General features: G+C 41.9%; 2 long non-coding RNA genes across 3 annotated transcripts in view; one reads left to right on the plus strand and one right to left on the minus strand.

Moving 5' to 3' along the window:
• Nucleotides 1-8,844: 8,844 nt before the first annotated feature.
• Nucleotides 8,845-53,766, minus strand: LOC309848607. 2 transcript variants are annotated; one of them, XR_014303163.1, is made up of 5 exons: nt 53,716-53,766; nt 50,597-50,688; nt 47,352-47,482; nt 20,000-20,102; nt 8,845-9,070 (listed from the first exon to the last, which is right to left on the minus strand). It is a non-coding gene; the product is annotated as an uncharacterized lncRNA (long non-coding RNA). The 2 variants fall into 2 exon arrangements; XR_014303164.1 differs by lacking the exons at nt 20,000-20,102; nt 53,716-53,766 and having other exon boundaries at nt 50,597-50,683.
• Nucleotides 53,767-63,334: 9,568 nt separating this feature from the next.
• Nucleotides 63,335-72,089, plus strand: part of LOC309848700 — an 8,800-nt gene continuing 45 nt past the window's right edge. Inside the window, exons 1-3 of the long non-coding RNA XR_014303222.1 lie at nt 63,335-63,446; nt 63,806-63,908; nt 72,082-72,089. The exon at nt 72,082-72,089 is cut by the window's right edge and continues 45 nt beyond it. This is a non-coding gene — a long non-coding RNA (uncharacterized lncRNA). The remainder of the gene's footprint in view (nt 63,447-63,805; nt 63,909-72,081) is intronic.

The raw sequence follows: 72,089 nt of genomic DNA on the forward strand, positions 1-72,089 counted from the left end.
AGGAAAAAGAAACCCTTCCCGGTGCCCCTTTCAGAGAAACAGACTGGGAGAACACAAGGTATGACGGCCCTGGGGGAGACACAGCAGACTATGAACACCCCGGTGGAAAAACCCCTCCGTGCCCCCACACACCTGCCCCTGAGCTCCTGGACAAAGCCAAAACCTCCTTCGGGATGTGTTTTCTAGAGGACATGAAGAGGCCCAGCCCGGAAGAGGGTTCTTCGCAGGCATTCCCTCCCTGCTGGGGCCCTTTAGGGCAACTTGAATCTGCTGGCTGTGAACCCTCTGAGAGACCCTTTGATTTAACGCATAAGGGAATTCCCACTGGCTGATAAAATATTTTTATATTTTATCATTTTCCTGCAGCTAGCAGCTTTTGGCATGCAGGCTATTTTTATGAACATTATAAGTAAATATTATGGGGTCAGTCACAGAGATGAACATGGACCCACAAGCCTGGGGCTGGAAGATATTAGGCTTCACTGGGAAAAAAAAGTGGGAATAAAAAAGGAATATATTGAGGATTTGAAAGGACTTGCAAAGCATTGCAACTGTGTCTCCAAAATCCAAAGTTAATGTAATTAAACCGATAGAAGCAAATTGATTTTAAGTGATATATCTAGATATCTAAGAGATCGAATTCATATTATTTCGAATTTGTGGCGTTTATTAGAAGGGAGTAAGCAAGGTTACACTTTGACAGTAACAACCATGAGTTTTGTTTTCCAGACAAAATTAGACCTTTCCAGAATCTTCCACAAAGCACAACAGACAGATTCCTAAGAAGCCAAGCCACTACTCAGAGTTTCCAGGGGCCACAGGCCACTCTTGGTCCAAATGTCCCCTTGGAAAATACGAGAAAGAAAACATCAAGAGTGGGCTCCGGCGGTGGTATGCTCCAGTGCCCTCTTGAGTGTGAAGTCTCCGTGATACGCTTGGAAGCTGATGTCACAAATATCCTCCTTGACACAGGGTGACTCATTGCAGGAACTATATTTTTTCCTGGGAAACCACTAACCCTCTGTGCCTGTTTCCCAGGCTCCCCCCCCACACACACACCCACCCCGCCTGGAAATCCCCAGGGAATCCATGCATAGTGGCTGGGTGGGAGGCTCCAGAATGGCAGCTCCTTCCGGGTGCTTCCCCAGACAGTCTTTCTCAGTTTCCTCTCTGCTCCCCTTGTGGCTGGCACAGGGCAGGAGGAACGGGAGGAGGGGCTCTCCATCATCTTGGGTATGCCTTGCTGCTTGAGCTTGACCCTCTCGCTCTTTGTGCACCTACTGTCCTGGTGCTTTGCCGTTTGCCCCTCGGTCACCCCGGTCCACTTCAAGTCCAAGACCATTTCACCATCTTTCATACTGTTCACTGGCATCTTTAAATGTAAGAGCTCAGCCTAACCCCAGGTCATGAACAACGTCTCAGTGCCAGGCGTCCAGCAATAAATAGATTGGCAGGAAGGAAGGAAAGAGGGGAGAAAGGAGGAAAAGGGGAAAAGAGAGAGGAGAGAAGGGAAGGCGGGAGGAATCCGCCTAGAGCACAGCGTGTAATCCTCCTGGGGTTTGGAAACACCTGGTGAGCAACCTGATTGAAGCCTGGACCCCGAGACAGCTGAGGTCAGAAGCCATCGCCCATGAGGCAGTGTCGTGGAAGCAAGATGTCTGAAATGGCCTGGAAGGAAGGAAAGAGCTGACGGGTCGGATCAACTATGAACTGGGCTGACTTGCCAGGAGAATGGTGTGAAGAGTGCCAGCCCAGCTCCAGGGAGGAAGATGCGCCAAAACTCCTGCCACGATCCACGGCTCAGATCTCCATGGTCCTTCCCGGGATCCTCTATCAACCCCGTTTGAGTGGGGCATCCTCTCAAGCTCATCCAAATGGGATTAAAGCCTTCTGGAGTCTAGGTATGATGGTGTCTTCTACTTCTTTTTTGCCTGCCTGGCCTGCGTTAGAAACATCAGGAAGAGTTTGCTGTCTGTCGTGGAGCCAGTCTCTGCCCACACTGGTGAAGAATGTTCTCACCCCTCCCCCACCCCCGTGGCTGCCAGCCATCTTCAACAACACCCACACTTACCCCAAGAGCTGAGTTTTAAGAGCTGCAAAAGAGACTCACAGAAAGAGATTGCCAGCCCTCTAGAAACTACTGTAGAATATTGTACAGTTGTTTCCTCTGCTTGGAAACCGGAGTACCAACTGACCAGGTGTGTTTAGGTCCTCCTTGGAGAAGCTCTGGTGGGGTTTCAAGAGAAGCTCTTCTGAGAATGTGGGAGGGGAACCTACTAAGGGACATACTTCAGCTGCAGGAAATGAGACTTTCTTGACTTTCCAGGGAAATCTTTCAAGGCTAGGAAATAGCTGGGGAGGGAATGGAGACAAAGACAGACAGATGATGAGGATACACAGGCAAACCCTGTGTATTTAAAGGCAGGTTTTATTGTCTAGATATACAAAGTAGATCTTTGATGATAATTATAATATTTAATAAGATGAAATACTAAGTGCCAGGCAATGTGAACCTCTTCTCTGGGTCCTTACAAGAAGCCTATTAACTAGATTCTTATACTATCTCTGTTTTACAGAAGGGGAAACTGAGGCTGACAGAAGTGAAGCAAAATGCTCGAGGCCACGCAGCTGGTAGATGGCAGAACTCGAATTTTTTTATATGTTTCTAGTTACTGTTCTCTTCTCTTTGTACTTGGGGCCGCACATATACATACACTACCTGGGTAAATCCTATTAAGTAAATCTTGTTTCAAGATGAAAACCAGTAATTGCTTTTTTTCCTCCTCCAGACTGAAGAGTGTTTGGGGCTTGTATCTGCACTGACTCGCTCTGGGGCAGGTTTGCTTACATACTGCATTTTGCGATGTGACAAAGTGACAAGACCCCTGTCCCCACTTTCCAGATCCATCCGCCAGGCCCCAGGCCACGGACACTACGTACTCATAGAGATTTGCCCTTTCCAGTGGGTCTGGAATCCTGGACTAAAATCTCTAGCGGCGGCCAACTGACTTAATATGGGCAAGCCACGGTCCTCCATTTTCTGTTTGTCCCTGAAGATTCTGCAGGGCCTTCTGGCCTACGGCTTCCAACTCAAGAACCGTTTTCCGGAGCAAGGAAATTCTGATCATGGAATTCTCGAACTGTCTTCCCCCTGAACTCCACTCTGCTTTTTTGCGTTTGTGCAGGACATTTTTGCAGGGAGGAGCTGGAAGGGAGGTCAGGTTTTGTTCGCCAGTTTCTCTGGACTCTACTTCTCTTTTCTGGGCTCTGGGCAAACAAGGCTGCGTGTAAGGCTCAAGCCTGGTGTCTCCTCATAGCTAACCCCCGTCCCTCAAGATGAAGGCTGCTCTCAGTATCTCGACAACACCCATTCTGTGGCACTGAGAGAAGGTTCACGAAAAGAAAGGCATATTTCTTCAAATTCTAATTTCTTTTTTTTTTATTTTTAAAAGATTGATTATCTATTTATTTATTTTTTTATTTATTTGACAGACAGAGATCACAAGTAGGCAGAGAGGCAGGCAGAGAGAGGAGGAAGCAGGCTCCCCACTGAGCAGAGAGCCTGATGCGGGGCTGGATCCCAGGACCCTGGGACCATGACCTGAGCCGAAGGCAGCCACCCAGGCGCCCCTTCAAACTCTAATTTCTTAACACAAGTAATTGGATTGCAGAGTTTCTTCCTATAGTGGGAGTTACAGAGAAACCAATGCCCCTCGTAGCAACAGTATTATCCTGTCCTAGCCCAGTGTTTCCACTTTCAAAATGTGCTAAAACAATAATAATAATAGAGCTATTCCAAATATGCCAAATCTAAAAAACCTGCACTCCCAGACTCCACTATTGTGACTGTTTCTAGCTGATATTTTATAATCTTATCACTTGGAGCCACACATCCACATACCACCCTGGGTTATTTATGAAGATAAATCTTCTGCTGAGATCAAACTTGACAATTATTTTTTGCTTTGTCTAAATTTATTTTTACTGCCTTGAAAAAAAAAGATTTTGAAAATATTTTCCAGCGGGTTTATTTGTTTAAAGAGGATTTTGGTAAAGAAATTAACTCTGAACAAAAAAATATCTTTTGGGTTGTCAGCTACCAACTACCACATATTTGGAATATCTTGAATTATCCAGGAACTCACAATTCTGTTTTAAGATTATTTGCAACCTTGGCTTTGTTACTATGTTTCGATGTTTTCAAAGTTGGTCCAAAAATATAGCTGCAACAATTAATTTCTGGCTCCTTGTGAGCATGGGCTTACTAGCTAATTGAACTTTGCATTACCCATAATTTATGAGTTTTGAGTTTCTCATCTCTAAAGTAGAAATAATAATACCTACTGTATAGAAATTGCTGTGAGAATTAAAAGACTTCATATAGGTGAAATACTGATTACCCACCACACAGTAAGTGCTCACTAAAGGGTAGCTTGAAAATAACATCTGAAGAGTGAAGCTTAAAATTAATTAGGTGACAACAATTTGTGGCCACGTCTTCTGTCCCCACAAGCCTGCATGCTCTGGAGCGGTGGGCAGTGGCTCCGCAGACCTTCACCCTTCCCCAGTGTTCAGACTGGTCCTGACACGCAGCAGTCTCTTTGTGAATCTTGGTAGAATGAAAATCATCTGAGTCTCAGCCTGCCATGATCTTCAATGCATTGACAAGCAGCAGTCGTGTATAGTTGTCTATATTTAGAAAGGAATTATTTTCTCTAAACACATTTTTAAAAATTTAACTCTAATTGTAAAGATCCTGTTTTTGTTTTCCTCTTCTACTTAAGAAACTGAAGCTGAAATTCTAATGTGAATTCAGTAAATTAGCGTTAAATAAGTTCACACCTAAAATAAGTCAGCAGATAAATGATGTCATCGGCTTTTCCGGGGAGAGGTATAATCCAGACAACTTGGGAGAACAGCAGGAATTTGTTATTTGCTTTGGGGCTTGTCTCAGAAACAATGAGCTACGGTCTGGACAACAAAGAAAAGATTCGACCTCACGCGGGAATGCATTGATCACTCTACCAGGAGGAGGCCAAGGTCATGAAGCCACCTGCTTGAAAGCGTCATTTAAAAACACACTGGGCTTGAACATGTTGCTTTCGCTCCATAAGGAATATATTTCCCAGCTTTTCATCTAATAAGCCTTTTGTACCCTTTAAATTTAAAAAAAAAAAAAAGTGTATCGGCAAATGCTCCAAATTAATACACAAATATTATTTGGGGCTATTGCAATATTCTAAACATATTTGGTTCAGACGCAAATTTTGTGTGTATGTGCGTGTGTTTAAAGCAAACTTCATAGGACTGTATCAATACTAGGCCAAGAGCTATTTCAAACGCCCAATGTATACTATGAACAGTGCAAATAAGGCTAACAGTTTGGCACAAAAGAGTATGAGGAAAATACTCAGATGCTGGAATGGAAGACTGGGGCGATATTGTGCTTCTGAATTCAGAATATATTTTATCTTAAAGGACAAGGTTGGGAAATACGTTGACCTGAAATGAAAAGCAACATTAAGTATTGGCTACCTGGAGAGCCACGATGGAAAGTTTCCTAGGCCGAAAGCAGCTTCATTGGACAAGTGTGCCCTGGGAGACAGCAGTGGGAGTGGCCGCCCACCTGCTGAGTATTTGTCATTCTTTGTCCTGTGGTCAAAGAGTTCCTAGAGGTTCCTGGCAGAGAAAATGGCCTCCTCATCCTGTCTGAGCCCCAGAAAGGCCTTTTGATGGTGAGGAGAAAGCCTTGAGAAGGGGCAGTTGATGTATTTGATCTCACCTCATGGGTAGCTCTTTTCTAGACACAGAAGACAATAGATAGCTCCCTTTGCAGTTTCCCTTGGGCGCCTGTCTTCTCAGTTTACGGGAAGGCAGAACGATGCCACTCCCGGGACAGGTTTCCTGTGATGCCACAGTGCTGCTCTGCTTTGCCTGCCTACAGAGGGAGGGCGGTCTTCTTTTCATTCACTTCTCTTGCAGGAATTGAACCGTAGATGTGTCTGCATTTCCGATTAGAAGACTGAGGCTGTGTGTTTAATAAGACCCATTTTCTGAACCCCAAGTGGAGACTCAGTCTTATAAATATTACTAAGTTGTTCAGGAAAGTGAATTCTTATCTTTTGACCCAAAGTACCCTCCAGAATCTGCTGGTATCTGAGCACATTATTCCAACATCAGAAGCATTTCTCTGAGAGAGAAATAGCAACAGTAGCGCTGTGTGTCCCTCAGATTTCCAGCAGGAAACAGATGGCACTCTCCAACTGAGTAAGTGAGGGATGTTAATAAAAAAGTGAGTTACAAAGTTGTGGAAAGATCTGGGGATATGTACAAAGGATGGTGAAGGACCTTGGGGCTAAGACAGCAGAAGGTGATGGTGATTGGTAAGCTCGTCCTTCCTCCCCGGTCTAAAGGGGCCTGTGCCAGTTCCAGATCTCAAGGTGGGTAGCCATAGGGAGAGGGTCACTGGAGGAGAGTGTAACATTTGATGGAAAGATGTGGCCAAATTGTGTCCACGGCAGGAAGGGAATTAAAATTCACAGCGTCCCTCTCCTCCCACTGGGGCTGAGAACCCATTGATGTGGTTTGTGCAGATCAGCCTGCCGGACACAGACTAGGACAGAGAAGGGTGGAGAGTATATCTGGAGGGCAAAGGGAAAATAACCAGCTGGGTGCAGTTTTGGTATGCAGTAAATCCACAGAAAATAACAGTGATGGGACATCTGAAAAATGTTGGACTAGGAAGCTCCAAGTTCATGCTCCTCCATATAATCATGGGGTAAAAAACCTCAAAAAACCTTTGTACAAATGGCAACCATCTTGGACTCAAGGGGTGGCAACTCAGTTCCCAGTTCCACTCTTCAAACCAGTGGGAGAGAGCAGACCTTACTTGCAGATTATTATGTACATCTGTTCTAACCTGGCTGGGGATGCCTGAAGAACTGACTTGCTCTCTCATTCTCACATCATTCAGAACACAAGTAGGAAAAGCTGCAGGCTTTACTCCTAAAAGCAGCCAGAGAATACACGCACATAGACCCCCTGGGCAACAGATTCTCACTGGAGGCATACAACAGACCATCGAAGGGCTGGAGGAGAAAGTGGGGTAAGACTCTGAGAAATCAGGAGATTCAAAAGTGTTTATATAAGGGAATCTAGAAAGCCATATGCATACCCAGGGAAGACATATGCTCACAAAAAATCTGGGAAGATTTTAACCTTTCACCTAGGGCTGATCCCTAGACTGAGAGCAAGCCTAACTAAAGGAGAAGTAACCCAGCACAGAGCCCATCCGCCCAGGTTATGGGCGTTTGGGCGTTTGCGCTCTCTCTCTCTCTCTATATATATATATACACACACACATACATACATATATAACTATCTCTATCTCGGTGTTTTCATTTGTATGTTTCAGCCCCTGGCATAAGAAAATCTCTATCAAATTGTGTTAGCTCAACACAAGCTCAAGTAACAGAGGCTTCAGTGAGCACATGCGGCAAAGAATAGACTTTGCAAAAATAGTCTGGAAAAGTCTCAAAACGAACGACTATCACAATCTCCAAAAATCAAAAAAAGCAAGTCCTGGGAAAAGGGAGAAATCTAATTTCCAGAATTACCATATTATAATAATACAATGCCCAATTTTTGATGATGGCGACAGCAACAACAAACCCAGGAAAATATGGCTTATTGAAGGGACAAAATAAATGGGCAGAAACTGTCCCCAAGAAGGCTGACAATGCACTTACTAGGCAAAGAGTAAATCAATTATTTTTCTTTTTTTATGTAGTCTCCACACCCAGTGTAGATTTCCAACATGGAACTTGAACTTACAACCCTGAGATAGAGACCTGTATAGAGCTCAAGAGTCAAACGTTTAACTGACTAAGCCACCCAGGTGCCCCAACAACTCTTTTGAATATATTTTAAGTGCCAAAGGAAAGCATGGAAATCAGGAACATAATGTATTTAAAAAATGAGAACATCAACATAGAGATAAGAATTGTAAAAGGGAAATAAACAAATTCTGAGTGAACAAATGTAATAATTGAAATGGAAATTTTACTTAGTGGGCAGCAACAGCAGAGATGAGCAGGCAAAAGAAAAAATCAGAGAATTGGAAGATAGGATATCTGAAATTCTCAAGTCTGGGAGCAGAAGACAAAGGATAAAGAAAGTGAACTGAATCTAAGAAATGGGATACCATCAAAAAAACCAATACTGGCAGTGTAGGTTCAGCATCAGACTGCTGCAAGAAAGTGAATATCTCAATAAAGTGAGCCAAATGAATGTTTTGTTTTCCCATTGTATATGGAAGTTATGTGTATACTACACTGTAGCCTGTTAAATGTGCAATAACATTATGTCTAGAAAAACAATATATATTCCTGAGTTAAAAAATATTTTATTACTAAATGCTAACCATCATCTGAGTTGTAGTAAGTAGTAATCTTACTTTGATATTAATGGTTGCTGACTGATCAGGATGGTGAAGTCAGGCTAGCTGTGGAAACCTCTTAAAATAAGACAGCACTGAAGTATGCCACATCAATTGACTAGCATTTTACTCACATTAGAACTTCTTTCAGGGTTCCTGGGTGGCTCAGTCAGTTAAACATCTGCCTTTGGCTTAGGTCATGATCCTAGGGTCCTGGGATTGAGCCCCCCATCAGGTTCCTTGTTTAGCGGGGAGCCTGCTTCTCCTCTGCCTGCTGCTCCCTGCTTGTGTGTTCTCTCTCTGACAAAAGAGTAAATAAAATCTAAAAAAAAAAAAAAAAGAAGAAGAAAGAAAGAAAGAAAAGAACCTCGTTTGCACTTGTAGTCAATCCACTCAAAACCTGCCACTGTTTTTACCAATTAATTTTATGTAAAGTCCTTTGTTGTAGCTTCAATAATCTTCACAGCATCTTCACCAGGAGAAGTTTCTATATCAATAACCATTTTTTTTTTTTTTGCTCATCCATAAGAATCAACTCTTCATCTGTTAACATTTTACCATGAGATTCCAGCAATTCAGTCATGTCTTGAGGGTCCACTCCTAATTCCAGTTTTCTTGCTATTTCCTCCAAATCTGTAGTAAGAATAAATACAGTATTTATCAGTTAAGTTTTCTAACTTATGAAAGTATGGTTTTGTGGCTCCTTAAAACTCACAAATAGTAACATCACTGATCACAGATCACCATAACAAATACAGTAATAATGCAAAAGTTTGAATTACCAAAAGCGTGATAATTATTAAAATGTGACAGAGACATGAAGTGACCAAATGCTTTTGGAAAAATGGTATCACAAACTTTCAATTTGTAAAAATTGCAGTGTCTGTGAAGCAAAATAAAGTTGAAGTGCAATAAACAAGGGGAAAAAAACAAGAAAGAAACCTGTATGTAAGTTATGGGAATCCCAGAAGAAGAAAGAAAGTGGTAAAGAGTTTATCTGAAGAAATAATAGCTGAAAATCCCTGGATTTCATGAAATACATGAATATACAAATCCAAGAAGCTCAATGAACTTCAAGTAGGATAACCAAAAGAGATATAGGTTGGGACACATAATCAAACCATCAAAAGCCAACATCAGAAGGAACCTTGAAATCAACAAGAGTGAAACAGATCATCATGTACAGGTGATCCTTGATAATATGATTCCCTAATTTCTCAGCAGCACTCTTGGAAAACAGAAGACAGTGGGATGATATATTTTGTAAGTGTTGAAGGAAAAAGAAAACAAAATTCTGATAGAGAAATTAAGACATTTCCAGAAAAAAGCAAAAGCTGAGAGAGTTCATTACTACTAAACTTGCTCTATAACGAATGTTAAAGGAAGGCTTTCTCAGATGAGGGTTTTTCCAATACCACCACATAATTAACTTAGTTCTGACACTATCTACCTGAAGATCATGTCAGGTACAAGAGGTTAAGTGCTCCATCCTATAAGACTACCCCCGACTTTTCCACTTAGATATCAATCCCAAGTCCAGTTTGTCACCTATGCTTCTGACTGATCAGATGTTCCCATGATCCCTGCTTGGGTTTCATTAAGTTACTGGCATAGCTCACAAAACCTAGGGACACATTTTACTTTCTAGAGTACTGGTTTATTATAAAAGGATAAAACTCAAGACTATGCGGATAGAAGATATGCATAGGACATGGTCAGGGGCACAAAGCTTCCATCCTCTCTGAGTACCTTCCCATGGTTACCAACCCAGAAATTCTCTGAATTCATCCTTGAGGCTTTTATGGATGCTTCATTACATAGGCATGATTTATGAAATCACTGGCCATTTATTCAACTTTCAGGCCCTTTCCCTCTCATAAGGTCAAAGGATGAGCCTGAAAATTCAGATCCTTTAATCACATGATTGGTTTTCCTGGCTACCAGTCCCCATACTTGGGTTATATAAGGACTTTCCAAAAACCATCACATTAACACAATGAAAGACACCTTTATCACTTAAAAAATTCCATTGGTTTGGGGAGCTTTGTGCCAGGAATGAGTGAAAACCAAATATGTATTTCTTATTATAAATCATAACATCTTACCTTCAAATAGAAATGAAAGAATCTTGAGAGTAAGATTAACTCAAACACAGATGAACATACAATGACCTCTGGTTAAAGAATATATATATAAGAAAATATAAAAGCCAGTGTTATTATAATTTTAGATTTAACTCCACTTTTTAAAAAATTTTTTATAAACATATAATATATTTTTATCCCCAGGGTTACAGGTCTGTGAATCGCCAGGTTTACACACTTCACAGCACTCACCAAAGCACATACCCTCCCCAGTGTCCATAACCCCACCCCCCTTATCCCAACTCCCTTCCCCCCAGCAACCCTCAGTTTGTTTTGTGAGATTAAGAGTCACTTATGGTTTGTCTCCCTCCCAATCCCGTCTTGTTTCATTTCTTCTTCTCCTCCCCCCTTAAGCCCCCATGTTGCATCACCACTTCCTCATATCAGGGAGATCATATGATAGTTGTCTTTCTCTGCTTGACTTATTTCGCTAAGCATGATACACTCTAGTTCCATCCATGTTGTCGCAAATGGCAAGATTTCATTTCTTTTGATGGCTGCATAGTATTCCATTGTATATATATACCACATCTTCTTGATCCATTCATCTGTGGATGGACATCTAGGTTCTTTCCATAGTTTGTTTATAGCAGCAATGTCCACAATAGCCATTCGGGTGCACGTGCCCCTTGGGATCACTACGTTTGTATCTTTAGGGTAAATACCCAGTAGTGCAATTGCTGGGTCATAGGGCAGTTCTATTTTCAACATTTTGAGGAACCTCCATGCTGTTTTCCAGATTGGTTGCACCAGTTTGCATTCCCACCAACAGTGTAGGAGGGTTCCCCTTTCTCCGCATCCTCGCCAGCATCTGTCGCTTCCTAACTTGTTAATTTTAGCCGTTCTGACTGGTGTGAGGTGATATCTCATTGTGGTTTTGATTTGTATTTCCCTGATGCCAAGTGATATGGAGCACTTTTTCATGTGTCTGTTGACCATCTGGATGTCTTCTTTGCAGAAATGTCTGTTCATGTCCTCTGCCCATTTCTTGATTGGATTATTTGTTCTTTGGGTGTTGAGTTTGCTAAGTTCTTTATAGATTTTGGACACTAGCCCCTTTATCTGATATGTTGTTTACAAATATCTTCTCCCATTCTGTCAGTTGTCTTTTGGTTTTGTTAACTGTTTCCTTTGCTGTGCAAAAGCTTTTGATCTTGATAAAATCCCAATAGTTCATTTTAGCCCTTGCTTCCCTCGCCTTTAACTCCACTTTTAATTTAACTTCACTTCAAGATTTATGGGACAAATGCATACAGTGTAATTATAAATTTATGTAACTGGGTATATAGTGTATACAGATGTAATTTGTGACATTAATAGCATAAGGGGGTGGAATTGTTATAGGAGTAGGGTTTTATGTGATTGAATTTAAGTTGGAATCAGTTTGAATTAGATTGTTATAACTTTAAGAGTGTTATATGTAATCATCATAATAACAACAAAGAAAATATATATAGAATATACAAAAAAGGAAATGAAAAGGGAACCAAAATATTTCTCTACAAAAATGAAACATAAGAAGAGACAGTAATGGAGGAGATAAGGGACAGAAAATGATATAAGAAGTATAGAAAACAAGAAAAAATGGCAAAGTAAGTCCTAACTTCTCAGTAATTATTTCATGTGTAAATGGACTAAACTCTCCAATCAAAAGACATTGGTTGGCAGAATAGATTTTTAAAAACTGAACTATAGGCTCTCAACATGAGACTTACTTTAGCTCTGAAGTCAGAATTAGGTTGGGAGTTAAATGATGAAAAAGATATTTCATGCAATTAGTAACCAGAAGAGTGCTGGAATGGCTAATAGTAAACCAAATAGACTTTGGGTAAAAAAATAAGCACAAGAAACAAGAATACATATTGATAGAAGAGTTAATTCACCAAGAAGATATAAAAATTATATGTGATACACAAAATATCAGAGCTCCAAAATGTATCAAGCAACATTCATAAAATTTAAGGGAAGAAGTAGCTTAAGATAACAGTAGGAGACTTTCAAAAATGCCTACAACAACCAGGCAGAAGATCAATAAGAAAACAGTGGACTTGAACAGTACTACAAACCAACTGGAATTACAATACATACATAGAACACTAGAACACTCTACCCAATAACAGTGGAACACACAGTTTTCTCAATTGCACATGAAACATTCTCCAGAATAGACTCTGTGTAAGACCACTAAGTCTTAATACATTTTAATAGATTAAAATCATATGAAGTTTCTTTTCATATCATAATGGAATGAAGCCAGAAATCAACAACAGAAGGAAAACTAGAAAACCTACAAATATATGAAAATTAAACAATGTACTCTTAAGTAGCATATGGATCAAAGAAGATAAATCACAGGAGATTTAGAAGTGAGTTGGGGGAAATTGGAGGGGGAGACAAACCATGAGAGACTGTGGACTCTGAGAAAAAACTGAGGGTTTTGGAGGGGAGAGAGGTAGGGGGTGAGCCTGGTGGTGGGTATTAAGGAGGGCACATATTGCATGAAGCACTGGGTGTGGTGCATAAACAGTGAATTTTGGAGCACTGAAAATAAATAAAATAAAATAAAATAAAATAAAATAAAATAAAATAAAATGGAAAATAAAGAAAAAGAAAATACCTTGAGACAAATGAGAAGGAAAACAGAACACAAGATACAGAAACTGATGGGATGCAGAAAAGCAGTGCTAAGGAGGACATTTGTAGCTTATATGCTTATAGTAAAAAAAAAAAAAAAGGAAAAGAAAAAGATCTCAGATCAATAACCTAAACTTACTCTTTGAGGAACAAGAAAAAGAAAAGCAAACTAAACCCCAAGCTAACAAAAGGAAGGAAATAAGAAAAATCAGAACAGAACAAAACAGAGATGAGAAAAACAACATAGGAAAAATGACAAAACCAAAAATTTTTTTTCCAAGATTTTATTTATTTCTTTATTTGGAGAGAAAGAGCAAGCATATGCACAAACTGGGGGAGGGAGAGAAACAAGCCGATTCCATGCAGGAGCACAGAGCGTGTCTTGGGGCTCAAGATCCCATAACCCTGAGATCACTACCTGAGCCAAATCAAGAGCCAGATGCCCAGCCAACTGAGCCACCCAGGTGCGCCTAGAGTTGGTTCTTTGTAACAACCAACACAATTGACAACCCTGTAGCTAGACCACAAAAAAGAGAGAAGACTCCAATAACTACATTAGAAACCAAAGAGAATTTTAAGAACATCTGTATGTTTAGATTGGATAATCTAAACAAAATGGGCAAATTCCTAGAAATGTACAAAACTGAATCATGGCTAAATATAAAATATGAATAGACTTACAGCTAGTAAGGAGACCACTCAATATTCAAAGCTTCAACAAAAAAATGTCATGGGCTAGGTGCTTTCACTGAAGAATTCTGCCAACACTTAAAGTTAACACGAATTTTCATCTCTTCCAAAAAATTAAAGCCGAGAACATCCTAACTCATGCTATATAGCCAGAACTACCCTAATAGAAAACCTATCTAAGATGCTACAAGAAAATAAAACTACAAACCACAGTTGCTTATGAATATTAATGCAGAAATACTCTACTAAATACTAGAAAACTGAATTCAATGGTAGTATATTAAAAAGATTATATGCCATGGCCAAGTGGGATTTACTCCTGGAATGCAAGGATGATTCAATGTACGGAAGTTAATCAATGTAAATACATCACATTAGCAGAATGAAGGATAAACTCCCATGAGATCATCTTACTTGATATTGAAAATGCATTTGACAAAATAACAACTGTGAGATCTCTTTATTTGGGATGTGCTATGTATCAAGCTCTACGTGAGGCATTTAATAATGTTTTGAATCCTCAAGCCAACACCCTAAAATATGTAATAGGATATTATTGCATCCCTCTTACATATGAAGAAGCAGATGTTTGGTCTTCAAAAACTGAAGTAGTTTGTCAAAATCATGTCTACACAGTAAGGAGTAGAGTCAGTAGGTATGTTCTAGATTTTTGGATTATAAAGTCTAAAGCATTTCTCATGTGTTTTGTGGTTTTTGCCCCTTTATCTAAAGAGAATCAAAGTGAAGTTTCCAGGAGCTGATTTGCAAAAGTCAGTCAGCAAAAGCCCATTGCAAAAAGTCATCATTAAGCTGATGGGCTTAATAAAATGGCCTTTGGTGTCTTCATCCCTGTCCCCATCCCCACTGGTAACAATGTGCTACTATTCTGGTTGCATGTTAACTTTTGTTGCTGAATTGAGGGTCTGACCCAAGTCACTCCCATTCTGACTTTGGACTGCTGGATGCCATTCCCCCCACTCCACCCCCCACCCCCCAGCTCCATCCAGGGCTAGAAGGGTTTGCATGGACCCAGCTGCCCAATAATGGAGCAGGACCACGGCACGCAGCTGCAGAAGCAAAAGAAAACACAAAGGAAGTTCACAAATTGAGAAAGCTGGAATCAATTTGGTTTTGACTCAGAGTCATGCTCTGTCTCTCTAAAAGATTGGTGCCAGCTCCCTGAACTTGGGTTATAAATAAAAGCCCGAATTAAGAGTTTCCAATTTTTAACGAGTTTTAATAGGTATATTGTTTAATTTCCCAACAAACTGATGAAATGCAGATCTGCTAAATTGTAAAAATGCCTGCGACATTTGTTTACTTGGACTATTACAAGAAAAGAGATCTTTTGAGATTATATCCTTTTTGTTGTAAACCTCAAAAATATGCTCCTGAAGACTTCTGACATGGTACATCTTAAACTTTTACGATCCCTTCTGAACGTATTCCCTTGCGTTAGTACCACCGCAGCTGGGGATACCGCATACCTGTTAGGCTGGGAACCCCTGCTTTGTACCTGGGAAGGGGAAGAGCAGATGGGGAGACAATCTGTGTGGCGCTTAGCCTGACACTTGGGTTTTTCTCTGACTTAGAGATTTGGGATTTCTGGGGAGGAGACGCTGGAATGCGAACTAGTTGTTGTTGGGAGTTATGCACAGAAGTAACTCCACATTTTGCTTAGGTATGATTTATTGACCTCTGTTTTCTGATAGTCTTACAACATCCTTGCTCTGTTACTGGCCACATGCATAGAGGTCACTGGACTGACGGTAACAGGAGAAGCCTTCAGTGTAAATCAAGCGATTAAAACGGACCCAAATGCTATGCGTGATGTTAATGGTGGCTTCTCTACCAAGTAGATTTCATATTATGCCAGTTTCATAATTCCAACCCAAGTTCTCTTACAGGAACCTGGTTTATTAAAGATAAAGCCCAGGCGCCTGGGTGGCTCAGTGGGTTAAAGCCTCTGCCTTCGGGCTCAGGTCATGATCCCAGGGTCCTGGGATTGAGCCCCACATCAGGGTCCCTGCTCAGTGGGGAGCCTGCTTCCTCCTTGCTTTCTGCTGCTTCTCTGCCTACTTGTGATCTCTGTCTGTCAAATAAATAAATAGAATCTTTAAAAAAAGAAAAAAAAAAAGATAAAGCCCACCTCCCCCATCTCCCTTAAGAAAATGGAAGTTTAAAAAAAGGGAAGGTTAAGAAAAAAAAAAAAAAAGAAGAAAACAATTTTCGTTTATAGTACACACCAGGTCAAGTGACTTCTGCTATCTTCTCTAGGTTGCACGTTTTAACCACGGAAATAGAGCTGCATGCATTAAGCAAAAATTTTCCTATCACCGAGGAAATCTGCTTATTAGGTTTGCCAGAAGCTGTCCTGCCTCCCAGCCAAAATGACAGACTGGTGAATCCTCGGCCACTGGCTGTGGGCGGCTTATCAGCTTCTCATCTCTGAAGATAGAGGGTACAAGTAGGTCACAGGCAAAGGCACTGGTGGCCTCGTTTCAGTCGCACCTCCAGATTGAGGAGGTTTGGCTTCTTAAGCTAACCTTCGGGGTCAAAGCAAGGGGGAGGGGGCAAGTTAGCAGGTGTCTCTGGAGGCCAGGTATCTCCGAGCACTAGCAAGAAGGAGAGCAGTAAAAAGCCCCCTCTCGTGCTATTTAGAACCCCATCTCTTCCCTACCAAAACTCTTCCCAAGCCTTTAAACAGAAGACTAGCAAATCCAAAGATCAGTTCTGCCCTCTGGGATTTTTCAAAATCCATCCCACCCTTGTGGGTTGGAGGAGACATCGTCCTTGCCCACAGAGAGGACTGGCCACTAGCCTCCAGTCATGCCATGTCTGGCTGCATTTCTGAGTTCTGACCAGTAGCTAACTCTGCTGTCAGCCTTAACTTCTGTTCAAGTTCAACTCTGGAAATATCCTTCCTTTATTCTCCGTTTTCCCTTCCTCAACCCACTGCACACTCCCCTGTCAAAGAAAGCCTTTGTAGAGCCAAAAGTAAAATGCCGCTTTAGAGCGGTCTCCATTCCCCGGGGTAGCTGGCATTCTGCAGAATGGAAGAGGAATGTGCCCTTTCATTGTATAATCATCGCGTCTACAAACAGCGGAGACACCCCTTACTGTACTGGTCGGTGATACACAGACGCATGGCTGATGAGTAATCAGCGTGACAGTCATCTGGGGATAAGCAAGAGAGAACAATGAGTAAAAACTGATCCCAAAATATAAAAATGACTATCACAAACCTCGAAAGATGTTTTCATCGTAAACTGAGGTTTTTGTTCCTTGATCAATTCCTCTGCTCTTTTATTCTTTATTTCTTAAAGTCTGAAGAGCTGCCTCCATCCACACCTGCTCTTCAAGAGCGAGTGGGAACCCTCGCTCCCTGGTGCTCTCCAACTGCAACCCACAGCGGGGCTCCTGGGGGTGGGATCCCACGACAGGTGCAGCGGGTGTCCCGAAGGCTGCGAGCCCGCATCCTTCTGGTAAAGACGCTTCCCCTCCACCTCACGACACTAAACCCACTTTCACAATATGTAATGCAGATTTTCAGGTGACTCTTCAAGCCGTCATTTCTCCACTGCGGATTTAGGATACTCTGACCAGCAATTTGCTCATTTTCAATAAAAGCTAACACCAAAGCAAGAAATACACAGTTTCAGGGAAAAAGGACAGAACTTGACTTCTTTCCCTACTTACTACCTGTGTTTTTCTCCTTCTCCTGTAGATTACGAGCATCAACATTGATAAAAGGGCAAATGTCTTGCCTTTGGGGACTAGAGTGTTTTTGATGGTAATAGCACCAGGAGTCTTGGGGTGGAATGTCTTAGGAGCAGTTAAAGGTTAGCAAGATGAGTCGATAGGCCCAGCAATGTCTTTGAAGAAGGGCGGTGTTGTGCACTGTGGGGCCAGCAATGAAGTTACAGGAAGCTTCCAGCCTCTTTCTCCAAATTTCCATACACAGCAGGTACTGCTGCAAGTTGCCTGGGGCCAGGCACAACAGCACCCTGGGGGCAGACGTGATGTCACAGGCTAAGAGTTGCTCCAAGCTGAAAGGCTCTTTATAGATCGTAGAGACTGACTTCCTTAATTTACTGGCTAAGGCCTATGTAACCTAACTTGGATTATGCACAAGTGTATTTACAAGCTTTCCATACATTGTTAATCATTTTCACATAAATGATGTCATTTGTTTCTCTCCCCACAATTTGAAGTACCCATACTCGTCCCATTTTGCAGTCGGGGAAGTTGAGGCTCAGAAAAGTTCACAGCTAGTTCTAAATCATAGAACAGCAAGTGGTGGGGCAGAGACTTGAGTCTCAGTTTTATAAATTCTGGGCCCTTGTCCCTTTAGGCCACCCTGTCCATACCTAGAGCAGCATGGCCTCTGGGGAACATTTATTTTATGCTTTCTAGGTGTCTGGGACTGTACATAGCTCATAATCTGGGCTCCTGCAATGTGTGAGCCATTAATAAAATAGTGTTGATGAATTGTAATAAACTTTATTTTCTGGTTATTTTTAAATTTCGTTAAGGAAATCAATCAAAGACTTGGATTTTTTCCCCCCTTCATTTTCTTGTACAGGTAAAAAGTCCCATTTGGGCTCATCCCATGAAGTTGGTACAAATGCACCTTTACACAGACAATGATGAAATCTCCTGGGAGGTACCTGAGAGAGTATTGAATCCAACGTTGTCATCTTTAGAGAGGAGAAAATTCACACCAGGACCTTCAGGTCAGTTCTCTGAGGCCACCCAGCTAGCTAGATGCTGAGCCAGGACTGAAAATCAAAATGTCTGATTGCCAGTTCAGTTTATGAATAGTTTTTAGCCAAGAGTAGCTTGGTTGTTTCCTATTAGTGCTTCTCTTTTCAAGATAGCTTTTCGAAGAGGATAGGATAAAAAGGGACACTTTTAGGTCGAAATATGTGTGTGTGTGTGTGTGTGTGTGTGTGTGTGTGTGTATCCAGACCTACAAGATCAACAACTAACCAACTAACCACTTTCATCTGAAAGAAGATGAGAAAAACTAGGAGCATTTCTGTTCTCTGTTATATTTGTCCTTCCTAATCAAAACCATGTGAGAAGCTAGAAAAGAACTAAGAGCCCCGTGTGATTGCCAAAGACAAAGAAGGGACAGTGGAGAAAGAAAAATGAGGGAACAGGGAAGCAGAGACCCAGTCTGATTTCCAACATGTTAGCACACAGTCACACTTCCAGTTCTTCATCAGATAAGAATGTTTTGCGCAAATTGGGCCAATTTATGCTGCACAGGAAAGCCTGTAGCTGTGCTCTCAGCCCACCACTTCCTGTGGGAGTCAGCGAAACAGGCTCAGCCCTTCCATTCCTTTGACCAAAATGCTTCCAAGCCCGAGGAAGAACCTCGCCGCTCATCCTGCCATGTGGTGGAAGGAGTCCATGGTCAGCCCCTGACAGCCGTGAGGAGATATTGACCTCTTCTCAGGTGTTTTGTTCCCCATCACGCAGGAGTGCGTGTCAGTAAGAAAGCTTAACCTTCTTTTGGCTCCCTGCACTCCAATCACTCATTATTTATGCAAGTTAATTTCTTGCAGTTGTAATTGTAAATTTCCTTTTTCCATGACAATGCAAGCACTTTTAGGTATCGGTCAAAGGCCTTTTACCTGCTTGCAGCGACCTCCATCCACAATCCCTTTTCAGCAGGGCTCCAAAACCTTGCATCCAGGACTCTGAGACAGGAAAAGCTCACGGGGAGGCTGCCTGCTGAGTTTCATTCCTTGGATTTTTCATTCTTAGATCAACTTCTCACGAGGCCAAATGGCAAAGATAGATAAATGATGTGGCGTCATTTAATTGGTTTTACACAAAATTCACAAATTTTCATTCATGATCATCTTCAAACTTCTTCCCAGTAGTCTTCTGACCTACTCTTCTTTTTTCCTGATTCCCTTTCTCCATGATCACCCCCATGCTGATAATAATAAGATCCCATAGTTGTTTTCCAGGTGCCACCACCATTGCCAGGGTATTGTTGGGACATTCTGTCATCCCTCCATCCCTTTTGATGTCCCCCTGTGTCTGAGATGGGAATGGGAAGAGAGAGCAGCTGACTCACCTGGTTCCAGTCGCCTCGTCCAAGAGTGCTATTCTTTCTGTCTGGTTCTTCCTTGAGTGTTTTCCTTGTGGGCTCCTGCCCCTCACTCCAGTCTGATCTCCTCCTAGGAAAAATGCTGCTCTGGTTGGAAGGTTCTTTGGGCCAACCAAGAGCCCTCAGAGTCTCCTGGTCTGCAATAACAAGAGCTCACCCCAAAGCTGATTCTAGGCTGGCACTACGTGTATAAGAAGCAAGACAGTAACTCTTTGTTCAGGGATGGAAGCCTGTGAGATGAAATGGCGTGTCCACCATCCACACAATTAATGCAAACCACAGGACTGAAAAGACTCAGCTCTGAGCTTTAAGTCAGTTCTCTTTCCAGCATCCAAGTTCTAGTAAAGCCAAGCTGCAGGGAGCATCAGCAGAGAGGGTCAGTGGGAAAACTTTCTGCTCAGAGGACTTTGTCCTCTGTTTTTTTAAATTACTTTTCTTACTGAATAAGAAGAATTATTTATTTTCATTAGGAAATCTAACTGAGTAGAAAGCCCAGAAACCTTGGGTGGGGATTGCATAATTTATAGAGAATTCTGTGGAGGGCAGGGGACAGGAAAAGGGGATGACTGAGGCAATCAAAAATTCCAGAAATGAAAGGAACCTAAGGATCTTCTTCATAAATTCCAGATTCTTCATAATCTGAAGATATTCTTGCTCAGTGCTTACACCATTTTTAAACCCAGGTTCTTAGACAATGCTTTTTCAGTAAAGCCTCTATGTATCTCTCTAACACAAGGTTTCAAGTAATTTCTCTTGCATTTGGGATCGTGAAGATATGCACCCTTATAGATTCTTTTGTGTCCCAGGAGGGACTAGGTAACTTGCTTTCTACTATCCACCAAGGATCCCTGTAGCACAATGCTGCAGAGAAAGACAATGCCACGAGATAGCCTCCCTATAGATGGTTAGCTGCCTCCCCAAGATAAGAACAGGTTTCCTGTCTTCTGGTCAAGAGCTTTATCCTCTATAACATTCTGAGTCCCTAGAGTTCAAATGTATCAAGACTGTGAGATGTACTTAGTGTTTTCAATTCTTCAAATTCTTTAAAGTGCTCAAAATATTTCCCTGGGGAGAGTTATTCTAGTCTTCTTCTGGGAAACAAGCACATGGTATATCCATCATCCACATGGTTCTTTAGTCAGAGAGAGAAACATTGATGTTAGAAGCAGAGAATAGAGCCCCAGCCAAAGTCTTGATCTGCCTCTCAGCAAAGGGGAGGCACGTGAATGAGGATGAGACCTGCATAAAAGAAGGCCCCCATGACCACTCGAATTTGGCATAGTAAGAAATGGTGAGGACATAGCCCAAAGCAGCATAAAGCCTAATTTCCAGATTTAAAATAAAAATAAAACTAATCAGGCAAGTGAAACAAGAATTAATAAAGGCTTGTAAAAGTGCCCCAGGAATCTTTAGAAATTTAAGCAACACTCTGTAATTAATACATATGGGATCTTTTTTTTTTTTTTAAGAAAGAAAAAGTACAGCTGTACTGCGGACTCACAAAGGAAGACAGAGGGTTTCATCTTGAAAGCTATAAAATGATCTTTCTCTGAGAATATGAAAGAAGGTAGATTCAGACTGGAGCAAGCCTGGGAACTGTAAGGTACAGGAAAGGACAGTAGTCCCTGGAAGGAATGTGTGAGCAGAAGGGTTATAGGAACTTTTAAGACTTTTATGAAAGGACTGGAGAGAAAAGAAACATGGGAGGCCTATTAGCAAGTCACAGAAAGATGGATTTAATGATGAACATGACATTCTTGAGATAATGAACTCTATCATTAAATTCATCTTTTAAAAGGAGGAAAGAAAATATATTCCAAGGATATGAATACATATATATTTGGTGGGAGTGAGATAGGTAGAATCTGAATCTTTGTTAAATTGGCCACTAGTAAGCAAGCAAATTTTAAAATAAAATGAGTTCAACAGCAAGCAAAACTACCCTGTGGTGTGGGAAGTGGAGAGGGGGAAAACCCTGAAGAGGAGGGGTGGGGCATCGGGGATGCTGGTGATGTCCTTTTTCTGCACTTGTGCCAGATTACAGAGGGGGTGTTCTTCATGAAAATCTGGTTGGCTGTTTACTGTGACCCATGTGCTTTTATGCATGTGTAACAAGGGACTAAGAAGTAAAATAAAAATGAAATAAGATGGAAGTTTTAAATAAGGTAAATTTGAGAACTCTGGTGATATATAAACCAGAATCAAAGGTGGGGTGGTAAACGAATGAAGTCATAAGGCAGCACATAGATATTTTTAAAGATCAATAGTGAGCTGAAGATGAAAAAAAATCAATCAATCAGGTGCAACCACATTTTACTTTTTTTTTTTAAGATTTTTTTTTTTAATTTCTTTATTTAACAGAAAGAGAAATCACAAGGAGGCAGAGAGGCAGGCAGAGAGAGGGGGGGAAGCAGACTCCCTGGTGAGCAGAGAGCACGATGCGGGGCTCAATCCCAGGACCCTGAGATCATGACCTGAGCTGAAGGCAGAGGCTTAACCCACCGAGCCAACCAGGTGCCCCACATTTTACTTTTGCCAGGGATATATTTCTGTGCAATTTTATAAATCTAATAATTTATTTTAAATTTAAATTTTAAATTTTTGAGTTTTAATTTTAAATTTTCAAATTTAAATTTTATGGTGGGTGGTTCTAATTCATAAGAATCTTACATCCCATTTGAAATTAAATCATCGCTCTCTTATTTTTCTAAGTTTCCATAAATACAATTTATTTAAAATGAGACATATCCAAATTTGTAGAAAGGAATGAAGTCATATAGCCTAATGTGACTTTCAGGGAAAGACTGGTCAATCAACCAAAAATAATTTGATTGTTAATTAGGCGGCCAACCCAACACTAGTTATCATCAAGGATGCAAAAGAAGTAAAAGTTTGTTTCTATCAAAAATGAATAATCTAGATGGGGAGAAAATGCTAATAAATGTGAATACTTTTTTTATCACTCAATGTTGTCTCTGTACAAATGATAATATGAATGTGGTATGAACATATGTTATCTTAAATAAAGCATGACTTTGACTCTCCTGATAAAGAATATTGAAGATGTTGAAATAAAAACTAATATGTTGACTGAAAACTGTATAGATTATAAACTGAAGGCTATTTATTTATTCCATAAGAATTATCTGTTGGAGATCAAAATTAGATGTCATCTCCTTAGATGAGTTCATTACAATATTCAAAGAATATTCAAGGAATTTCACAAAAATGACATTTCTAGATGGCACTAAATGACAGCATTTTGCAAAAACCCTAGAAAGTTTTAAAAAGAGGAAGGGGAGGAAATAAGAAACATGTCCCAAGTTCAATGTCAGTACCACTGGGAATCAATTACCTACAGGATAGGTGGGAGGACATTGGTCAGTGCCAAGTGCCAAAGGCAGTGTTGGAAGTAAGAAGGTAAGCCAAACTATGTCAGGCTTGGGAACATGATTTAGCGGGAGATGGCAAAACAAATAGCCAGAGTCTATGTCTCCGTTTCCCTAGAGGGAAAAAAAAAAAAAAAAAAAAAACCCAAAACCTTCTCATATTGAGCAATGAAAAAACAGTCTAGCAGGATGAGCAAGGGATCTTGGTAATGTCCGTTTTTCAGCCCTTTTTCCAGTCCACAGTCTGTGAGTGAATCAGAATTTTTCCCTTGGTTGAGTTGACTTCTGGCTGAGTGTGGTAGGCTAAAGAAGGGCTCCACAAAAACATTTATGTTCTCGTCCTTGGAACCTGTCACTCTTCCCTTATATGACAAAGGGGGCTTTGCAGATATGATTGACGCGGGCTTTGATACAGGAAGATCCAGGGAATCCAATGTAGTCACAACTGTCCTTATAAGCATGAAGGAGAGATGATGCCAACAGAAGCAAGAAGCAAGAGCGATATGAGGAATGGTTCACAAGCCAGGGAACACAGCAGACTCTAGAAGCTGGGACAGACAAGGAGAAGGATCCTTCTCTAGACCCTCCAGAAGGAACCAGCCCCAAGGACATCTGGACATTAGCCAAGTGCAACTGATTTCTGACTTCTGGTCTCCTCAACATATGGAAATAGACTTGTGTTGTTTAAAGCCATTTACCTTATGGTAATTTTGTATAGCACATTAAGAAACTAACACATTGAGTAAAGTGCTCAGTCTAATTAGACCTGGTTTTCTCTAGGATGCTTCTCTTTCGGGGCAGTTAATCAGTGTGTCATTTTGACAGAGGGACAGGTAAGGAAGTCAAGCAAGGTTCACAGTTAAGCAAGGTTTCTTGCATCCCTTTTGGGGGGAATTTTTCCTTCTGTCTTTGTGGCTCTAGAATCTTTATGCTTGGAGCCTCAGCTTTTTGGATTGTTATAGAAACCCACTTACTGGGCAGTTGTCCTGAAATTCTTGTCTATCAAGAATGCATAGGGATTGGTACTCCAGGGGAAAAGAAACTGAGCACATGGCTTAAGAAAGAAAATTGGCAAGTTATAGATTAAAACACCAACTCTCAAGTGTAAGTGTTCAGATGTTTCTATAAGTATTCTTTGACTCGAATGTCTTTTTGGTATGTGATTTTTTTTTTCCTCATCTTCACAGCAACAACCAAAGTGTGAAAAGGATACTTGTAAAGAAAGGTTTAATACGTTTTTCTCCCTCATTGGATACTGGGCTCTTTGAGGTCAGAAACCATGAGTTATTATTCTTTGTTTCTCCAACAACTGGTGGAGTACTTAGTGAATAGCAAGTGACAAAACAGGTATTCCATGGAAATAGGAAAGAAAAGAAGGAAGGAAGGAAAAGAAGAGAGAAGGAAGAAGAAAGAAAGAGAAGTTGTATTTTCATATTTTTTTTTTATTGAAACTGAGTGAATTGGAGGGCCAGAGCAAATTTCATCAACAAGTAGATATATAATCTTGAAATTTATTTATAAAAAGCATTACATTTAGTTTTGTACCAGTTATCAGCCTACCAAGTAAGCTTACTCCTGAGCCTAGATTGGAGGACAAAAATCAGATATAGTGGTCTGGGTAATGAGAAATCATAATAGAAAATGGTGGTGCTCCAAAATGAAGTGTCAAATGAAATTTGAAAGGAATATTTTGGATATTTTAAGACTAAATAACTAAGCTCCTACCTCTTTTGTGTGCTTTTTAAAATAAAACTAAGGTAATCATAGAACCTTGGGGAGGTTTCCCACACATTGTACATCCATGACAAGATTGACATAAGACAGACACATGTCAATCATTCTAGGAGAATGATAAGAAGCTACTTGATGGAAAGAAAAAAGTCTTGTGCTTGAATAGGAAGGCCTCAATAGATATTTACGGTTGGATTAAACCTTTAGTAGGAAGGGCACTGGGAAGAGAAACTGTTTAATGTGGAGAAGGAAATACTTGAGTTACTGGCTACATAGATGCTGAAAGAAACTTGCCCTGAATGTTCTGGGCTTCATTCAACTCTTCTGGGCGTAGCATTTCTTAGCGGGCTCCAGAGTTTGTAGTGTCCAGGCAAGGACGACACCGCATATTGACAAGGGTGGTTGACATGATTTGCATGTGGTGGGGCGTTGGGCTAGTCTTGGGCCAGGCCATAGGATGGCCTTGCCCTTTCCACAAGGGAGGACATCTTGGCAGCAGAAAGGAGCAGCAGGAAGTCAGGAAGCCTGGATTCTAGTCTGATTATAACCCTGGGACCATTCCTGACCACCCGAGACTAAAGTTTCCTCCCTTTGGCATGAGGAGGTTGAGTCAGATCAACTCCAAAGTCCCTTCCTATTCTGAATTCTATAACTCTCCCCTTGGCCTAGAGAGCAGTGTTGTGCATTAAAAAGGAATTTTATCCTCTGTCAGGTTCTTCTGCCCCAAATATTTTAGGTCCTGACCTGTACACTGTAAGGAACAAATAGCATCTCCTTTTGATCCTGGGGTTAAAAATATTTAGTTTTTTGGTGCTTGAAACATTCTCTTCAACTAAATATCCTAACCTTGACATAGCTGAATTTGTACTTAACTGTTATAAACACATACTACTGGCAAGATCCTATAAAATAATTGACTTACAATGACCTTGGTACTGGTGGCATAACAGCTTGAGTTTTTCATTATCATTCTGTGCCAGATAAGGGAATTTTCCTCGCGTTCAGCTGATTTTCAGCCTTTGTTGGGTAGTGGGTAGTCAGAGCTTTAAAATGCTCACCATGGAATGCTGCGATGTGAATTTCAACAGCCTATTTGGGTAGCTATTTTTAGTCTCTAAATACATGATTAATGTGACCATTTTCTCCTTATCACTCTCTTAGATTTAATTAACAATCGGTGTGATTATTCTTCCAGGTTGTGATGCAAGGTGTTGAAACCTTTGAATCATGATCTCAGCCTTATAGATTTAAAAGCTACCAAAACTGCTTTTGATGGGACAGGGGCATGATTATCTATGTGGACTAGTGAGTTTTGAAAAATCTCTTTGCAGAGCTACATAGTTATCGATTATAAAATAAATGTAAGCGGGCCCATGGTTCAAATACGGCAACAAAAACGAATTGTGTTGTTCCATAAAATCTCACATGTAAATTTAATGAGCATTTCTTTTGCATAGATAAGATTTGGGAAGATTTGTTCTCAGCTCAGGTTATTCTCCCTCTTTGTGTTATTCCTTTCCATAGCAACAGTGTAACCCAGGAAGAAGCCAGCCCTGGAGAGCGAGCTGGCTGCCACTCCGATGTTTGACTGCCGCACCCCAGTAAAGACTGGTCCTGCCAAATTAGACTCTGTGCTCCTCCCTGAAGATAGGATCCTGATTTCCTAAAACTGAGATGGATGTGTTTAGAGCTATCTCGGAACCACGTGACAAAATAGAACTTTTACTCAATTTTCAGGTGGTAGGTAGAAACTGGAACTCTTCTTTTCCTGCCCTTTCCCACTTATTACTCTCATCACCAACTGAAAGCAATATAGCAACCAAAGCAGTTGAATCCCATTCTTATTTACTCCAAGTAACCCAAAGCAGGAATTTCCAAGAAGTCAAAGTTGCGGGACCATGAAGGAAAAATGGTAAGAATAAACAAGTGGTAAGTGTTTAGTACAGGGTCTGGTACATTTGAGATATTCAGGAACTGGTGACTATTATTAATGACCTAACAGCTACTATTTCATACCAGCCTTGTGTTCTCTTCTATTCTTCTTGCTGCCTAGGAATTTGATGCCTAAACTGAATATTCACTATAGCAAAATTCTACTCCAGGTAATTAATTAGCACATCCCATACAGTTAATCACAATGGGATCTTTAACTGTGTCTCTGAAAATGTACTATTGCATTTATAAATAAAAAACCAGTTTTGGGAGAAGGGTTCAGATGGAGTCATTTCTAGAATCAAAGGTATATAATTTTACTTTTATAAGATATTGGCTTGTGGGAAATAATGTTATTTATTTTAAAAAAGAAATTGTGTACTCATAAAAATCAGTGAGCTTGACCAAGTTACTCAGAAGGGGATCATTTGAGCTTTGAAGGAAGTTTAATCCACGCTCTAGCATAAAGTTGTTTTGACGGTTTAGGAACTCGGTTAAAAGGTCTACCTTAATTTCTTTATCTATAAAATGAGAATTATGTTATAATACAAGATTCGTTCTTATAATATTATGGTAGACGTATACATCCCTGGAGGAACGATCCCCAAATAAGGTCTTAGCATAACAGTGGAAAGTCATTTATGGTTGGGAGCACAAAGATAGGCCAGAAGGATTGTCATGGCACAAGTATCTCTGTGATGTGAGGAACCTACAATTGTCCCTGGGGCCATGCAACCAGTTTTGAGCAACTGAAGTCTAAGGGCTTAAAGAGAAGACATCACGGTTATGGGAGAAAAGTAATCTGAATCTCTACTTTGTATTGCCAGACAATAAAAATTCGCTTCTATTCAAATATGAAAGAGTACATCTTTTATTTATTTATGTATTTACTTTCTTACTTTTTAAATATTTATTTATTTATTTATTTGACAGAGAGAGAGAGAGAGATCACAAGTTGGTAGAGTCACCGGCGGGGAGTGGGGGTTGGCATTTCCCCATTGAGGAAGGAGCCCAATGCAGGGCTTGATCCCTAGACCCTGAGATCATGACCTGAGCTGAAGGCAGAGGCTTCACCATCTGAGCCACCCAGGTGCCCCAAGAGTATATCTTTTAAAAACCAAAAAATTTTACTGGCTGATTACAGAGCTGTGATAGTAATGACGCCACATCATGTTGGGTAAATGATGCCTGGTACAGAGAAGGCCTTCAGTAAGTGTCCGTTAAATTAAATCTGATTGTAGGTGATGCAAGGTACTTTGGACATAAAACATACCACGAAATATTAAATATCGAAAATACAAATGTCAACTGTTATTCAGGAAAAATTAGAGTAAAGCTTAAGTGATTTGATTCCCAATCGATTCATTTACAGGGGTTTTCTGAGAAATATTTAATAATCAATGTAAAGGCTTGAGATTTTAAAGTGATCTTTTGAATGTATTTTTATGCCTTTTAGATCATTTTATGAATTTGTACATTTTGGCTTCTTTCTTTTTTTAAGATTTGTTTATTTATTTTAGAGAGACAGTGGAGCGGAGGAGCAGAGGGAGAGGAAGAGAGAGAGAGAGAGAGAGAGAGAAACGGAAGCAGACTCCCAGCTGAGCACAGAGCAGGGCCCTACCCAGGGCCGGATCTCAAGAACCTGATACCATGACCTGAGCTGAAATCAACAGTCAGATCCTTATCTGACTGAGCCACTCAGGCACCACTGCGCCCTTTGGCTTTTTGTCAAAAGTATTTATGGGATGACTACCAGTTCACCCCAGGTGTGAGGGACTTTTCGAAGCTCTGGGGAAGCAGAAATGGACAAAACAGGAGAAAATCATACCTTCATGGAATTTAGGCTAGAGTAGGGGGAACAAATAAATATGTAAATTATATAGCATATCAGATGCTAATAAATTGTATGGAGAAAAGCAAAGAAGGAAAGGGGGTGAAGGATGTTGGGAGGAAGGTATATTCAACAGCATGGCCAGAAAAGCCTCCCTGAGCATTTGAGCACAGATGTGATGGAAGAAGGAAGTGGTGAGCCCTGGGGGGATCTGGAGGACCAGCAACCTACACAGAGAAAACAGCAACACCCAGGGAGGTGCCATGCCCTGCGGTCTTGAGGATAGAAAGGAGGTTGCACGGTTGGAGTGGAATGAGCAAGGGTGAGAGCAAAGGAACTTGAGTCAGAAGGGTAATGTGCAATCAAATTGCACAGAGCCTTTAGGTCACAATAAGAATTTAGTCTTTTATTCTGAGATCGGTGGCCTTTCACCTTTTCTTTTCTTTTAATTGCAGTAAAATAGGCATAACATGATATTTATCATTGCAGCCATTTTTCAGCGTACAGTTCAGTGGCATTGAGTGCATTTACTGTGCATTACATTATCATCATCTGTCTCCAGAACCTTCTCATGTTGCCCAGCTGAAACTCTATACCCATTAAACAATTCCCTATTCCTCTGACTCCCAGCCCCTGGCAACCATGATTCTGCTTTCTGTCTCTAGCAGTTTCCCTCGTCCAGGTACCTCAGCTAAATGCAACCATATCATATTTATCATTTTGTGACTGGCTTATTTCATTTAGCTTAATGTCTTCATCTCTTCGAGTCTTCCAGGCTCATTTATGTTGTACCATATTTCAAAACGTCTTACATTTTTACCACTGAATATCCCATTGTATGTATATGTCATATTCTGTATATCCATTCATCCACTGGTGAATACTTGGCTATTATGGATAATGCTACTGTGACTATTAGTGTATAAATATCTATTCAAGTCCTTCCTTCCTTTTTTTTTTTCATTAATTATTTTTATAAGTCCTTCCTTTCAATTCTTTTGGGTATATACTCAGAAGTGGAATAACTTCAGGTTTTTGAAAAGAAAGATGTCTTAGGTTTTTCAGATTACTCTGACTGCTGTGAAGAAAATAGGCTATAAAGAGACAAGGGTAGGGCGCCTGGGTGGCTCAGTGGGTTAAAACCTCTGCCTTCAGCTCAGGTCATGATCTCAGGGTCCTGGGATCGAGACCCGCATCAGGCTCTCTGCTCAGCGGGGAGCCTGCTTCCCCCTTCTCTCTGCCTGCCTCTCTGCCTATTTGTGATCTCTCTCTCTCTGTCAAATAAATAAATAAATAAAATCTTTGGAAAAGCCCACAAGATTTTCTGGCAGATAGGTTGCTGGTTATGGGGGAGAAAAAGATGAGTCAAAGATGACTCCAAGATTTTTTTCCATTACAATAGTCAAAGTGTTCTTTACAGGCTGTTTGGAAATAAAAATCATCTAATGCAAGTTTCTAAATGGATGTATTTCTGCACATTTCAAAGACATACTACATTTGCATGGAAGATGCGAGTAGAGATAAAAGACTTTGCATTGATGTGTCTCCCCAAAGGCTCACATATTTTATGGGGAGGGGGAACTGAGGCTTTATGAGACCTCACAAAAAGCAAGAGATGATACTGTGGGCAAATATGACAAAGCTTAATCATTTATAACCTAATACTGAATGATCAGGAATCTGACGTGAGTTTGGCTTATTTTTGAGCAAATCTATTAGAGCTAATATCTAAATTTTCTTTTCTTTTTTTAAAGATTTTTATTTATTTATTTGAGAGAAAGAAAGAGTGAGAGAACATGTGCATGAACAGGGGAAGGGGCAGAGGGAGAAGGAGAGAATCTTAAGCAGATTATGCACTGAGCACGGAATCTGAAGCAGGGCTCCATCTCACCACCTTGAGATCATGACCTAAGCCAAAATCAAGAGTCAGACGTGGAGCGCCTGGGTGGCTCAGTCATTAAGCATCTGCCATTGGCTCTGGTCATGGTCCCAGAGTCCTAGGATCCACCCCACATCAGGCTCCCTGCTCAGCGGGAAGCCTGCTTCTCCCTCTCCCACTCCCCCTACTTGTGTTTCCTCTCTCGCTGTCTCTGTCAAATAAATAAATAAAATCTAAAAAAAAAAAAAAAAAAAAAAAGAGAGCCAGATGCTTAACTGACTGAGCCACCCAGGTGCCCTTAAATGTTTATTCCCAATAAAACCTTTCATATTTAATATTAACAAGATCACATAATGTTTTAGTATGAAAACGCTCAGAGTTATGAATCAACAGAAAGGTCACTAGCTAGGCTGTACACAAATGTTCTATAATCATAATTTGTGAAAAAAAATCACAGCCAGAAGTTCTTATTTTATCATCCCAATAGCTGTGGGAGCCTATACGATTATTTTACACAGGGGTGACTGAGTCTCTAAGAAGTTTAAGAAACTTGCCCAAGATCACAAAGGTATTTTTTGACGCTAATAATTTGAGCCAATATTTTGGAGACTGGTTGAGAATCCAAGCTGATTGAGCCTGATTATTATACCCAAGATGCAGCCAGAAGGCAGGCAGGAAAGTTTGATCGATACCTATACCCACTTCTGCCAGAGGTGACTCAGAATGTGATGCTGTGTCCATCCAAGTGCACCAGTGGGAGGAACAACTTTTCTGAAGTCTGCAAACTTTTCAAGAAGGTATTTCCTTCCAGATCCTCAGTGTCATCATAGTTTCTCTGGAGAGGTTACCTGGGGATGACAGGTGAGGCTGCTTAGGTTTTCACCACGTGAGGCCAGCATGAAATACACAGCATGAAATCAATCATGTCGCTCACTCAAAGTGCATCCAAACTACATAGAGGTGTGTGGCAGCCAGGTATCTCTAGCCTCTAACCTTCTCTGGCTTGACTTATCCAGGCAGGCGTCTTCAAAGGATAGCAAAGTCCCGCCGTTGATAAATCAATCTGTGCCTGAGGAATGAGTGACATCTAGTTCTTTCCGTGTGGTAACACACCATACAAATTATAAGAATTGAGTCAAATGTAGAAAATATGATTAGCCCCCCAACAGGCTATAGCTACGTGAAGCCAAACAAGAATAATGTTTAGCCAGCCATCAATGGTCTAAAGAGAAAGCAGGTATAAATACAAATATTCAGATATTTGCAAAGTTAACCATTCATGAACTTAATGCATTCAATAATTCTCCTGGCTGCACACAAGGTGGGGTGACAGTCAAGAGAAACAGTGGCTCTATCTTTTACACCTTTTTAAATTAGTTCCTTCTCTGGGATGCTTGGGTGGCTCCGTGGGTCAAGTGTCAGCCTTTGGCTCAGGTCATGATCCCAGGGTCCTGGCATCAAGTCCCGCATAGAGTCCCACATCTGGCTCTTTGCTCAGCAGGGAGCCTGCTTCTCCCTCTGGATCCTTCTCTCCCTGCTTGTGCTCTCTCTCTCTGACAAATAAATAGTAAAATCTTTAAAAATAAATACATAAGCAAATAAATTAGTTCCTTCTCTTTGGTATTCAAATCATCTGTCCTTTATAAAAATCTCTCCTCTGATGTTCAGCATACATGCTCTTCCTTCCTTTCTACACAAAATTTTCTGAAAGAAAAAGTCACACTTATATCCTCACTTATTCTGCACCCTTTGCAAGCTGGCTTTGGCTTTAGGATATTTTTAAAGATTTCTGTCTTAAAGATATCTTAATTGGTAAATAAATCAGAATTACAAAATTGTCTCTTCTCAATTCACAGTTGTGATATCCTGATTTAAAATAAAAAATATACATTTGGTCTTCCTGGTTTCTGGCACAGAGCAATAGATGAGAGCAATAAAGATGTCTTTTTATTTTTTTATATTAAGGAGGTGACTTTTGGACCACAGCGAGGGGAGCTGGTTGCTGGTGGAACCAACCTTGTGATGAGAAGGTTGGAACTCTCAGTTCTACTCTCCAAACTCCTGGAGGGGTAAGTTCTGGGAATTCAGTTTGGTCACCAATGGTCAATGATTTCATCAACCATGCCTATTGTAATGAAGGTTTCATAAAACCCCCAAAAGGGTCTGCAGATCTTCCATCTTGGTGAACACATGGAAGTGCTGAGGGGTGAGCTCAGAAGGTATGGAAGCTCTATACTCTTTCCCCACACCTTGCCCTATATATCTCTTCCATCTGACTGTTTCTGAGTTACATCCTTTCATAATCAACTAGTAGTCTAACAAGTAAAAGTGTTTCTCTGAGTTCTGTGAGCTGCTCTAGTAAATTCATTGAACCCAAGAAGGGGTTCATTGGAACCTCTGATGTATAGCCAGTTGGGCAGTAGCACAGGTGACAGTCTGGACTTGTGATATGAAGTGGGGGGTCCCTGTGGGATCTGATGTCATCTCCAGGTAGACAGTGTCCAGTTTGAGTCGACTTGCAGGCCTCCCAGCTAGTGTCGGAGAGTTCCTCAGTAGTGGAGACACAAACTCCCTACCTCTGCATATCATAATTGGTGACCAGCATGTTAGAAGTGGGTTGATAATGTCATCAACTGCTGATCAATTAACTCTTTTTGGAATCATTTCTCATGTTTTGGTTTCAATGCTGTTATTCTTCTATTTCTTCTCTTGTAACCCTATACTCCTATTCCTTCTGTTAGTATTTTATCAACCTCTTCTTAGTCTGCCTCAGTGTGGACTCTAGTTTTTTTTTTTTTTGTTTATTTGTTTTATTTTGTTGTTTTAGTCATTTCCTTAAAGAAAATGTTCCTGTGGTTCCTTTCCCACTCTCTTCCTCTGGTGCCACCACATGCTCTCAGACAGTGAGTTCATTCATTCCCAAGGCTTAAACTTTAAATCTGTCTCTGACTTAGTTCTTCTACCTCATACTTTATTTTCAGTAATCTTTTCAATAGTTAAGCCATGGTCTTATGAACACCATGTTGCTGAAAAAGTCACAGAAAGAACCCAGAAAAAGTCACAACCTTTCTAGACAACTTACCCTCTTTGTGAAATGAAGGAGTGAGTCTTTCAGGTTTCACAGGGATCTTATCAGTCAAGGATCTTGTATGGAGACAGAAACTTAAAGAGAAAGTGAATTTATTATAGGCTACCTGCCAACTTTAGAATTGTTAGTAAAGCTGAGAGACAGACTTTAGGGCTAGAACAGGGCACCTCCAGGAGTTTACATAGCTAGAATTACAGATAAGTCAAGTCTCACCAGAGGGAAGGTTTGGCTTTGCTGGCAGGCTACCTCTGCAGACATGACCACAGGTAGTGCTGCCTTCATCACTGCGACTGCTCCATGTACAATGAACTGACCATCGGTCATGGTCCTGACATTCCACACACAATTCAAAGTCTCCAGTTGGAACACCCCTTTGGCTGATCCTACATCATACTGCCTGCCCCCTGGGAGTTGGCAGAGGAAGGACCTAGCTGACCCAACCCACAAAGGGTATTTTGACCCAAGGGCAAAGGGTACAGGGCATGGGACAGCAAATCCTCTCCTACTAAGAAGTGTGTACCATAGATATCTCAAATCTACCTCAGACTCAAGACAGTCAAACCAGAATACCATCTGTTACCCAGGTAACTTAAGCCTCAGACATATGCTGTAGGCGCTCAGGATACGGATTCTTCCTTCACAAGTCTTTGTTTTAATAGTTGTTCAGTTTCATTCAGTAACTACTTTGGTCAGGTTGTTAACTTTTTGAATTTTTGATCACTTACTTCTCTTCCCTTCCAGTCCCACCCATTGGTTTTGTTAAGAACTGGTTATTGAAGGAGTGATTTAAGGGCTAAAGGCAACACCAAGCAAACCGCAAGGCATAGTTGTGTCAACCTAGGATGAAATCATCTTGACTTGAAGTCTTGCTCTTATGTGTGATTTTCAGGACCGTCTCTCCCTTGCAATTTTCAATGAGCTTCATTTCCCAAGTAATGTTTTTTGAACCCCTGAATGGTAATCACAGAGAACAGAACCTGGTGATTAAGGGCCTCCCTTCTACTAGAAAAGGAGAGTGTACTAAGGCAATCATATCTCTGGCCTTTGATTCCTTCATGGTGAGGCAGATCACAGCACTCTCAACGCATAATCATTGTCATCTTTTGGAAGTATATTCAACTCAAATATTTAAACATTTTCATATGTTGATGAAAGAAACATCTAATAAATTGGGTGTGATCTGTACCTATGGCAGGCTACAGATGAAGAGGAGGTGGAGGTGTGTCATCACTCAAATAGACATATTTGCCTTTGCTTTTGATTGTGAAACTCAACACATCCCTTGTATTCAGAAACAATAAAGGAGATAATGCGATGTTATTTGAACATCTATAAATATCCACGGAGGATAATAAATGCCTTTGTTACCTCCAACCCCATGTGTTATGTGCATTTTCAGTGTCTAGCAGTTGTCACAGATGCACTTTATGGTTTTCAAGCCTGGGAGCTGATTATATACTCAGTGGACTTTTAACTGAATTACGTCTTTGAAAAAGCAAACAACCCACCATATTTAAAATTAGAACCTGCTCCTACCACCTTGGCATTCCTAATCCCCTGACCCAGCTCTGCTTTTTTTTTTTTTTCCCTAGAACAACTTAATCACCTTCTGAAATAATATATGATTTAATTGTATGTGTCTATTATCTATTTTCTGTCCCTTCCTATGGGAGGACAGGAGACTTTATCTGTTTGATTTACTTATGTCCTGAGAGCCTCAAACTACCTGACACATTCTAAGCATATAATGAGCATCTGTTGAATGAGTGAACAAACAACACCCAGATAGCTCTGAGACCAGTTGAAACTCCTGAGACGGTTGCCTTTGCTGTGCCTTGGTTTGCCCTCAATTCCTGGTCTATGGCCCCTTCCTTGTAAAAACCTGCTTTTCCAAAGAGTCTTAAAATTCACTTACTGCAAGCCTTCAGTGACTCCTCACAGTTTAATGCACTTCCATTTCCTGGAATTATTGCATTTCAAGCTAAAAGAATTTTTTGAGACTTCTTTTTTTTAGAGCATTTTTATAATCACAGCACAATTGAGAGGAAGGTACAGAAATCCCCTTATAGCTCTGGTTGCTATGTATGCAGACTTCCTCAAGATTAATACCCTTCACCAGAAGACACATTTGTTCCAATGGTTGAACCTACAGTGACAAGTATAACACCCCAAATCCATAGTTTATCTTAGAGTTCACTCTTGGTGTTGTACATTCTATGGGTTTGGGCAAACGTATGATGACATGTATCTGTCATGACATCTATCATACAGAATAGTTTCATGGACCTAAAAATTCTTTGTGTTCTGCCTGTTCACTCCCAACCTCCACAATCCCTGACAATTCCTGATCTTCACACTGTGTCCCTGGTTTCCCCTTCTCCAGAATGTCTTATAGTTGGCATTATAAAGTATGCAGCCTTTTCAGGTAGGCGTCTGTTACTTAGTAACATGCATTTAAGGTTCTTCTGTGTCTTTCATGGTCTGATAGCTTTTCAGTGATGAGTATAAGTCCATTGTGTGGATGTACCCCAGTTTATTTATCCATTCGCCAACTGAAGTGTATCTTGATTGCTTCCAAGTTTTGGCAATTATGAATGAAGCTGTTGTAAACATCTGTGTGCAAGCTTTTGTATAAACATAAATTTTTAACTTCTTTGGGTAAATACCAAGGAGCACAATTGCTGGATCATGTGGTAGGAGTACATAGAGTGTACCAGGAAACCACCAAAATGTCTCCAAAAATGGCTGTACCATTTTGCATTTCCACCAGCAATGGGTGCCTATCTCCACACATCTCTGCCAACATTTGGTGTGGTAGGAATACAACTTTAATGGCTAAATTTCCACAACACTTTTGTCTCTGGGGGCAGCTTAGATATTCTAGCAGGGGTAACTTTCGTGTGAAGAGAAATACACTTGATCCCTCTGAGTATGACATAGGATTGCTAATTTATGTCTTTGTTGTGAGCAGAAAAGTGTCCAAAGGGAGTTGTGCCATTTTTTTTAAAGATCTTGCTGTTATATAGAGAAGAAAAGAAGTGTAAGTCATAGTCTAATCACAAGTTGCTTGGTATTTTTATCAATTGTTCCAGAAGACCTGGACTTACCAATTCACATTGTGTTTTTCTTTAGCACTCTTTCTTTTTAAAATCTATAATCATCATCACCATCCTCCTCATCACCATTATCATCATCCTCATTTCCCATGAAGTTTGATATTGAATTATTTTAAATTTCCTAACCAAAGTACAGGAAAACCATACTTATCTAAAGGCCATAACTGGAAACCACAGCACTCTGGGAACTGAGTCAACAAATGGTCTCTAGTTGTGTTGAATCACCTCATTAAAACTATCTCTTCAAGATCTCTTTTCTTTTCTTTTTGCCAGCTTTTACTGTTCTGCTGGCTTTTGGACTCCAGTGGAGGTCCTCTGGAGCAATCTGCTTTCTTGCAGCCATTTGGCCTAGGGTGTTGAAGGGAAGAATAGCGCCATCCAGGAATTAGGAAGGATGTGGCTAGAGCTGGAGGTGGGGAGGAAATCAAGGCCTGAGGGAAACACGATGTGGCTACGCTATTGTTTTCTGGGCTAATCCCATTAGTGAATTAAAAAAAGGAAAGCTGTTTAGTCATTTGAGATGTCTTTATTCCACCTTTACACTTGACTTGAATTGTTTGGCTGGGTATTAGAATTTAAATTAAAAAATTTTTTTTTCTTTTGATTATGAAGGCATTTCTCCTTTGGCTTCTATACCTATTCATTGTGTTTTACTTTTTTTTTTGAAACAGTTTTTTTTTCTATTATCTTTAGAGCTCTGACACTTCTAATTGATGAGTCTTTATGTAGGCCTTTTTTCAATACAAAGTTGTTTTGGCTAAGCATCTGAAGAGCCCTTTCAGAAGGTAGACCTGACTTCTTCAGTTTGAGAAATTTTCTCCTGTAATTTTTCTTATGTAATTTCCAATGAAATTCACCATAAGGGGATGGGGCAGGGATTAAGCCTTTGAGCCAAGCACCTTCGAATGTCAGTGTGCCTGACGCATTTGTTTCTCCATCCTTCAGTTTATCAAGAAATGTAACAACTTTTATTTAGTACAAATGGTCAGCTCCTTGATGATTTGGAAGCTGGTTTTGTTTTAAGTTACATATTATCTCAGTTTCAGATGAAAATGGATAATTCTTTGATATATGGCTGGAAAATTCCTTCTGTTGGTAGGTTAAGAGCATTATTTTTCACCAGCTGGCTCTTTGTCCAGTGCTCTCTAACTCTGTGGGAGGTGCCTCCAATGTCTCAGGTTATTTAGTTTTCTGAGTTGCCTAAATGAAGTACGTGAGGGACAATCTGTTGCATCTTTTCTTCTAGCTTCTGGTGCTTTGCTGTCAACCTTTACCATTCCTTGGGGTAGAGACCACCACCCTGATCTCTGCCTTCATCTTCACACAGAGTTCAGCTTGGGTAGATGTCCGTCTCCAAATTCTCCCTAATTATAAAGATACCAGTCATATCAGATGAGAGCTCACCCTAATGAACTCATTTTAGCTTGATAGCTTCTGGAAAGCCCTATTTCTAAATAAGATCATATTCGGAGGTACTAGAGGTTAGGACCTGAACATACAAATTTGGGGGTACATGATTCAACCAATGACATTTCAAGAACTTAGATGTTATTCCTGACACCTCCCTCCTCTCCTCTCCACATGTAAACTGTCAGAATGTTCTTCCCATTGTACCTCAAATACATGTTGCGTCTAGTTATTTCTTTTTATGTTTATCCCAACATTATCTTTCTTTCTCTGGTCCATGGTAATAACCTCCTCCTGGGTCTCCTGTTCCTGCTCTAGTCTCTCCTAATTCATTTTCCATTTGCTAGAGGTCCTCCTGAAGTGATTATTTGATTACATCTCTCCTCTTTGTACAACATTCACTGGCTTCCCATTGCCTCAAGATAAACTTAAAACTCCTTCATGTGGCTTACACATGATCTGGCTCCAGCCTTGTCTTCCCTATTACATTTTCCCAGTGCTCTGAGCTAGGGCCAAATGGGAGCTTCTTTCAGTTCCTTGATTGCACCACACTCTTGCCTCTGGGCTTTAAACATGCTGTTCCCAGTCTGGAATACCCTCTGACCTCAACTCCCCAGACATTGACTCATCCTCTGGGCCTCAACTTTAATGTCGGCTAACTTTAGGAAGGCTAGCTCTCTGCTATAGGCTGGACGTGGCCCTCAGGAGGACACATCCATGTCTCAATCCATGGAAACTGGGACTATCGCCTTGTTTGGAAGAAAGGTCTTTGTACATGTAATTCAAAGTCATAGATCTACCCCCAGTGCCTAGCCCAATGCCAGGGGTATATGATAGGTGCTAGTATTTAATATTAACAATAATCTATGATATACCAGAAACTAATACAATATGGCATGTTAACTATACTGGAATTAAAATAAAATTTTAAAAAACCAATACTGCTAAGAATAACTTTCCCTCACTAAGTAAAGGTCAATCAATGTTTCAAACTCAGCACTATCCAAATGGTACAGATTTGAAAAACATCAGAGGTCTGGCACTTATGAACACCATAGTTATGACCCTCCTAGTATCTTAAGAAACTTGCAGCCTCCCTAGTAGACAAAATGCTCACATCCGGCAAGATGCTTTTAAGAGCCCCCAAAGCAACACCACTCCCCCAAATGAAAATAAATAAAATCTAATCTGATTAGTAGTTTAAGGATCCTTTTATCAAGACATCTGTCAAAATTTATTTTTTATGGAATGCCACCTTTGTTACTTAGAGCTGTTTTTAGAGGATTAACATGATCATTAACCTAGAACATTCTATAGTGCAATAAGAGAAAAGAAGAACTATAATTTTCTTTTTTTTTTTTTTTTTTTTTTTTTTTTAAAGATTTTATTTATTTATTTGACAGGCAGAGATCACAAGCAGGCAGAGAGGCAGACAGAGAGAGGGGAGGAAGCAGGCTCCCCGCCGAGCAGAGAGCCCGATGTGGGGCTCGATCCCAGAACCCTGAGATCATGACCCGAGCTGAAGGCAGAGGATTTAGCCACTGAGCCACCCAGGCGCCCCAAGAACTATAATTTTCTTATAAGCAAATATCAACAATATATGAGAAGACATGTGTTCTTAAAGACTAAAAGAAAACTAACAAAGACAGGAAGAAATAATAATAAGCAAATTCACAAGTTCCATGTCTGTTGACCTCCCATTCATAGCATTAACCATCTTAACCCTTGGGACTTCCTTGTATGCCAACAGCTTTTCCTTTCAGAAGCTGCTCCTTCCTGAAGTCCTATTGAGCAATAAATCCCAGAACCCCACCTCTTCTCCCAAGGGAGAGGCCAACTGGGATACCTTGCCCCTAGATAGGGTGATTGCTTCCGTGGTACGTGTGTATCTCAAGTAAGATCAATCAGATTTATTTTCAGGGACTGCTATGGATTTCACAACAGAGAGGGATGATTTTTGTTATTTTCTTTTTCTTCTGAGACTGCTGGTTCTGAAGACAATACACTCTAAGCTCCTAATGACCAGCATGGCCGCATGTAATGAGAGCCTTCCTGAGAAGGAAACCTTACAAAGGCGGGAAAGCAAAGCAAAGACAAGCAATGGAAGTGAGACACAGAATCTTGCTGAAGCTGTTTAAGCCCCTGCATCCAGTAGAGCCTGTGACTGTCTTTCCTGGGATGAACCCCATCCTTAGGTTGTGCTACAAGCCACACAGGGATCTATATGATGTGATAGAGGATGGGTGGAGGGAATGTGACAGAGATGGCTAGATGCCCCTAAAAATGAGTGCTCCCACTTCATCTGTGATGTGGAATTGTCACTGGGCAGTGGCTGTCTGTAGGATTACCTCTCCCAGCCCCTGGCATCTAGGTGGGGACATGTGACTTGTGGTTGCGAATGGGATGAGCATGGGAATGAAGTGTGTCCCTTTATGTGTTTATTTGCTATGAATAGACTTGAGTTTTTTAAACGTTTTGAGGTTCCATACAAATCATCCTGTTAATATGAGCAGCAATTTCCTCCAGGTTTATGGAGGTGCAATTGACATGTGACATTATGCAAATTTAACGAAGTATGTCCCTTTAGAGCCTAAGCAGTTAGGAACGGGATGTGTCTTCTCTACCCTCTCTTGCCCTCTTTTGTTGGCTAGACTCCAATGGTTTCAAGGGCATTTTTATTTAAAATCATGAGAAAAGGAGTAGACTGCTGATCATTAATCTTAATGCAAATGAATTGAAGACTGAACTAGTATGAAAGATGATAAAAATTCTCAGCATTAAAATGTTTGTGCCCTTGTAGAATTAAAAGAAATAATCAAATCTGCTTAATGGTGAAGACCATTAAATGATACATTAAGCCACATCCCCCCTACCTGAGTGCCTAGCATTAAAACTTTATGTTCCAGGTGTGGGCTTCTGTTGTTCATGAGCAAACCATTTGGTTTGGTCACTTCTTTAGGTCTTGGTGTCATCATCACAGAAATGTCATAGTTTCCTTCCAGCCCTGCAGCTCTGACTCCATCATCTGGTTGCCTTATTGGAACTCTTGGAACCATAAGCTTCTCACTTACCAGGAGATACTCTAGTCAAGACTGTCCTGGAGCCAAAGAGCAAAATGGACAGGCTTCTGTTGCTTGTAGGCTTTTCTGCCCGAGCACTGCTTAAAAAACATTGTCACATGGGACACCTGGGTGGCTCAGTTGGTTAAGCAGCTGCCTTTGGCTCAGGTCATGATCCCAGCGTCCTGGGATGGAGTCCCACATCTGGCTCCTTGCTCAGCAGGGAGCCTGCTTCTCCCTCTGCCTCTAGCCTGCCACTCTGTCTGCCTGTGCTTGCGCTCTCTCTCTAACAAATAAATAAAATCTTTAAAAAAACAAACAAACAAAAAAAAAAAACGTCGTCACATTTTGCTGTCAATAAAGCCCCCTCTGTTCAGCCTAGGTTGTTCTGCTGTCTTTCTCCTTCCTTTAAAATGTGTGCAAATTTGAAATTTAAACTCCAGTGGACCATGGGATCTATAACTGTATCCAGGAGGCTCAGAGAATATTTGAACTTTTGAGTTAAGAATTCATCAGTTAGCCACAACAAGAGAAAAAAAATGCTTCAATTGGTTTAAGATAACAATAATCCTATTGTTTTGATTTGGAAACTTTAGGTTTGAGGAAACCTTCCAGAGCCTATTAGAATTTGAAGATGAGTCCATTCCTTGCCACAGGCTAATGTGCACCGTAAATGCCAGACTGGGGGAATATTTGTTAAGCTTTATGAGGCAGCAAATTACAGGTCCCCTGGAGCCAGGAGAACTTTTCTCTTTTATATTGTCCATGTGACTGCCTATTCTAGAAGCATCCCTGGAGGTCATGAATGTTGTATGCTTGAGAAATATTCTTTCTTCTTCACTGAGTCAGTTGTTGGTAATTGGGTTATTACTAAAAGATAGGCAGACAGTCGGAGTATCATTAGCTTGATGCTGATACTCTTCCCCATTCTTTGGATAAGTGCCCATCTATTTTTATCTATCTTGTCATTACAGGCCAGCCCTGAACTTGTTTGGCTAGCGCTAGAATGAGTTGAGGAGTGGTACGTGGGATTGGTTTGGGGAACAACAGATTGAAAAGAAAAAGGTGTCCTGAAGAAGAACATGGGAATGAAAGAGATGAGGGGAAGGGAAATTGAAGGGTAGGAGTGGGGAGAGAAGATTAGTCCAGAGGCTACTATATATATGTATATATATATATATATATATATATATATATATATATATAATAAACACTATTATATATATAATAATAATATAATATATATAATAATAATATAATATATATATTATACTATTATTTATACTATTATATAATACTATTATTTATATAGAAATAACGAGGGGGGGTGCTCTAAGGAGTTCCAGGGTTGTCTGAATGAAAAATATGGCAAAGTACATTGGGATCACCCATCCATTCATTAACACACATAATAAACCTTTATTGAGTTGCCTACTACATGCCAAACTTTAAATCAGTAACCACATCTTGTAAAAGGACAGCATTATTTTTTACATCAGTATTTGCAAATATTTCACAGGAATTTCCAAGACGACTGACACTAATATGTATATTTTGCAGAGGAGGAAAAGTGAACCAGTAAGAGGTTAAATGACTTGCCTAAGGTCACAAAACAAACTACTGGCTGCATAGTGATGAAGAGCCAGAGACTTTAAATTTCAAATGTATGGCCTCTGGCTGGATAATAACTAAGGTTTAATTCATCTAATAGAATTTTTAAAAATAACTTTCTTTTAAGACCAGATTTATAAGCAAGTATAAAGCCCTTTTCAGGGACCATTCCCTTGTGGTGTGAAGTCAAAAACATTTAATGCTAATTACTCATTTGATCATTTTTTAAAAACTTATTATCGGCTGATGTCCTTGGCGTAGAAAAGGCAATTTGCTTTTTTTAGTATGTTCTTCCAAATCAGTGCAAGGGCAGTGACACTGTAAGCATCCTGGCTTTCTTCATAAACATAAGCCTTTTGTGTCTGTCATTTTGTCCCCTAGACTAAAAGTGCCTATAAAATTGGACCCAAGAACACCACCAGAGAACAAAGCTTCAGGAATCCAAACTAAGATGAGCATGAAGAGAATCATAAATCAAGGAGTGACAGCTTTAAGAGAAACCAAATAATTTGAACTCTAAAAGTATATAAATGCTCTAGTAAGATTATGTTGCATGTAGAGATAAACCAAAGGACATATAAAAATTGAGAAAAGATTGGGCAAAATGGCCAAGTGTTGCACATTACCTAAGATCCCCATCAACTCCAGCCCATGTTGGTCACTGGATGGAGAATTAGAATCCTCTTGGCCTTGATGAATATCATCTTGCATGTTTTAGGTTTCAAGGATAATAGCCATTTAGTCTTGTTCAATGAACAGTGATGCAAGCTGATCTCTCTTGGTTGCTGTTCCGTGTGGCAATAACACTTCCCTTGATTTATACACCCTCTGAGAGGGACACAGCCTGACATCCTGTTTGTTGTCGTAGCTATAAATTGTAAATTAGGTGACAGCCATACTCTTCTATTTAAAGGACATCCTCCCTTTTTTTTTTTTTTACAACTTTTTCTCTGCCTATTATTCTGGTTTAACAATCTTTGAAGCAATAATCTGAGGCATGAGGATTTCCCTCAGTAAATGCATCAAGCCTCAGTATTGACCAACAGCTGCTGTGTGAAAACCTTGAAGCCACATGTCAAATGCTACGTTGTCTCCCTGACCAGAATGTATCCATCAGCAGAAACCGCTAGAAATTTCTTCATGTGAGATACAAGTTTGAAAATTACTCTAGCAAGAACTTTGAGTCGCCTACTTTTTATTTTGGAAATACAGAATTTATATTCCATACTTATGAAACCACGAATGATTTGTAAGGAGTCCATAAGCCCTGGGAATTGTAAGCACAACTTCTTGTCTGCATTTTTCTGAGACAAAGGTCCATAGCTTTTAATCATTTTTTTAAAAGAAGTCTGGGACCCCACTGTACTATAGTTTGCCTGCCTAATTGTGCCTTTTGGATCTTCTTGAGACAAGTCTGGTACCCCATATATTATTTGTCAAGAGAACTGAAGTGTGAGTGGTAGCCCAAACTCTGTTTGTTTGTGTCAGACCAATTTTAAGTAAATGGAACCAATTTAAGAGGTTTTTCATGCTGATGGGAAGAATTATAAATAATACAAATAAAGATGATTAACATGCTGATATTGTGTTTAGAATCCAACCAAAAATTCACATTCTATAAAACATACAATCATAAGCTCCTAGCGTTTCTCATTGTGTTCAACACAACTCCATCTTGTCTTGAACACATCTTTGAGAGTCTGTCTTGTCAGATAGTTGAAGGAGTAGGTCTTGTGTCTTTATGAATAATTCACACTACTGATAATGTTTTCATGGTTAATTGAAAATTACTCAATTCTTTCCTTTATGCAATGAATATCTCAGTCATGTCTACTGTGATGGGAATCAATAGGTTCTGCTGTGGGAAAAGAGTCCTGGCCTGCATCAGAAAAGACTGGAAGGAACACTTCATGAGATGGCCTTTTTGCCCATCAAGGTCCTGTGAAAAGGTACACATCTGTCCATGACCACTTCTCTGTGGCGATCTATGAAATGTCTGCCTTTCCACATAAGCCAATCTTCTGCCGAGTTCAAGAAAGTAGTGGATGAGGAAGATACTCTTCTTACAGCCTGAGACAAAATAATTTAGACTTTTTAAAGTGATGACTTATTTTTATATTTCTCCTTGAACAATTCAGGGCTCTTTAAGTAATAACGCATTCCTGTATTTCCCTTCTTGATTTCCTTTTAATTAGATTTCCAGCAGCTCTCTTCCTGGGGTATAGTCCCAATCCTCATTTTTGTCATCTTGCAGTAAATGTGTGATGTGGGCAGAGACTATGCAAAAGGGCTCAAACTCGGAAAAGGGGGGGGGGGTGGGAATCTGGTGCTTTGTAACGGGTGTCTACTGAGCCACAGCAGTCTGTGTACAGACAGCTGAGGAAGGCATATGGGCTTTGGGACTTTGTTTAGGCCTTTCTAATGTGTTTTCTCAGTATAGATTCCTAAAAACACAAACCTTGATTGTATTGAATCTAATAGAAGGGGGACTGTCCCACACTCTGTCCAGAATAGTTCCAGGTTTTAGTGCCAGGTGAAAGGTAGCTGCAGACAAGCAGCTCTGAATGGGAGGGGAGCCAGAGGAGTGAGGAGATGGTAGGGCTGGAGGGAAAGGACGTGGGAAGCCAGGATAGACTTGGGCAGGCACAGGAGGACTGCTGCCTCTTCTCTCTTCCAAAGGAGGAATTCTCTAAATGTCACGTGCCCTTACTTCTTCCTCAATCAATTAAAAATAGGGCACATCATACAGTCAATGGTATTTAATAGGGTTGAATGATGATAGACGGTAGCTACACTCATGGCAAGAATAGCATAACACATAGACTTGTCGATTCACCATGTTGTACACCTGAAATTAAATTGTGTCAAGTATACTCACAACTATACAAAACAAAACAAAGACTAGTGCCCATGATATATGAGTAGAAGCTTCCCTCCTGCCCAGACCAGATTTCCCAATGGTGTTTAGCAGCATTTCCCTACATTTCAGTGCTCCATTTCCACTACCTCCTCCTCCCTGGCACAATTCGGGGTGGGGGGAGGGAAGGTGGGGTGGTCCCTTTCTCTATTTTGTCCTTATCCAATCTTCTTTCATTCATTAATACCTTCTAATTTATCTATCCCTTATACCTATCCATGTTTCTCTTTCTGTATTTCTATTTATATAGATCTGTTAAAAAATCAAGATTTTATTAAAAAGCAGAGCATAAGGAATAGAGCCAATGATATCATAATAGGGATGTACCATGTACCAGGACAGATGGCAGCTACACTTGGAATGAACCCAGCATAATGGATAAATTTGTCAAATCACTAGGTGGTATACCTAGAACACTGCATGTCGACTATACTCAAATAAAAAAATCAAGATTACATTTTATGCAATTTATAGAAAATTATGTAATTTGAGCAATCAAATAGTTTCCAAGGCTTATTGGGAAAAAACAAAAACAAAAAACCTGAGCCCCCTCCCCTTTTCCTTTTCCCATTTCTGAGAGTTGACTATTTTTGACTTTAAAAGTATTTATCTCTACATCTCCAAACTTTTATCAGTTTGGGGCATATTTTGACCTCCTGTTTTAGGTGAGGATTTACTCCCTTTCAGCCAGACTGGCTCCCATTCCCACGCAAGTCTTACACAATCAGTGATTACATAGTTATTGCTATCGTAAATGCTGCTTAGATGTAAATCATGTGAAAAACAGAACTTTTTGCGTGCAACTTTATATTCTCTTTGGAATCAATAATGGCCTTGGTTTTGCTTCTTAGGTTCTTGATGTTTTCATTGCCATTCATCCCCCAATCCAGTTTTTCCACAGTGTGTTCTACAACTCCTAATTTTGGGGTGTTGGTCATCCTAGACCAATCCCCTCATTGTCTTCTCTTTTCACTCCTCCTTTTTGGAGATTTTTCATCTTTGCTATCCAGTATCTCTGTTGAGTTTTTCCTTTCTCCCGGCACCTTTTTAATCCCTAGGAGTTCTTTTATCACCCCACTCCCCGAATGTTCTTTGTAAAAAACAATATACTTTTATTGTGTTTTATGGAACTAAAATCGTCTGCGATCTCTATAAGAATACCAATGGCTTTCTTTTTCAACACCCTGCAGTGGTTCTGTTTTCCCCACGTTGCTTTCTCCTCTTTGCTGGTGTTAGTATTTGTTATGCATGTTGGAGACTTTCTTCAAATATCTAGGGAACTTCAGCTGTCTGTTTATATTTTTTAAAATGACCTAAAAAGGATAAAAGGTAGCCCTGTGCGTGGTTGGTACCTCCTACCTTTGGGGCACCCAAGAGTGTAATCTGGGATCTTCTGAAGTCGATTTCTTTGGATGTTTCCTCTTGAGATGGTCCGGTTCTAAGCCAAGAAACTTCTTTTCTCTGTAGGGTGTGTGCCTGGCTACTGGTGCCTAGAAACGGAGTGATAATACATGATTTACAGTCCCAATGTTCAGTAGCCAAATAGGAGTGGGGTGGGGGGCTCTGTGGTGCAGATCATGTTCTTCCTAAATTCTCCCACTGACAGTTTAATATTCACCTTTTTTTAATGGTCAGACGTAATTTTAATTAAATCCATATACATAAGTTGTTTGCAGAGAACTATACATAATAGTTTACACAATACAACAGTGTATTGGTTTTTTGGTGTACAACATAGTGATTTGATACCTGCAAAATGATCACCACAGTAAGTCTAGGTAACATCTGTCACCACACATAATTACAGAATTCTTTTTTCTTGTGATGAGAACTTTAAAGATCTCCTCTCTTAGCAACTTCTAAAGATGTAATATAGTACTGTTAACTGTCTGTCACAATGCTGTACCTTACCACCCTATGACTTATTCATTGTATAACTGACAGTTATTATCAAAAAGACATGAAATAATAATTGTTGGTGAGACTGGGGAGAAAAGGGAATCCTTGTGTACCTGGTGGGAACGTAAATGGGTGCAGCCACTCTGGAAAACAGAATGAATTGAGTTTCCTCAAATAATTAAAAATAGAACTACCATATGATCCAGCATTTCACTTCTGGGTATCTATGCACAGAAGACAAACATACTAACTCAAAATAATACATGCCCCTCCATGTTCACAGCATATTATTTACAATAGCCAAGACATGGAAACAATTTAAGTGTCCATTCACAGATGCAAAGATAAAAAATGTGAGCTATACGCACATGCGTGCACGTGCGCGCGCACACACACACACACACGCACACACACACACAGGAATATTACTCAGCCATCAAAAAGAATTAAGTCTTGCAATTTCTAGCAACATGGATGGAACCTGAGGGCATCACGCTAACAAAATAAGCCAGAGAAAGACCAAAACCATATGATCTCACTTATAGGTGGAATCTTTAAAAAAAAAAAATTAAAAGTCAACCTCATAGATACTGAAAACAGACTGGTGGTTGCCAGAGGCTGAGGGGCGGGTGGGTGAAATACGTATCCGTTTTAATTTCTGCTGTTTCACTTCTCAGTCATCCTTTCGCTTTCAAGCTTTCATAATTTTATTTCCATTTCTTTCTCCCTATTCTTTGTCCTTGTGGGCAAATGCCTTAAACTTCCTTCCTCCACTTTCATTCAGGTGAGGTTTCAAGAGAGTGAGCCTTCTACATCTAACCGTAAGTTCTCCTGTTATCTCTAAAAGTTTTCTCAGGAACAAGAGCAGGCTTGTCATGTACAGTTGTGTGGGGTGCACAGTGCACAGCTTTAAGGGAAACCATCCCTGTCATAAATGTTATCCCTTTCTATATTTGTTTTGACAAATTTCTGGCAAATGAGAGTAAATTGTCTTGTTCTGAAAAAATAAGTGTAATACAGCAATGGTTTAATAGATAGAGGTAAAGTTTCTTCATGAAGGGTTGACGTTTTCCAAATTCATGCAAAGGAGTCGTGTGTACTAACGCCAATTCTGAATAAGGAATTTGAACTGAGACTTCTGGTTTCAAACATATTTCTGAGTCTCCTAGTTTAAGTTGGACAGACTGATTTCCAAAAATGGACTGAGCGGTCTCACAATGCCAGGCAAATGGGGAGTTTCAACAGGTGGCCGCTGAGTAGGCTGATCGAGATTTTTTAAAATGTCTACTCTGAGGAGAATAACCAAACTTTTCCTGGCAACGCAGTGAAATAAGACCTTACTAATTGGTAATAGTTGCAGACAAAATTGTATTTAAAAATAAAATCCATGGCAGATTTCTGGTTCAAAGTCATTTGGCCTACAGATCCTGACATGATCTCTCCTTACTTCCTACTCAAATAACCATAAAGACAGCAAAAAAAAAAAAAAAAAAAAAAAAAAAGAACATTTATACAAAATGAAAACTGACAGCCCACATACTGCCAGAATCCTGAAAGGAATTCCACCAATGATGAGATACATGAGGGACAAATAGAAACCAAAACTGTTGACCTAGGTGTGCTTTTCCAGCCGACTTGGAACTGAGCTGTTGCCGCTGAGGTAGGAAAATTTATCTCAGTGCTCTACCGTGGCTCGCGGATCTAAAGTCTGTATGAAGCTGAAAACAGAGTGGCTGCCATGCAGTGGTCTGGATACTTCTTTGTTCACAGAGCTGATCCCTTCACATACCCCTAACCCCATCAGCAATTTTTCTTCCTCATGCTTTTGGAGACTTTAACTTCTCGGAGGACATGTAGCAGAAAGTGTGTATGGAAGACGAGCAGCAGAGAAGGAAAAGGACGACCTGGCTGTGGCATGCTGCACTCCGGGAGCTTAGTCGCAGCAGGGACTTAGAAGTGAGAGCTGGTACAAGCTGGGATTAGCTTCTCAGGACATAGAACCAGGCATTGGGTATAAAAGAAAGTCTAAGTTCAGGGCAATTGCATTAGGGGGATATGGGGCCGTCCCTGGGAATTAGACTAGAAACCATGTACTTCAATTGGCCATCCAGTCGTAAATCATTTCCAGTTCCAAATTAACCACACACAAGGCGAAGGGCAAGTCACGGGCCGTGTCAGCTGGAAAACAACTACTCCATCAATCTCATTTTCTTCTCAGATAAGTAGACAGGAAAAACCACAATAGCACAAGGAATATATGAGAAAAAAGTACTATAGAAGAATAAAAGGGAGGCATGGAGAAAGTCTCACAAAACATCTCAGAATGATTTACTGGACATTTGGTAAAGGTGGTATCAAGGTTTCAAGTTTTATGCACACAGTTACAATAACGTAGCAGGAAAGAAAAACAAAATTTAACAAAATGGGGAAGACACAGTTGTTGCCACCCCGAGATGCACATCTCTTTGGATCAGAAATCAGAGAGCAGGCAGGAGCTGCTTAAACCCCATACTAGAACAGATCAAAGTGACTGGGGGTTGATTCCTTTAAGATATTGGAAACACAGAGTGCCCATATGTGTCAACTGTCGAGAACCAGCCCCCTGTTTGAAAACTGGCTTGTGGGGAGGGGCACCCCAACTCTCAAAGGACGTGGGAAAAGTTACAACTGCTGCCGAGAGTGTTGGCTTGCAGCAGGCTACTTACAAGGGCTGTAAAGAGGGATCCAGACAACTGCATAACCAGGCATGGGGCCAGCTGCCGCTGGCTCTGAGACTGGATCTCCGATGTTCCTCAGTCTGATTATGGAAAGAAACAAAGCATCAGTCCAAAACCTGGTTCTGGCTATACTGCTAGTTATGGAGGGGGGAGTGTGTGTGTGTGTGTGTGTGTGTGTGTGTGTGTGAGAGAGAGAGAGAGAGAGAGAGAGAGATCAGATAAAATAAATATTAAGAAATATGAACAATAAAAGTGTCAAGAGAATGAGCTCCTGAAGAATGCAAGTAACAGAGCAACGTGACAATGATTTATGATAAAGTTCTTATAAACTGTCTGAGAAAGTATGTCATGAGAGGTCTGGATCCACACCCTTCAAAACCTGGCTTCTTAGCTGTACGACCTTGCTGAGCCTTGGTTTCCTTTGTGTATAGGGAGGATTAAAATAATACCTGTCTCACTGACTTAATGCAAAAATTAAAATCATTCCAACAGTGCTTAGCACATGTCAAACTAAAATGCAATGGTAACATTCAAATCTTCATTGGAAATGGTAAGAAATAAGATCTGGGGACAGAAAAGCTAATTGGTAACCCAGAGGATAAGCTTGAGAAGTGCTTGTAATGTTTCTAGGAAAATGAGAAGAGACAAAAAAGAACTGCAGAAAATAAAACAAATACAGAGGACATGGAAAAACGTCCTGATTCGGATGTTTACTATAAGCATTCTGACATTTAAGTAAGTACGTAGGTGACTTGAATCGTTATCGATAACCTTCAATTAATAATGTATCAGTCTGGGGGTTCCTGGGTGGCTCAGTGGGTTAAGCATCTGCCTTCCACTCAGGTCATGACCCAGGGTCCTGGGATCAAGTTCCGCATCGGGCTCCCTGCTCTGTGGGGAGCCCACTTCCTCTTCCTCCGCCTGTCTCTCTCCCTGCTTGTGCTCGCTCGCTCTCTCTCTCTCTGTCAAATAAATAAATAAAATCTTAAAAAACAAAAACAAAAAACAAAAACAATGTCTCAGTCTGTACGGAAAGATAATTTCCTTTCTTTTCAAGGACCTGTGACCACAACTCTTGATCATGTACTGACAGATTGGGCTCTGAAAAGCCATAGGGTTTCAAAACAGCCTTGGGATTGCCTTGGTCAAAAATAAAAGACCCTGGGGTGCCTGGGTGGCTCAGTGGGTTAAAGCCTCTGCCTTCAGCTCAGGTCATGGTCCCGGGGTCCTGGGATCGAGCCCCACATTGGGCTCTCTGCTCTGCGGGGAGCCTGTTTCCTCCTCTCTCTCTCTCTGCCTGCCTCTCTGCCTACTTGTGGTCTCTGTCACATAAATAAATAAAATCTTTAAAAAACAAAAAACAAAAAACTAAGAGACCCTAATTATGAGTTTGTTTGTAGGCCTCTCGATTCTCCCTTCAACAAAATATGCTTTGCTTTTCATCTTTTTATATATTGTGGTTTCAATTAAGGTTTATTTTTTTTTAAGTGTGGCATTGATTCAGTAATAACAATAGGGTGAAAATTAGTGCCCTAAAGGTTAATAATTCCTGAGAGTTGAAATAGGGTGGGCAGACCTAATTCTCAAACTATGAAGCGATACCAGAAATTAGTAATAAAAGTTAAAAACAAAACAAAACCCTCTAGCCATTTGGACCTTAAAATTACTCTTCTAACTCATTGTTGATTCACAGAGGTAGTCAAACTGCACTGCAGGCCTGCTTGAAAATTTAAACATTACAGGGCAATCATAATCTCAGTTATTTCCATTAGAGAATTTGTTTAAAAAACCAGCATTCCATTCTCTCATTAGAATTCTTTTAAAAATTGACTTAAAGAAAAATTTTAGGGATAAACAAGTGAAAGTAAGAAATGAGAAGTATTACCATTGATAAATCTTTTTTTTAAAAGAATTTATTTATTTATTTGACAGAGATTACAAGTAGGCAGAGAGGCAGGCAGATAGAGAGAGGGAGAAACAGGCTCCCCACTGAGCAGAGAGCCTGATTCGGGGCTCCATCCCAGGACCCTAGGATCATGAGCTGAGCCGAAGGCAGAGGCTTAACCCACTGAGCCACCCAGGCGCCCCCCACCTTTTTTTTTTTTTTTAAGATTTTATTTATTTATTTGACAGACAGAGATCACAAGTAGGCACAATAGCAGGCGGCGCGGGGGGGGGCGGGGTGGAACGGGCTCCCCACTGAGCAGAGAGCCTGATGCAGGGCTCAATTCCAGGATCCTGGGATGATGACCTGAGCCAAAGACAGAGGCTTTAACCCACTGAGCCACCCAGGCGCCCCCCTGCCCCCGCCGCCTATTGATAAATCTAAGAGTTCAAATCTTTGTGAATAAAAAACAAATAACAACCAATGGGTTGGACAAACTTCCGGCAATTTGTTTTAAAAGGGGAAAAAAACTGCACAAATTTAGAAAATTTGTGTAGTGATGAGTGGCAATAAGGTCATAATGGTTATTGATCTATAGTCATGAGGAATCATTTAAAATCACAGACCCAAAGAAGATCCCAGTTTTATAAGGAAATATATGTACACTAGGCAGGGAATATATATGATTCCATATATCAGAAAAGGATTTGATATAGGAACAAACATTCTTCAAAAATATACCAACTCTTTGACCCAGGAATTTGTTTCTAGTAATTGACAAAATTATTGTAGAGGTGAACCAAAACCTATTTAAAAGGAAGTTGGTTGTTGTATTATCTATAAGAGCAAAATATTGAAATTTTGTAAATGTTCAACAGTAAGAGACTATGAAATAAAATATGGTATATTTATCCAGTGAAATAAAATATGGCATATTTATCCAATGCAATATCATATAACCACTAAAAAGTTGTAGAATATTTGACATATTTATTTCACTGCAGAAAGTAGAACAGGCAGGCTCCGGAACATCATTCCAGGCTCTTTGGGGTGGATTAAATGACTTAATTCATCTGTCAAGTCCCTGCTGGAGAAGACATTTGGTATGTGTTAGTTTTCCCTCCCACACAGGGTTATTTTGAGAGCTAGTTGTATACAAAGTGGCTAGCCCGTGCCTAGCCCATGGTCCTCGCCCATCTTACTTTAGGTCCTGGCCCCCTACCTCTTGTCTGTGTTCTGGAGAGCCAAGGTTTCCCCCTCGCACACACTGGCATTTTTGTACCAGGATGCAGTGAGTTGAAATGTGGTTTCTGATGTGGTAAGGAAATGACATGATAGCCTGTGTGTTAACCTCTTACCTGCTGCTCTCTTTTTTCTTTTCTTTTTTTTTCAGATTTTATTTATTTATTTGAGAGAGAGAGAGAGTGTGTGTGTGTGTGTGTGCACGAGCATAGAGTGGGGGCAGAGGGAGAGGGCGAAGAGACTTCCCACTGAGCAGGGACCCCCCCCCACACACACATGGGGGCTTGATCTCAGGATCCTTGAATCATGACCTGAGCCAAAGGCCAACATTTAACCCACCGAGCCACCCAGGCACCCCTTTGCCTACTGCTCTCTAAATAGAAGTTTAGCGTAGACCATCTTGCTGATATTCAGCAAAGGTCAGCTGTATGAAAACCAGAGATCATTCTAGGCTCTGGCAAATATTTCATAGTTAGTCTGGCCATGAGCCAAGCCCTCCCCAGCACAGCTCTGTGCGTAGTTCTCCTCTAGATCTACGGCATGTTTTCAGAAAGAAGGAAGCCGGGACGTCTTGCTGAGCTGTCGGTGTCCCTTCCAAGACAAAACTTCCTTTATGATTGTAGTCATTAAACTGGGTGTAGTTTACAAGAGCTTTCATAAAACTCTCCAGGTCTAAAGTCTGCCACCAATGGAATTGGTTTTAACTTTTATAACATGTTATGTGGGGTTGTGATTGGACTTAGTCTTGCTGGAAGGACTAGTGTTACTGGGATATTCAAAGTATGAGCTTGATCCCGACACCTTCCTTTGCCTTGGCATGGTCAAGGTAATGGATTCCCATTATGTATGTTCAGTAGAGGTTCCAATGGGAAGCTCTGGCAAGTCTTTGCAGGGTACCTGAGCATTAATGACTGTTATTTATCCCTGCATCAGCCCTGCATAAAATACCATCTTTGCAAAGTGTGATGCAATAACCTGCCTAGGTTTCTATCCCACAACAATGGTGAGTTTTAAAGCTATCCTTGCAAGAACCTGTGGGAACAAGCCCTTCAGATGCATGATTCATTACATGGCCTACTGACTAGGATTGCTTTTGCTTCCCATCCTTCAGCATTTCTGACAATCCCAAGCACTATTCTGGATCTATTTCAAGCTTTCAATCATCCTCCTATTTTGTGTCTATAGGGTATATCTTTATTCCTAATTCAGCCACTGTCATCACATCCCGACCTTGGACAGGATACCGTTGCTGCCAGTGGAGGGCCTTTGGAGTCATTTGTTTTCTTGGTAGCACCCAGAGAAGCTTATTTCCTTTCTTAGAATTGGGAAATCATGTGGCATCGACCCACCAAATGAGAAGAGTCCCAGGAATCTGATTTATGAATGTACAATCAGGTCAGGCTCCAGGGCCTGGGGGCAAATGTGAGCTCTTCATAGAATGAGGACTTCTGTGGTGTAAGAAGCAGAGTTCTAAAGATGCTCGAAAGGTTTCCTGGTCACCTAAATGATCTTACAAAACAACGCTTGAATGATTTAAGTGTAAATAGATTGGACACATCTGGGTTGAATTTCCCTTCAAATACACATGACTTGTTAAAATCCAGGGGAAAGAGCTTAGGGCAAAACGTGTTTTTGGTTTCTCAAAACCCAAACATTGGAAAATAACAATTGGAACATTTGTCTGGCCCCCAAATACCGCTGGGTCAGCTTATCCCTCACTGTCAATTTACAACCTGTTCCAGGAAAGCAGAACATGGCTCATCTATTCTTGTCTTCTGTGATAAAAGGCTCTGGAAATAAGAGGACCTCTTGGGGGGAAAAAAAATCTTTGAGAAAAACTTATCAAGCTTCCCAATTGGTTTTTCAGCTAACAGAGGATCCTGCGCTCTGTCCAAGGCAGCTCTGGTATCTCTCCTCTAACGTTCAGGACCCACTTCTGGTTCCCACCCCTGGGTCTTTGCAGTTGCTTACTTGGTATTATTGGGGAGTATTTGCAGCTCCTTGTGGAAAAACTCTCAACAGTAATCACAAATTGGGTAAAAATATGCACAGCTTTTCAAAGACTCAACAAGTTCTGAAAATAAAAGCACTTTGAAATGCAATATAAAAACGTTTGCATCTCTTTTAAGTCCAGGAGCCCGGCTCACCCAATGTCCCTGCACCTCCTCCTGAGCTCTCTCCTTCCAAGAGGTCAAGTGCAGTGGGTCACCCTGTCTTCTTAAGGTGATGTGTTTAAGAGGGTCCGGTGATTGTGTAGCAGTGAGGACAGTGGGTGTTTATGACTTGCCTGCCAAGCAGAGAGATAATTCTCTTCTGTGTGTCACGTGTAGTGCATGTGAGTGTGTGTTTGGTGGGGGTGGGGGGGGGAGCTGGGAGGCAGACCATAATACCCAAATCACCAAACAAGAGTTCTGAGTAGGGAAAATGTGACTAAGTAGTAAATTGAGTCAATTTGTTGTCGACAGACCGTGTTTTCAGCCCATTGTAACCTTTTTGATTTGGCACGGGGTGTCCTCAGCTGATGGTTAGAAGTATTTACACCTCTTTTTTTCTTTTTACAAAGACAAGGGTGTTTGGGTTCTACAGTTGCAGATGCAAGCTACATATAAAAAGGTGTACCTTGGAATTGGAAATTCTACAAAATTGGTATTTATGCAGTTCTCTCTGCTAATATGTTGATAGAGTCAGCACAGCTGCACATAAATTATATCAGTTGATAATCCACATTATGTATTAGTCAATAATATGACACCCCACAGCACCGAGTCATTTTATCGGAAGTGCTCACCGGGAAGGTCATAATGATGGTGATAACTTTGAACGCCGATCAAGTGCCCAAATTTACTGTTATCGATCATCGCCCAGACTCTTCCAGTTAGATACCCTTAATGCAATTCTCTGAATGAGAAAACTGAGAATCAGAGTCTGTAAATGACTTGTTGGAGGTCACACACTTGTAAGTGACAGAGATAATACTGGAAACCACAATTGGGTGATCCCAAATCCATTCTGTTCCCTTTCCAAGCCTCTTATCAATCCTTTGGTTAAAAGTGGTCAGGAGGAATGGCACAACTATGAGACTGGGGATAAAATAACAGCTAATGGTTATTGAAATACGATGCTACAAGAAGCAGCATTGAGGTTCTGTGTGATGCCAACTTCATCACAGCCACATTGATTGTGTGCTCATTATGTGACAGATTATGTGTTAACCTTCAAGGCACTAAATCTGTTAATGTTATCACATTCATTAACTGCTTTGATTCTCATGTGCCAGAAACATCATCCTTATGGGCTAGAAAATGAAACTAACTAGGTTAACTTCCTCAAGGCTACCCAGCTAGTAAGTGGCAGAGGGAAAATGAAAAAGCAGGGAGTGTGCTCTGGAGCCTCAGACTTATAATCTCTGTGATAAAGTCTTTCTTAGACAAGCTTCTTCCAAAGGCTAGGAATTTGGTTAAATTGAAGAAAGAGAAGGAAGAGAAAGAGGCAATATTGACAAGACAAGCCTTCCTCTGGATTAAGAGTGATAGGTCCGAGGTTGTGTAGACGTGCATGAGACACTTTAGATGTTCTGAAGGGCTGTAGGAGGACAAGGCTCTGATCAGAGGGAGATGGGGAGGTTGGAACAGGGATCTCACAAATCATGGAAGGAAAATGAAACAATCCTCACAAGACAGGCCAAAAAAGAACCACCGGGAAACTAGAGGAACTGCAATGGACTCAGCTTTGCCTCTGCCAACGGAGTTGGTGGGGAGACAATCATTCTCACAAGGTCAGGGCTGAGGGCTGCTTTTCCAGTCTCGGATGTGTCTATGCTGAGCCACCCACTACCACATCCCCTCTCCACAGACAAGAGGTTTTGAAGCAGATGCCAGGGATGGGAAGGGGAGAGCTTGTGACTCTGGAGCAGGGAGGGGTGGCTGGCCTGCTGTGAGGTGGGACGTGTGGGTTTGTCTCATCCTCTTCCTGCTGGGCTCAACCAAGGCGGTCACCTGCTGGTCACCTGCTGGACAAGGCCGAGCATGTTGCCTATACCCAGGGAAAGTCCTTCCATGTTGCCTACACCAGAGAAAGTCCTTCCAGCAGGAAAGTTCCCAGAGACTTACTACTTCGATGTTGCTATTTCTTCAAATTTCCAATAGAAATCTCAGTCTGTAGAGTGACTGGGATCGCTCTATTTTTTTCTGAATGGTACTAATTAAGTCTGGAATCGAATCTGTGTCCCCATCCTAGGAAAGTAAGCAGATATTCCACTCCACTCACCTTAGGTTTGGTGAATATATAGCACACCAGTCCTGACTTTAGGGGCATAGGACACTAGCCTGACTCTCCTCATCTCTGTCTCTATGTACACACACACACACACACACACACACACACACAAATAACTACAAAAAGTATCATTTGTTCACCTGCTTCCAGGAGCTATGAATTATGCAAAAAAGTTTCTACACTCCAGTTTCTGCTGTTTCCTTAAGGGACGCTCCCACCACAGGCCACTGATGACCCAGCTGCACAGACTGTCTAAACAATAGGAAATGTAGGACCATGTAACTGGAAATACACAAAGGGGGACTTCGGAGTCCATTTCACCCAATGGCTCCATGAGCCCGCCATTCCCCAGCCTCTGTGTTCTGTGTGGGCTGGCTTCACCCCCACCGCTGGGCATGGTCGCAGAAGTCGCTGCAGTAGTTTCCGACTTCACACCCACCCGCTGCCGTGTCCAGAGGGGGCGCAAACAAGGATCTCTTCTAGTGGCTCAGTCTTAAGAGAGAGCAACCTTTTTGGGGAGATCTTGTCACACTTCCTTTAGCATCCAGTTGGGCCAACGTCCTTGGCCCCGCGGAACTCCGTGTATCGATTGGCTTAGTCCTGTGGTCTCAGCCACCCCAGCGGAATGGGGATGGACGCAAGGCCCAGACCAACCAGGTCCGCTCCTGGTCCTGAGGCGCGTGAGCTCTGAGAAGAGAGGTGGATACCGGCTGGAAGCTGGGCTTCCCTTAACAGAAGAAAGGGGCAACATGGGTTTGGGGCAGCTTATGCCCTAAGGGGCACGGTGGGGTGGAGGTGGGGGGTGAAAATGAGGAAGAGAGCACAGCTTAGCAGCTTCGCAGACAGCAGAGTTCCGCGGGCGGCCTCAAGGAAGGATGAGCTCCGCACGGCGGTAATTTTGAAGGGACGTCCTCCGAGCACAGCTGCCTTGCCCCGACGAGCAGCTTCCGGGGCTGGATCCTGTTTCAGGCCATGGCAGCAAAGAACTGTGTAGAGACGCCACCCTTGCCCTGCTCCTGTCAGGGCCCCTTCGTGGGATTTGGGTTCCTCCAGTGGTTTTCGCCTAGCCCGGTGCATTCTGACAGCAGCCACTAGAGGGCTCCCGCGGACGCCTTTCAGAGCTGCCCTCTAGAGGTGGAGCCGAGAAAGGGGGAGCTACGCAGTGCTGGAGCTCAGAGTCCGGGGCGGGGTTGGGGGTGGGGGGAGTAAGCGGGCACAGGGGGGAGGAGCAGCCAAAAAGCTGGTGGAGCGCCTAGAGGCCACCTATTAGTCACCTAGGAGAATGACAGCCGGAGCAGCCTGGACTGCAGTGGCCACTCTGAGGCCACGAGCCAGGTGTGGTCCTTGAGCTCTTGAAATGTGACTCGTCCAAATGCAGAGGTGCCCGCGCTGCTAGATACACACTGGAGCTCGAAGGCTTAGCAGCAAAGAAAAGAGTATCAGATGTCTCCAGAGTTTTATGTCGATTATATGTCGAAACTGTATTTTGAGAATCTATTGGGTTAAATAAAATATATTATTAAAGTTAGTGTCACTTATTCAGTACCATTTATTTCAAAGACATTTAAAACTGCATGTGTTTGTGGCTCACATTATGTTTCTTTTGGATAGAGTTGTGCTAAGGCCTTTGCTAAAGAGAAAGAGTAACCTGATGGGGTGGAAGACTGCAGGGGGGAGGCCAGAGACAGTGAGGGGAGGGGGGCAGAGCTTGAGCTTATTCCTGAGACCCTTCCCACATGTTCCTGGCTGGGAGTGGGAGGGGGCGATGGCAGGAGCTTCGCGTGAGTTTGAAGACATCCGCAATGACTGTCCCTTAATGAGAGATCCAGCCTCTCTCAGGAGCCACCTCCATTCCTGTGGGCACTGCTGAAAAGCCGCCAAATCCCCTGGATGCTCGTGTCACCACCATAGTTTCTGATTTCACATCGCTGCAGATCACTTTCCTCATCCGTACAGTCTCGGGCCTGATGAACCTGTCCAAAATTGCACCATTAAAAAATTCTGTGTGTCAAGTTAAACTCAACACCCAGTATAGGAAAGGCATTCATTCCCCGGTTGCCCCAGAGTTTCTGTGTGAATCAGAACAGGTGACTAATGTCAAACAGACATTACAGGAAAAAAAAGAATCTTACACATGCATTTATCATTCTCCACCACTCCCCAGCCCGCCAGGATAGAAGTGGTCGACCATTTAGCATTTCGAGACTGGGAAGACGAACTTTCCTGAAATATTGCTGCTTGGGTGATCTGTGTCTTCAGAGGCAGACACATCTGACCTTTCTGTTAACATCACCTATCACTGCCTGGCATGTGTCAGACAGATAAGTATGTTATGCGTCACCTCCTTTTTCTGAACAACGCGATGGAAATCTTCCAGCTCCTTCCTCTTGCAGAAGGCAGAAGTTCATTATTTTCAATACTTTTTATGTAACTTGCTGAAGACAGATGAATAATAGAAGCTGTTAAAACAGAGGTTTCCTAAAAGGTTTGGCCGAGGCCAGGGTGAAGAATCAGAGCAAAGAAAAATGGAAGCAACGATGTGAAGTCATGAATAACATGGTGACTTTTAATTCTAATTCCTGTGGCATCAGTGTGGGGGCCCCTTAGATTCTCAAAGGGGCAGGAGCTGCTAGTGTCATTACCCAAGGTTTTGCTTCTAGAATACATCTCTGGTCTTCCTGCTCCCAGCCTCCATGACGGAGCGTCCGCAACCGACCCCGAAGGTAATGCCAAGGCCATCCCAAAGGGTACTTCTTCCCTCTACCTCTCCCCTCTAACCTTCCCAAAGTAAAGAAACCAAGCTTTTTCCATCGGCCAATCAAAACTGGGAAATCCTTTTATTCTATGGTTAGCAATGGTGATAAAAAGGTGTGTCGCATTAAGAAAGGGTAGGGTTGGCATTTAATGGGTTTTATGTTAGAACAGACACAACAGAACCGTGTGCATCTTTCAGCAGCATTTTCGAGGGATGATTTTAAAACTCTCCATACCTCAAACGTACTCAGTCCCCCAATGCTACAACTCTAAAGGGGGCATCCCTCGTTGATCAGACAAGTTCCAGGAGCTCTGACAGAGGGCCATTAACTATGGTCACTAGAATTGCATTCCTTTTTGCCTGAACTTGATTTCATCCCTTTCAAAGCAAAAGCAAAGCTCATTTTGTCTTCTGTTGGAGGTTTTTCAGACATTTTTTCAGAACTACTGAAGTGATAGCTCACTTACTTTTGTACCCACATTTCAAACCCAGTTCAACTCCCCAAAAACGAATAGTGCAAGCTTGTGACAAACACAAAGGGTTAAGGGGGGTTAATACAAAGAGGGTAAGAAGCCTAGTGTGTAAGATATGCTTCTTGATCTTGTTTAGATCCCGAGTATTTCTTTCATCAATCAGTTCTCGTTTCTATTCTGTACACGACCCTAAAGTCGAAACTATGAGAAACTACGAGAGATACAAGGGTCCATGAAGAAGAATCGCTGCCTCAAGATGCAGTTAGTGCAAAAAAAGGAACTAAACAATTACACAACGAACTATGGGAACGACCCAAGGTACGGGTGCCCAGGGAGGACACAAATCTACAGAACTTTAGAATCCCACTGCATAATTAATATTGAACCCATATCTATTGCTAATTAAAACTCTTTTTAAAGGCGAGAAATGCTGTAATCATTTGTGATAAAGTTGGGACACGCGCACTGCATGTCCTGCCATGAGCTGTCTCTGTTTCGTTTTGTCGCCAGTATTTTGTGCCTGCAGGGCGGGGAGCGCCTAGAAGCTACAGGTGTTATAGAGGGCCAGCTGTGAAGCCCAGGTGGGTGGCAGGGGAGGGGCAGGAAGGAGAGGTCGAGAGGGCTGGAGTGGGAGCCAGCGGGAGTCTGGGGCAGGGAGGGGAATGATGGGAAACCGGAGTGGGTAAGACGGAAGCCTCGGGCTTTGTCAGAGGCAGAGGCAGGGCCAGGAGGAAGGAGACAGAAAGCTCCAGTGTGCAGGGTGGTGCTCCCAGAGCTGTGGTATGAGGCCAACTATGTAACAGGAACACCATGCAGCTTTTGGTTGAACTGCTTCACACTGCTCTCCTATCAGCCCAGTGCGCAAGAGAAAGCATAGGATTCCCTATCCTGTTTATCAGCACAGTTTAGAGTCTTATGGTGCCTGAAACTTTTAACAACTCAACACATCTCCTCTCTTCAAAAGGCTCTCAAATGCGTTCTATCTCCTGAGAGACATTCGATAGCTTTGTGTTAGATTTTAGTTTTACATTTAGGCCAAGAATTCCTTGGTTTTCAAATAATTTTATTTGTTATCATGCGCCAAGTCGTTTATTCTAGAATCCTGGGATCTTTCAAATAAAAACCCAAAGAACTGATACACAGTTAACAGGAATGGTGGTTTGGTTCTTGCTATTGTTAAGGTGAATATTTATTATCAGTATATTACTACCTGTAGCAATAGAGGTGCCCTGAAAAGCAATGATGAGGTTTTTTCACTCTGCAGGTCCTTCTGGAGCAGCAGAAAGACAGTATCATGTTTTTAGAAGGAAGAACTAGGATATTTGAAATACAGGGTCATCCCGCTGCCTCAAAATATACAGTAGTGCTCTTGGCCATGGTAGTAATTTCATACGATGAATAAACACTAAAAACCACTAATACATCTGAAAATACAATTTACCGAATTTTACTCACTGGTAATTATAGACTACATTGAGTTACTATGACAAATGTTAATGGAATATGGGAGGCTAAATGCTGTTTTCCCATTGGCTGGTGAATGGTCTTTAACTGCTAGGGAAGACCAGCACAGTAAACAGGAAGTCATCTCCATGGCAACGGGCCATTCAACTTAACTTTTTAACACATGAAGAGGTAATTACCTTATTTTTTATTTCCATTTTTATAATTTTCACAGTTTATAATAGCAGTGAGGACCTTTGGGTCAGGCATTTCCTGGCTGTTAATAACAGGCTGATTTAAGGCCACCAATGCTTAAACGTTGTGCCAATTTTTTTTTTTTTTTTTAATAAAAAGAGAGCTGTAATTTTTTTTTTTTCCTTCCTGAAGTCTGTAGCATAAATAAATGACAGAATTTTATGTTCACACACATGGTGTTTTGATTTCCTGCTGACGATAACATCAGGGAGTGGACTGATCATGGTGGGGGATGGGTAGGGAGGCGGGTGGTGTGGGGGTGGGGCTTGGGATAGAACAGACACAGGAGGATTCCTCGGGATGGCAGGTTGGAAGACAAAACCAGGGAAAGCCAAGACTGAGGGCCACGCAGAGCAGAACTCAGAATATGAAGACACATAGCCTTAGAGACCAGGGAATGTTCTGTTGGAAGAAGCAATCATCAGTCAATGGTTCCTTCTGTACTCACCATAGGAGCCCAAGTCCAAGGCAGCTTTCCCATCCAGGAAAATCTGTCTTCTCTACTAGGAGGTAACCTTAGTGATCTCTGTATTTAAAACTCTCAGGGCCGCCTGCAGTCACAGGTTGTCTTGGGAACAAGAGAGGAAGATTGGGCAGCCGTTACCTAAAGTACAAGAACAGCCCACTAGGTAGCTAGAACACAGTAGCCTCCCTCTGTGGGAGAGGCAAGGCCCAGACAGAGGGGCACATCCCTCCTCAGCAGCCAGCAGGCAATGGTAAGGCAGCTCTAAAGTCTCCCACAGCTTCAGTCTCTGAAGGCAAGAAGGAAAAGACACAAAAGCTGGGGTGGAGGGGGTTGGGGGGGGGGTGTAATCATCTTCAGCTTTTCCTGCACAGAGCATAATTTTGCTAACCATCCATGTGTGCAGGTCAAACGTGAAACACAGGAGACAGGAGAAAAGTCTCGGATGGCCTCACCTTCTGCAGCCAGAGCCCTGGAAAGCCACCCCACTGCCACCAGGCGCCAGAGAGGTGAAGGGAAGAGGGATGCTCTAGAAGATGGAGCGGGGGAGGGGGAGTGGGGGTGTGTGTGGGGGATGCTACCAACCCAGTCTCCTCCCAGTCCAGAACTTAGGCATGAAAAGGCTCTCAAAACAGGGAGATGTTCTCTGCAGGAAGAAAGGAAAACCTGATGCTAGAGAAGAGGAAAGAATTCTGCCAAAAATGGAGATACACAGCCCAAACCCAGAAACCCAAGACTCCCAGAGACGACCCGCAGAGGCTGTACTGCCTTGACAGATGCTGATAGTCTGGTGACTACACAGTCTGAGATATGATTACTTTCTAGTTTTATTAAAAACAAACAAACAAACAACAACCAAAAAGAAAAAGAAAAAAAAAAAAAAAAAAAAACTCCAGACATTCATTTTATGTTTTTCCTCACATTGTCTGAGTAGCACATAGAAGGCATCGCTACTGAGGGCTAGAGGTTGCTGACAGAACTTCTCGGGAGCTACTTGATAGGGCAGGCGACCGGCCTTGCGTCCTGGGTCTGACAGGGCTCTACCTGGACTCCTTCTGCAGGGATTTTGTGATCACACTCATCAGCCATGTTGGCAAAAAAGCCTAGGGTAAGGGGCAGTCAACGTTAGATCTTTTCCTCTCCAGGTCTCATCGCAGAGTGTGTTATCTTAAAGTCTGAGGTCCTGGGATCTGCTCCTTGGCCCAGAACCCAGAATCAGGCCATCTGCATTTTCCAGCATTGTCATTAAGATGGTTTTGCCCACAGAAGCCAGAATTCCTCTTCTCAGATTAGGGTTTCTCAGATCTGTTGTTTTTCTTGTATTCCTTCCAAAGTCACGGTCGCTTGTGAAAAGATCTTCAACAATGTTCTAAATGGAGGGGTGCCCATTGTCCCTCTAAACTTTCCTACTCCGAAATATCAATGAGGACATTGTTGGATTTTCTCACGACTTCCTCGTTTTAGCAGCCTCAGAGGAGTCTTGTCCTGTTATGTGTTTATGTGTTGTCACCTACATCCTGCCTAAATGACTGTAAATAGTAATAAAAAATTTTTAATAAGTATGGATACAATTGAGGGGAAATGGAGGTGCCTATCGGGTCTTCTGTGTGCCAAGACTAGCACCGCGCTAGTAAAACAGGTATTTCCTTCAGCCCACACAAACCTTGCTGCAGCAAAGAAAGCTTTGTGCTTTGCTCCCCAGATGACTTGCAAAATAGCCTTCCAGGGGAGACCTTTTTCTGATTCAATTGAAAGAGGAATCCTGACCGCAACTCACAAACCTTCACATTCTCAAGGGTGTGGTCCAGGGACCCTGAGACCCCCTGGGGTGTGGGGTCACAGCCACACCCCTCTTGACTCTAATGCTATTAGGAAATGCTTCCCTCTTATCTGTACTGCTTGGGAGGATCGACCTCTTTGTTGCAAGCCTCCTGGCACGGGGGTGGGGGGGTTGGGGGGGGGCTTTGTTGATTGTCAACAGGGTGGATTTTCTTTGACTAGATTGAAAGCTCCCTGGGATACATGCCACACCTGCTTTGTTTTCTGATGTCATCTCCATGTCAGCACATGGTAGGTGCTCTGTATTTTTGAATGACTGGAATCCACATCAACGGCTGCCTACACTGGTCAGAGGAAACTTCCTGGGACAGCTTCTAGATTTTGCTTCTCCAGCCAGCTCACGTGGTCTTTCTCAGAGGTTTCCTTCTCCAACACCGAAGAGGATGATCATATAAGCTTTCTCTCTGTAGATAGTTAGATGGATAGATTGATAGGTAGGTAGAGAAATAGAGATAGAGACAGAGATAAAGATAGATATGTCCTCCTCCCTCAAGCCGTCTTCTGTGACAGATTTTCACTAAAACTTTTGTAAAGCCCCTGTTAGCAGTTCAGAAGCCCTCCTTTTAGTGGATGAATTTGCCTTCTTTTCATCTTTTAACGAAGATATTCCAATATGCCTTTGCCTTTGTCACACGTGTCACATGCTTTGCCATGAAACGCCACTGAGATTGGAGAAGCAGTGAGACAGATTAGACTTCACAGCCCTACTTAGGAAACTATCACTCCAGGAACAGACTCCCTTGTCCCTTTCTCTTGTGTCCCATATGCCTTCAACAGCCCTAGGACATCACTAGAGTAAGTGACAAGCTCAAAATTGTTTCTGTGGTTTGAGGCCAATGGGTATGGACAGATTTGCTTCCTGCAAAGCCTGGAGCCTCATTTTCCATTCTCTGACACCAGATCCTCTCGGTTTCCCAAGAAGTAAACACCAAATGCTGCCCGAAGTAGTCTGATGCAGACAGGGAGTCTAAGTACGGGAGGTCGGATCTAGATTGAATATTGGAGGAGGGGTGGACTCTTGACGGGGTGTGGCCAGCATGGACATCACAGCGGGCACTACCACAGGGGGTACTGGAATGAGCACGTAGCTGTGATGACAGGATAGTAGGACTAATAACCAGTGTCTATTCCAGAAGATACTAAAAAACACGACAAAGTGGTCAGAATCCCAAACCCCAGTGTGAGAACTGGGTCAGAAAGCAGAGAACGTCATCAGGTTTCAAAAAGAAGTCAGGTCTACCAGGGGAGATCCTGAGTAATTTGCTTGTTGACTCAGTTGCTTTAATTGGCTTGGCTCCATGGGGCTACTCCCCTTTCGGAACAGCTTGAAAGCTCTGCTGAATCTTCTGGGAGATACAATACAGCAAAAACATCACAGTGACCCTAGGCAGCATGTGTCTTTAGAAGGGAAGTGGAGGAAATTAACCTGTCACGGGAAAAGTTTCACACCAAGACGTATGGTAGGGTGCGGCCCGGAGGGCCCAGGGAATCATGAGAGTATCTGGAACTAGACAATGGGAACCACTGGGGAACCATTGCAGACTCTGCCATTCATGTAACACATATGTATTCGATCTCTACATGAGTCAAGCACTGACCAGGGGGAGGTTCTGCAGGAGTGATTAAGGAAGCGGAACGGAGAGGTAGTCTGCAAGGGGTAGGTTGGGGGGCAAGTCGATTTGGAGGGATATAAAGCCTAAATCCCTCTCACGCTTACTCAAACCAAAACAGTTAAGCCACAGCTAGGATCAGAGTGCTCACATTTCCTTCATGTCCCTACTTTGTTTAACAAATGTCCTTCTCGGGATGGGGCGAAACGAGAGTCCCTAGGGTTTTCATCATACCTAAGGCATATCAACTTCTTCCATTCATTCTTTTTTCTCCTTTGGTCAATATTTATTGAATCCTCACTAATCTCTAGGTACTGTGTCAACTACTAAGAATATACTGATATTCAAGGCAGATACAGTCCTTGCCACTAGGGAGCTCATAGTCAAGAAGAGGTGTTGGCAAACGCTCTTGCAAAGGGACAGATGCTAAATATTTTGTGACCCCTTTTGCTACTACTCAACTCCGCCCCTGTATTGTGCAAGAGGTCATCCACAGTACGTAGATGTAGATGAATGAGTGTGGCTATGTTTCAATGAAGCTTTATTTACAAAGACAGGTGCAGGCCCAGATTTGGGCTGTGGGTCATAGCTTGCTGAGCCCTGGTCTAGAAGGGAAGTCCCTAAAGCATGCAATTGTAATAAACATGCTAACTGTTGTTGGAAGGGGAAAGGTGACGAAAGAACAGAGAGTAACAGATCCGAAATTGTCAAGTGGTCTAGAACTGAGTATGTGGTGTTTAAGTGGAAATCCAAAGGTTCAATCAACGAATTAGCCCTGTTGGACAGGTATTGAGAAGCTGGAGGAGCAGAGGATATTCCAAGAGAGGGACAAATGCAGGCAATTGCTTAGGCATGAGTGAGACATGAGAGAGAGGCGGTGTGGCTGGAGGGAAGAACAAAAGATGGAAAGTGGTCAGAGATGCCATCATGGCTGTGGGCAAGGGTCCAATGAAACATGCCGGGAAATTTGGACGTTGTATCATCTATAACAATGGGGGCTCCTACCAGGTTTTTAACATAGGCGTGGCATGACCAAATCTGTGTGTTTGAAAGCTCCCTCCACCATGGGGTGGAGTCCAGGCCGAAGTTACCAGACTGGGTGCCTACTAGAGAGCTGGTGTCCAGAGCACACCAGAGATAGCCGCGGTCGGAGGAGGGAGGCAGTGGAGAAGACGGGGACGAATGGACGGACTTCACAGCTAGTGAGGAGGGGGTCCTGGAGTAAGCAACAAGCTCAAGAAGTGCTTCTGTGGTTGAGGAGATGGCTCTGTCTAGCTTACGGTCTCCTTTTACTGCTTTCTGCTTTCTGGGAAGCGAAGATGAGGCGAGACTTTGATGAGAGGAGGGATACAATTAAAGAGGAGAGGAAGTAACTGGGAGGGCACGCAGGGAACTGGGCTAAACACGCGTCTCCTTCCTTTCTGTACATGAGAATGTGCGCCAGAAGAGACTTCTGGAGGGTTCTGTGAGCTGTGGGAGATGGAGGCTCTTGTTCATACCTAATTAAACCTGTGCTGGTGTTGATGATTGAGTTCCCTGTATCTAGTACTTCTGAACACTCGGATGTCCTTCCTCTGGACGCGACAGAAAGGCGTGTACTCATCGGTTGCTCGCAAATATTAACTGACCTCATTTGGCATCTCGGAATGACTAACAGACGCTAGAATCTTCTCTCTAAGCACGTTTAAGGATGGCTTCAGAGAGAGAAGAAGAATCAGCTGTCGTTTCAAAGTATTTTACAGATCTTTGAAAGGGATAGCTGATTTCAAAAAGGCTGAAAGTCTTAGCGCTAGGAAAAGCTAGATGCTGAACCATTACTTCCACTAAACATTAGGTTGGGTTTTATCTTAGTAATCAGTCAGGCACAATTCACAGACGGGGGGAGAAAAAAAGGAAAAGAATGAAACTACAACCAATCTCTTCACCTACGACAAAAAATTACTTGGTGTTCACTTGAGGGGAGGACAACATAGGTACTATTGGTGACAGAGAGGACGTGTAACATGAGGTTACAAAAGGCTCATGTTGAAAATCTCTCTCGCTCCAAATATCCAGTGCAGATATGGAGACAAGAGTAAAATAAAAGCCAATGAGCGTCTCCCTCCACAGAGAAGAACCAATCTGAAGGCTGAGCGCTAAGATGAGTCAGGCCACCCTGCCTCTTCGTATAGCAGCTCCTCTTGGGTAACCACCAGCCCCACACCTCTAAGCGGACTGGAAAAAGTCAGCAATGTCCATGGAGCCTTGGGTGCATGGGGGATCTCGAGGCCCAGGATCCTGACCACGGCCCGACCCAACATCAGGCAGGTCTACTCAGGCCAAGAGAAGTGAAGAGGACAGAATCCGACCGCTGCATGGTGGTGCCTTCCAAACCTGTTATCAAGGAACGAGTCCGCCCTTACCCCACCTCACCCACATTACACGTGCCCACTGAGTTGGCTGATTTTATTGTTCAGGCACTCAGCATAAATAACTGCCTAATTGCCAACTTTTTCCTCCTAAAACAACTCAAGTGATGCCGTTTTATGCAGCTGGGTGTGAACAACACGGGGAATGCTGAGCCTTCATAAAAGTCTGGAGTTGTGGACTGCCTCATTTAACCCGACACAGTGGCTCACCACTTGTAGGCAGAAGCCATTGTCTGCCCTTTGCGTTCACCATGCCACGAATCTAGAGGCTCAGTGAACATGTGTTGAGAAATGCACAGTTTGCTCTATGGTCTTCCCCCGGCCCCCGTGGCCCTCCAAAGAGGCTCAGACACAAACCCACTCCTTAGCGTGACTTTCGGTTTTGGTTAAGTACGACGTGGGGCAGTGAAACTGCTTCGAAAAATGGAAGTTTTTCTGACCCAACCTTACTACCGATTTCAGGCAGATTCCTTGCAATGACTTGCAGCTGTGACTGTCATTCCGCCACGGGGAAAGTGTCAGCAAGACCAAGAATAGTAGCAGTCTGTCATCTCCCTGTTTTTGACGTTCTCATCTAAAATGTTAATTAAGAAGTTGCTATGCACAGAATGAAAATAAAAGTCAAGAAAAGAGGCAAAGGCAAAAAGTGCAATTGTGGTAGCATGAAAATACAGGATTTGTTTCCCCGCCTCGCACCTGAGCCTCAGTGCCGCTCGCTCTGGCTTAGAAACACGTTGTAACCAGCAAATAGACAAGGCATGGTGCCCACCCAAGGAGAGGAATATTCAGGAGATGCATGACTTCTGGTTCTGTTTAAAATCGAGTAACAAAGCTACTTAAGAGATTCTGTTTTGATTAATCCATTAGGAGCTGAAATGGTGCTGCTGTTTCACACGTTTGTCTGAGATCCCTCTGTCTGGCATTTCACAGAGGAGAGCCCAGCTTGGCAGTGCTTTCGTAAGTCAGTACGGCAGGTGAATCCGCGAGATCTTAATTTTCTTTAATTAACTTTTGAATGAAAATGTTATCAGAGGACGGAAGCTGTGCCTGGGTACGTGGGGACACATGTCCATGCTTTTAGGATCATGTCAGAATTTGAAATCTGAAGATGATTATTTCCAAGTCTCAGTGGATGAAAATTTGTGTTTACTTAAGGGTTGACCTGGTGGTTATCCTTTATGTTTTGGCTTTATTCTTTCCAGAATAATAAAGCTCCTAGAGGGCGTTGAAAATGTATTTACTTACGTATTTGTTAAACAAACAATGGTCAGAGCTCTCTCTGCCTGGGAAGGAGATGCCACGTGATATCCCACAGCCTTGGATTGGGATTGAAGTTTTTGGCCTTTAACCTCCAGAGAAAGGGTGAGATTTCAATTATCTTAAGAATGTGTCAGATAAGGGAGGTGAGCTCAACATGACACATAGACGTAGAGCGAAAAGAAACTCGAGTGAATCCAAGAAATCCATGTTTCATTAGTATTTGCTGATCAACTACTCTCCCTAGGTGCTAGCAAGAATGAACAAGGAACGGTCAAAAAATGTTCTATTTGTTCTCTAGCTGAACATCCAATCCAGGCTGAAAATAGCGGAATAAAGGAGTAAACCGGCAGCAAGCAAGTCAAGAGGATCCTGGATTCCGTCGAACACATTACAAGCATGGTGGGAACTGAGACAGGAGACCCTGAGGGCTTGGATAGACAGAGTTAGGTTCGTAGGGGAATAGAATCTGAAGGGAACACGCATTATAGGAAAAGAAGCTGGTGGCATTTGTTAGTTTTGCAAGGAATCAGCCTTCAGGAAAGAGCAGTGAGGAACAATGTGTCTTTCGAATGTTAAAGGGACTGGTCTGATTGATGTTGGGGGGGGGGTTACTGAGAAGTCAAAAATAAATAAACAAATAAACAAACAAATAAATAAATAAAATTAAGCCAGAAGAAAGGGAGGAGCCATTTGGTAGAAAGCCTTGGCAGGCATTCCGATACACCGGTTCCACATGCAGAATAAGGGACTGACATTTAGGGAAGATCCGTCTGGCGGGGTCCCCGGCATGGATGGATAGATGCTCTCAGGCTCTCAGGTCAGGAGAGGATGTCGTTGGAGCAGCGGCCAGCGGAGAAACCAAGAGTAAAGGGTTACAGGGGTCCATGAGGGCCAGGATATGGGCCAGGACGAAAGCAGAAGAGATCTGTCCATTTGGTGGAATAATTCGTTAACTTCACTCAAGTCAGATGGGGAGTGCATACAGTTTCTTGGCAAACTGAGTCTAGGAAAGGAATCATGAACCATCTCGTAAGTGTCCATATCTTCCGTTTCAAAACCGCCACTGAGTGTTGACCATGCTCTCCTCTGCTGCATCTCTAAGAACTTAGATCCCCTTCAGAATGAATTTCTCATCGGCAGCCTTGGCACGCCCCATGGCAGGGTGATGCTGGTGTGGCCTGTGGCCTGCTGCCCTTCCCCCAGCTCTGGCTAGGAGCCAGAATGTCTCTCCTTGCCGGTATCCTCCTGGTCATAAAGACCTAGCGTGAGGACAAAAGAAGCAACTTTGATTAATATAAACATCAGCTGCTTTGAAGAGGGCATAGTTTTTGTTTTTGTTTTGTTTTGTTTTTCTGGCCTGTGGATTACAGATTGAGTAGAGTCACTATTGTCTTAAATAGATGGTAGGAGGACTTTTCATTCTGCACACTACCAATACAATACTTGAACATCCTCCTCAAGATAGCTATGTTTATTTTTAATTATGCATTTCCTTATGGTAAGTGCACATTTTAGTGATAAAAAAATAAATATGCTTTATCGTTGTTCAAATCTTGTTTTTTTAGGCACCCTG

Source organism: Mustela nivalis (genome assembly GCF_964662115.1).
Source record: "Mustela nivalis genome assembly, chromosome: 15".
In the NCBI taxonomy this organism is placed as follows: domain Eukaryota; kingdom Metazoa; phylum Chordata; class Mammalia; order Carnivora; family Mustelidae; genus Mustela; species Mustela nivalis.